The 72,089-nt window shown below is 40.4% G+C and overlaps 1 protein-coding gene across 3 annotated transcripts; it reads right to left on the reverse strand.

The window, feature by feature from the left end:
* Positions 1–1,023: 1,023 nt before the first annotated feature.
* Positions 1,024–53,703, reverse strand: TECRL (trans-2,3-enoyl-CoA reductase like). Of its 3 annotated transcripts, none has more exons than XM_042870559.1 (12): positions 53,387–53,701; positions 40,196–40,247; positions 24,733–24,777; positions 24,092–24,180; positions 14,657–14,772; positions 12,007–12,112; positions 10,246–10,318; positions 8,896–8,939; positions 4,912–4,969; positions 3,602–3,687; positions 3,133–3,178; positions 1,024–2,187 (listed from the first exon to the last, which is right to left on the reverse strand). In XM_042870559.1, the coding sequence occupies exons 1-12, from the start codon at positions 53,615–53,617 to the stop codon at positions 2,060–2,062; spliced, it is 1,074 nt and encodes a 357-aa protein (XP_042726493.1). In that variant the 5' UTR covers positions 53,618–53,701; the 3' UTR covers positions 1,024–2,059. The 3 variants fall into 3 exon arrangements, with proteins under 3 accessions (XP_042726493.1, XP_042726492.1, XP_042726494.1); XM_042870558.1 differs by having other exon boundaries at positions 24,077–24,180; XM_042870560.1 differs by lacking the exon at positions 4,912–4,969 and having other exon boundaries at positions 2,141–2,187; positions 24,077–24,180; positions 53,387–53,703.
* Positions 53,704–72,089: the final 18,386 nt, after the last annotated feature.

Raw genomic sequence — 72,089 nt, forward strand, 5'->3', positions numbered from 1 at the left:
GAAATCACTGAATAATTTTCATTCCCGTCAACTGAGAAGATGCGGTAACTGCCTTATAAGACAAGCATATGGCTGGGTCTTAAGAGCTCTTTCAAATGGGGCATCCACATGCAGGCTGCCAGGCTGTGTACAAGAGCATCTGCCACATCACTTCCCCATCACAGGGTTTCCTTGCACCACCACAGAACCTGAGCTGGTGCTGCTCTTTTCCACATTGGTTTTTCATACCAAAAGCAGGCCACAAAAGCATGAAAAAAAGCATGTGAAAATGAAAGCCCAACTTTAGGCTACCTCATTTGCAGTTCTTGGAATTAGACATGGGGAAAGATGAGGTTCACTGCCATGCAGTCCAACAACTTTCCAGGTGCAAAAGCTGAGGATAACGGAATCAGGGACCAACCTCAAAAAGAAAAGATTGGATTTTTGTTGCAACTAGTAAACTTCAGGGCCCCACAGAGAGGCAAGATTGCAAAATTATGATTTTCCCATGTATACCAGTGCATGCAGCGTGCTGAGATGGTGACATCCTAAGCAATGCCTGTAAAGTAACTTCATATAAAGTTGCCAAAGTGAGGGGTAACTGGGTCAATATGACGTGATGGGTCATATTGAATGCCGGCTCCTTCCCTTTGACCTTGAAAGACGATGGTGTTCTGATAGTCATGTGGCCTTGCCCATGCCTATCACTTACTGATGTAGGAGGAAATCTAACTGAGAAAGTTAGGTCTGCACTGAATAGAAAATACTGCCAAAAGTATTTGCAGTTAACGATTTATTTCCTCCCATAGTACAAGAAATATCAGCATATTTAGAGCTCGAGAAGGAATCTTTTTTTCCCCAGGTATTTAGCAGTCTAGACAAATTTTCTCAAGAAAATGTTTGTGTGGGGGCAATGGTTTTGGTTCAGAAGGTGAATGATGTTTGTGGCTGAGATTACTGGTGAATGTAGAAAGATAAGTTATCTGTGATCAGAACTTTCCCTGAAAATCCCAGCAGGCAGAGTAACACAGAAAGATCCATGAATGTGCAGAAAGTTGGATTTATTGCTATTCATGAAGCAGCTTGACACAATTTAGAGTAGTTTTAGCAATTCAAGACCACATCCCAAAGTATCAGCCACGCTTTTTTTTTTCAGTCTGCTATAGTGTTTCATCATTTGTTTATACCTAGTCTTTGCTCTTTACCTGATTTTAGAACTTCAGTCATTTGCTACAGGAGCTGACACCCATCTCTCCCATCCTCACATGCTGAATGATCATCAAATAATGCAGGGAGGTAAACAGCTCCTGGAGGTGCTTATTTGGGCTAGGCTAACTGTGCTTCTTGTACCTTGAGTCATTCTCGTAGCACCTCACAAACTGTCCCCCCCTAAGATTATGGGGCTGATCTGCCTGCCTGAAAATGAAAGAGGACCAGACTTCTTTGCAATAATCATTTGAAACCAATTTGCATTGAACAACTTGCTCTTCGATTCAATTAAAAAAAGGAAGAAGGAAAAGGTTTGTAAAACTAAACTGTTTGAGCCATCAAAGCATCACAGCCATTCTTTGTTGTGATGCTTTAGAGGAGTTAAGGCAGAACAGGCTGTTTCTGTGCAATTTAATAGAAATGAGGCTGGGAAACAACTTCTGATGCAAAAATCTGAGAATCTGGTCAACACCTAACACCAAACCTTAAAATCACCGGAGCTGAACACACGCAGATTAGGTGTATGTATTTCATTAATATTAATAGCATCCGTGCCCATTTAAACCAGCTAAATACTAGCCTAAAATCGAATATAGAAAAATTCCTCATCCTTTCCCAATTAGCTCCATGTAGAAAATCTAATTAAATATCTTTTAGCAGGAACCAAGAATTGAAGAGCGGTTTGGTTTGTTTTTGTTGGTTTGGGGTTTTTTTTTTCACTTAATTAAAAGCTTTTTGATCTGTTAATTTTCTGAAAAAGATATCCAGTAGTTCTTCCTCAGACCCACTTCGGTAGGTGAATTAAATGGCTCATTTACTCTGAGTTAGCTATTGAACTGTGCACACTTAGGCTTCAGCTTTTACCAAGAGCTCAGAAGACGATAGGAATCATAGCTGCTTTTCTGCGCACTTCTGGATAAAATTTCTTCAGGTACAGCTTGTGTTTCTTTTGGGCCCAGAGAGACATCTGGATGACCATCAGGAAAGCAAAAATGCCGACTAATGAGTTAAAAGAAAAAGAAAAAAGAAAAGATCATGTGTTTTCTTTTAGTGTTTGCTTCTGTGAGTATATGAGGGTTTACAAAACAGTCTGCAGTTTCTTCTGCACTTGGCTGCTTTCTGCCCCTGCAGCCTTGCAGCATCCCTATATTTTCAGGTCATTTCCATGCCTGGACCTGCAGCACAAATATTTTTATCTTTTCAAACAAAACTTCATTATATCTGGATTTTGTCAGAGTAGAATTTAATCTGCTTCTGAAATTCCTCTTTTTTTTTTCACTTGTAAGCAAAGTGAGGCTACTTCTGCGAGTAACTTTTATTGGTTTCTATTTTGGAATGGAGAGAGAATTAAATAGTGAATGTTCTGGAAAGCTCAGTCCCAGGGACCATATTTGTATAGGTATTTAGGTCTCTAAGGATGCAGGAAAATACTGAGAAAGATTTGCAGACGCTGCTAATCAGGTTGTTTTTATGAGCTGGTTGTTTGATATGAGCAAATGGGGAAATGTTGTAAGCCACTTGTGTGCATCTTTACTCATTGGAACTACTAAGTATTTCTGTTTTCCTGTCCCTATCAGAAGTATCATTTCAGGTTTAAGTGAAAAGTGTGTTCCCTATATTAAAAAGGTTTGACTGTAAATGAAATTACAATTTTTTTTTTATTAAATTTCAAGGTTTTTCACTGTGAAAACTGAAGAAATAACAGTACTTCATAAAAAGCAGAGAGCAGGTTTTGATCAATGGAGGCTGATGGGGGTGTTTCAGTAGTGCTCATGCTCCCCACAGCTTTCTAAGGGGAGCACTTTGAAGGTCCATACAGTCATGCCATGAGGGAGATTTGATGGGAATATTTCACATGATGTAAGTTTGGGGCACGTTTTAGATTTACAGAAATCATCTCTGCAAAATAACTTTGAAACTGTCTTTGTTCTTTTTCAAACCTACCTGGCAGGGTTTGTGTCATTACCGTGAAACTAATCCAAGACCCAACCTGTTGCAGAGGAAAAGGCATTGTTAATTGTATGCTTAAATAAAGCAAAAGGGAAAGCTTTTGGAAGTGACCACTTCCCTAAGAGCTTCCCCTGAAAAAAGAGCCTGACACTTGCACTCCAGAGGCGAGAGGAAAAATGGCTGGAAAGGGATGGCCAGTGGGCTTGATGAGGGTAAAGGGGTGGGTGGTTAACTGTTTGATCTGTGAGGAGTCTGGAGTGGAGGTGAATATATATAAAGTCATGATAGTGGCATGAGAAAAGAGATCTGTTGGAGAAGCATTTGTGGGAACAAGGAGACTGACACAGAGAACAGAATGATTGGTGTACGTGGAAATGGATGGAGAATGGCAGATGTGCTTAAACATGGTGTTATTCAATATAATAGCTCACCCTTTGCAAATAGGCAGGAGAAAGTTATGTACCTCATAAGTATAGTTGGGACAGGATACCAGCAAGAAGAGCCACGTGAAGGGGTTGTAGGTTGGACTTGGAAAACAGGCTTTGTTTCCTTTACAAAAGAGGGAAGAAAAAAAACAACATGGTTTTATTACAGGGAGGAGAACATGGCCTTCTAATAATTTGCCTGTGTGACAGGCATCACTTTGGCTGGCATTTCCAAAATAGAGCTATAGTCAGAAAATGGTGTGAAACATTTGAGACAGAAAAAGCTGCATTTTTCCCAGTGAGAGCACTGCTTAGTGAACCATGTGCTGGTTTTTACAGGAAAGGTTTGGCATGTCCGAAGGACAAAACCTTTATTCAGAGAAAGAGAGAAACAAGTAGTTTAACGTGGAGTACCTGGAAGGAGAGGGCTAAGGGCATTCTTCTGGGATATAAAGGACATGGCTGTGTCTTATTCAGCCTGACTCAGGAACATGAACTTGTCCCCTCTTGCATGCTCATCCTTCATCCTTGAGTAGAACAGGAAAACAACTCCAGGACTAAGAGCAAGGCTCTCTACACCAACAATAATGCTTATACCTGGTGTGTTTCACTTTTGAGTTCTTGCAACAGCACTATTTTTAATGCCTTTAGACACTGAGAATGCTAAAATGAAATAAAAATACTTTGCTTTTGGTTCTTTTAAACTGCTTTAGACTTGATTGCATGAAGTTGACCTATACCATGGTGAGGTATTTTCTTGAAATGAATGCTGTTATGAGTAATTACACTGTTACTATCTGAAAATATATTTTACTTTCCAGTATATGCAGTATATATATCCAGTATATATGGTTTTTATTCTCAAGGTACAAAAGATCATGAAAAACCCATGCTTGTAGCAGTGTTTAAGAGCCTGCACATGCACACTTAGATGCCCACATGTGGGTTTCTTTTCGTGTTTTTTGTACATATCTGTATGTGTATCTGTGCATGAGATGGTTGTATCTATAGAAAGTCAGCAATATAGTTTTTAAGCTTCTGAAACTGATTTCAAATCAAATTCTCTGTTGCCAGTTAACAGGATGCTTTAGAGAAATTCCGTGCTTAAATACATATTTAAATTGTAGGTTTTTTAACTAAGACAAATTAGCTACAAGTTTTGGAACAACAACAGTGTTGCTAATGTTTCCTTGTCACCACATTTATTTTGAACACATTGCACTGATGGCAGGGCACCTACTTAATCTTTCTTTATTCTGTGCTTGTATATACATAAATTACTGTATATCAGTAGAAGATGGATAGGTTAAGCACACTTCAGTCTTTAATAGACAAATATAAAACAGACCTGAATGATTTTGGTGAGCTAATGCTACGTTGATAAAGTGATTTCCAGCTTCACACATCTGTAAGACATTAAAAACATATTTTCAGTTCAGCCAAAAATGATGGCTGTGTTACAGAGCATAACCAGAATCTCCACTCCACACTTAGTCTTTGCCTCCAGAACTATAGAATCATAGAACCGTGGAATGGCCTGGGTTTGGAGGGACCTTAAAGCCCATCCAGCTCCAACCCTCTATTGTGGGCAGGTTTGCCAACCACAACATCAGGCTGCTCAGGGCTTCTTCCAACAAAGATGTGTACTCCAGAAGGACTTCTGCACCCACCCCATGGGAAATGCATTCTATGCATTCCAGTGGTGACAGTCCATGGACCAATGCAGTTACCATGCCCAGCACATGCAACATGCCTCAGTTTTGGGATGTCAGAAGGTCTTCCTGAAACCTAAAGAATTTTGAAGGATACTTTTCTGAAATTAATACCATCTTCAATATTTGGATTTAACCCAGCCTGCAAAGAAGTAGGACCGTTGATTTTGTAAAGACATAATGAACTCACTTTCCTGCCAGGGGATAGTGGCTCTACCCTCTTCCCACTTTTTTTTTTTTTCATTTTTTCCCTTGCTTTATGAAGAAAATCAAAAGGCTGATTTACATTTCAGTCTTGAACTGGACATTTTTATCTAGTTATGAGTTTGAAGACTGATTTCTCCTCTCAGACTGAAAAAAAAACCGTGTCACAAAGTTGGTTTTTTAATCACTCTAAACTTTTCAAAACTAGCAAAAATCAAGAAATAAGATGAATGCTAAAACCTAGAGATATCGTAAGTCTTAAAGACATAAAATTAATTCAGAAAAAAAGAAAAATATGATTGCTATTTTTAAAGCCAATACTGACAACATTAACCATAGCAAACTTCAATTAAGACTAATTGGAAGGAATATGTAATTTCATTTTGTATCGAAAGGTGCCCTTATCAGAAAGAAAATTGTAGATAGCATTGCTGAAGAAAATTCTTCCCCCTTTGGCAGAGATATTTCTGTGTTTTTTGTTTGGAAAGTTTAAACCAGTTCTTCTGTTAGCAAAGTTGTTATTCTGCATGAATAAGTAGTCATGGCTCAAATCCTGCAGTCCTTTTCTGTGACTTTTTTTCATTTACAGCTAACTGGCTATCATCTGTCATAAACACCAGGTATAGAATGTTAAACTGGCAGAAAAGGAAATTCTGAGATAAGGTATTGTATCAGGAGTTATAATTCTATCCACAGCATTAGGTACTTTGATTATGCTGGGAACATAATTGCTTTTGTTTATAATTACTTCAAAGAAAAAGGTTTCAAAGTTTAAAGAATTCATGCTGACATTACAGAATCATAGAATATCCTGAGTTGGAAAGGACACAAAGGGACCATTATGTCCCACTCCTGGCTCCACACAGTACCCAAAATCAGACCCTGTGAGAGCACTGTCCAAATGCTTCTTGAGCTCTGGAAGCTCAGTGCCGTGCCCACTGCCCTCTGGAGGAGAATCTTTTCCTTACACCCAACCCAATCCCCTCCCAAAGCATCTCTGTGCCATTCTTTTGGGTTCTACCACTGGTTATTATAGAGCAAAACAGATTCATGCTCTACAGTTAACACCTACTAATTACATAGTCAAATAAAAGTTTAAAAAGCAAAGGGCATTTCTGTAGGGATTCCTTTTTTCTTATCTGACTCTACAGCTGGATTCTGCTCGTAAGTAGCTCTTATGTCCTTGTTGAGAAAGGTGGCTGGTAATGCTCTATATCAAGAAGAATTGGTAAATGTCAGCTAGTCCTTAGTGTCTCAGAAATGTTAAATGTGGGGCAATGGAGAACTGCTGAAAGAAGCCTTGCCGTCTTTATAATGTTGAACTGTTGAAGTCTACATGCCATTTCCCATCTTTACAACCTTGTGAGATAACCATCCCAGCTTTGAGTAATTTCTCCAAATAGGAGAATCTTTCAGAAGGGCCTGCTGACACTCTTCCAATTACTCTGTACTGTTGTTTACAGCAGCTGCAGTTGTATGCACTTAAATCAGGATATGTACTAAAGACATGCATTAAAGGCCTTAAAAGAGGAAAAATAAATCTTTCAAACATTTTATTCATAAGTATTAGAATCCTGTGAAAACAGCTTCAAATTGTTTTCTTTTGTATATTGGTGTTTTAAACTGTTGGGGAATCTGCCAGCACAAGGTCTGAAAGGGAAAGTTTGTGTTTCCATGGCTGTGAATTTCTCAAAAGAGCTGTAAGAATTCGGACAACAGACAGTTGCTGGTGCAGATCTGAAGGGAATGGCCCTCAACTAGGCTCTTCTCTGGGCTTGAGCATACACTTTTCCATAGAAGTTTCAATAGGAAAGAATGGCTTTTTGTGAGCAGAGATTTTGTTATAAGTTAGTTTTACAGGTAGCACTGAATAGTCAGTTTGGTTGGCTTCAAGTAATCCCTGAGCTTGGGAAGGGCATAGTCTTTAGGGCTTTGGGAACACCGCTGCCCACCACAGCCACCTGGCCCTATGGTGTGGGATTATTGCCTCAGCTGCACAGCACCAGCTGTTTGGGTGTGCAAACTCAGAGCATCTTGCACATCTTTGCTATACCTTATTTGGGCAGGAAAAGCCCAAATTTGCATAGCCAAACCCCAGATAAGTACTGCCAGAACTGTGATCTTTAAGGGTTCTGATTTAGGAGAGCATTCAAATTTTAATAAGGAGTTGTTTGAATGCATTTCTGAACAGTGTTTGCCTGAAGGACAAAGATGCATTACTGTGTCCTCTTGCTGTTTTATTTCTGTAAATTGATCTGCAGCTGATTTTTAAAGAGGCTGAATGCTTCGGTTACCTATGCTTGCTCGGTAGTTAATACTCAGCTTATTTCCAACTGCAGTGCCAGTAGAGGACAGAAGAGAATATACATGTGGGAATTTCTTACTCAGCCTGTCTCAGGACAATAGGTTCATTGAAACATCAGGTTCAGCAGGTGCTGCACTCTGAGTGATCTGTGGGTGAAGCTATGTGCATTTTATTTATATTTTATTTTATTTATATATCTTTACACGAAGAACATATTGAACTCCTCCCCCCCACCATCTAATTTACAGGCATTTAATTCTCTCAGGAGGCAGTTTCTTTCAACTTGCGTTGAATGCGAGCACCTTAGAAAAGTTTTCTCATAAATGAACCAGGTGAATTATTTCTTACAAAGACCTCCAAGAAGGACATCAGTCTTCTAAAGCCACCCTGACTGCTCATGGCATCACTCTGTTTTCATGAGACCCAAATGCTCACAGCCAGCATTTTTACCCAAAATGGAAAGCTGCCCAAATACTAGAAAATACCCTCATCTGAAGGACATAGTGGGCACAGTGGTGGTGGGCTGACAGTTGGATTAGATGATGTTAGTGGCCTTATCCAATCCTAATGGTTCTATGATCTCCTTTCGATCTGCTGAAAAAGATAAACGCCACACCTGAAAAGGGGTTTATCTGATTATAGCTAATTATACACAAAGGCAAGCTTAAAACTGCTGAAAAACAAATGCTGCCAAAAAATCTTTCATCTCCTGCACTCTCCTTGGCTTCACCCATTCTGGAAGGGATGAGTAAATATTTCAGGGTATGCATTACTACTTCTAAATCTGCTTAGGATAGCTTCTTCTGTTTTAGAGCCTTCAAGTTCCAATCTGTCTAAATATTAGTGTTTTGCATGATTATGAGCAGTAATAACACTGACGTATTTCTCATCGCTCTCACATACTGTGCATTACATTAAGGCAAATAATACTAGGAGACTTGCTGGTCCAGAAACCTTAATATCCTTAATACAACTAATTCCAGTCAAATGACACAGGACTGCAGAAGTGGACCTGTATAAATAGACATGCATAGCAGCATTACTTCATTTTGCTAAACCATGAGTTCTTCCTATTGCAGAATAATTTATAAAAGTTTTACTTTGTACTTACCAGAAAAGCAAGGGCAGCAAGAGAAACTTGTCTGTAGCCAAATGCTAGAAAATAGAATGAAATTATAAATTGAATTTTACAGTATGCACATGATTTGCTATGGGTGAAATTAATCTAGTGCTGAGGAGCAGAAATACGTCTTTCCTGACAGAGTCTGCATAAAGAGTGGATATTATCACACAATATGAAGACAATGCAAATAGTAAAGTCACTTCAGAAATGCCAATCTCTTCACCACTGATCTCAAGGTAATTTACACCTAACTTTTTCTAATATTTGCCAGCTTCCAACATTCAATTGCTTTGTTAAAGCAGTTGGTAGTGTTACATTCCTTGGAAAGGTATGGGGAGGAAAAAAGCGAACGTCAGTGGAAGAAACAGGCTGGGCATCGCAGTTCTGTCCATATGATTTCCCATACCCAGCCTTCTATCTCCATTAGCAGTAAAGCTCAGTAGTAAGTAAGTAGTTGTACAGCTTTACTGTGTATCTGCTATCTGCTTCACAGTCTCGCCATACATATTTAGCCTTTGCAGTTTTTACCTGCCCTTCAGTTGCCATCTCCTTTTTTTTTTTTTTCTGATGTCCCCAGACCACTGCAGTACTGTAGGGTGTTCAAGATTACAATTTTCCTACAAACTTTGGTCACGGCTGAGGGCCACAAAACATGTGCATGTCCTTCACTCCACTGAACAAGTTTGCTCAAGCCTTTACTTTTGAGGACCCTTTTTCTCTGGCTGGTACACAACTCCTCCATGTTGTCAAGGGCATATGATAAAAATCCTCCCCAGAAATAGCAGCAGCTGAGCATGTAGCTGCTGAACAGATGTTCTTCACGGGCCCTTTGTCAGCCTGGATTAATGCACAGCCCTCCTTGCCTTTATTTACCTGTCCCCAGTATGACCATCTGTGGATATGGCTGTAGAGGTCACCATCTCCAGCATCCTAAATAATCCTTTTTTTTTTTTTTTTAACTAATACATGCCAAAGAGGTGGTGATCCAGCATTGAACATATTTACCTATGAGTGTTGTTTTAAAGAGGTGGCAAGCAATTAGGCGTTAAAGATGTAAACCTGGTGTCAGGCTTCAAGCTGCATCTACTGAACTGATGGTCCCAGCAGGTAAAAACAAGTCTTGGAAACTTTCAGCCTTGTTTGCAGCATTACTGTTAAAACACACCAAATTCAAATATCTTCTAATAAATCACAGCAAATTAAAATAGAATTTATGTTCTATTTTGAAAGTATCTGGGGGCCAGAACATCTACTGATTTTGTAGGATTAGAGGTTGCCCACCAAAAACTTCTTGAAACCAAGAAACCAAGGTCAGTTTTGTGCTCTGCTTATACATACACGGTGGCGTATATCGGGGATGGTTGATGTAATATGCAATCCAAGAAGTGAAACCCCAGTAAAAGACACAGCCCTGGAATGGACAAAAAACATTTTTTTTTTTTTTGTTAGAAAGGGTGATAAGCAAGTATGAACTGAAACTATAAATGCTACTAGGTGCAAAGCCCAGATGACTACTGAAAGGCTTTGCAGCTGCTTCTTGAGAATATACAGAATATAGATCTTCTAAGACATTATAAAGCCACTAAAAATAAAAAATAAAAAAAGGATGCACTGTGCAAATTTTTCAGTGCCTGCTGAATGTTTTTCATCCCTGTTGTAGGAACTGACATTTGTTTTCTTCTCCTTATTTGATTCTTGCACTGAAGGGCATATTTCTCTGAGTAGAACTATTAAAAGCCTAGGGCTGGTTAAAAGAGTTGAGCTGTGACAATACCATAAACTCAGCGTTTCCAGGCAAGATAGATCTAGCCAAACAGAACACTAAACCAGCTGAGATAATAAAGAGCAAAATCAAATAAGCCAATTTTAACCCTGCTGAAAAAGGGCATGCAGTGCCTTTAAGCTACACGTCATTTACCAGCATGGATTAGGCTCTGCAACATCAACTTGTGAAAAAGCAGCACCCCAACTTTGGCTGGTGACCAAAGGCTTGGGAAGGCCCCAGCAGAGACAATCTGATTGTGTTTTTGTCATTTTTAAGGATCACTGCTCCAATCCTTTCTACAAGGGAGAAGTCCAAACTCACCAGCCCACCGAGACAACCATGGAGACTAAATAAAGCTCTTCTGTGTGTTCACACTCTGTACCATCTCAGGGAGAGCAGTGAGCTGGGACTGGCTACAGCTCCATCCCAAAGGGATGCAGGACAGGCTTTCTCTTTTTAATTTTTCTATGCCTTTCATAGAAAGTATGTTAATCACAGACATGTGGGAATAAGTTACTGTAGGTCTTCAATTCCCACATGCATGAATCTCTTTAGAAGCAGCACTGGCTCCAAAGCCATGTAGGTGCTCTAGCTTATATTCCTCTTTATATTGTGGGTTTTTTTTGTATTGCACCACAGCATCCATGGTTTGGAATCTTATTAGCATCTTTCTGAGTTAAGTTGCCTTTCCTGGCCATATGTTTATATCATTCACTGAAATGCTGTATGTGTTGCAGAACTTTTCAAGGAAGGCTCTTTCAGCATGCAGAAGTGGGGTGATGTAAAATGAGTTTTGAATAAGTGAAATAAAAGGAAGGAGAGCCTATGAGATAATGACACATGGCTGCAGTTCAGGAGACAGAAGACTTTAGGCAGCTTGATATCTTCTCTCCTGGGGCTTCCATCTATAGAATAAGGGATATATTTATAATTTATTTGTAACTTCATTTTAACTTCCTAATGCAAAGGCTGTCTCTTACTCTGTATTTATATTGCACCAAGGAAGTGGAGTGAGATACTGTCAGCATTGCTCATTGTTGCAGCACTGTATCTCATAATAAAATAGCATTCAATCTGAAAAATATCCTGACGTGACAACCAGCCCCTTGGGTGGATGAATCAAAGTGGACATTGTCATGCAGTAGCTAAAATGGACATTGATTTCAGTTCATGTTCCTGGGGACATGGCCCTGAGATTTTTTTCTATATTTATATTTTGACTAATCATTATTTATTGAGCTAGAAAATAAATTATTTTTTATTTTCCTATCTTCTTCCAAGGTTGCCTCAATGTGAGGATATTCTCTCTTACACAGAATGAGATTCACAGTCACCTTTATCATATTTTTCAGAGGAGTGTGCCCTCCAGAAAACTTGTGAACAAATAACGTTTCCAGAAGATGTCTGATGTAGTGCAAACAATGGCAGAAGCAAGCCAAGCTGGAAGAAAAAAAAAAAAAGAAGAAATAAAGGAAATGAAGGTAAATGAAAGATTGATTTTTATTATTTCACAGTTTAATGAAACAAAAAGCGTTAAGGACTGATATTCTTAAGCAGTGAAATCGTGAGATTTAAGATTTTGTCTTAATTGAAGCATCTGGAATCAGAGATTAATGGAATAATTTTTCAGAGCTATACAAAGTTGCCTTCATTTTGCACGGAACAGCTTCTTTTTACTAGCCTTGAATTAAAAAGAGCTCCTCAAGCTCTCAATGTGATGCATCGCCCTGACAGGACATTAAAGCAGGACAGCTGTGTATACAAGCAGACATCTGCCATGCTTTTCCAAAAGAAGTCTCCCATGTTTTAAGGCTACCTTAATGATCCTGCAGGATGTGTCTGACATTTAAAAACATTCTGAATAGCTTCTGAATGGTTTCCTTGTCCTTTGCCAACTTGAGTAGTTGCATGGCGGTAGTTTGTATTTCATTTCCTTATGGACACAAAATGAGATTTTGTTGCAAAGTTAATCCATTCTGATGACTTTTTTGTTCCCTATTACAAAGAACTGAAGTAATCGTTGTAGAAATTATTATACTGATTCTCTTTTGAGGAAGATTATGAAGCAATATCAGGTGCTGCTGATTTGCTTCAGAGAATGAGTTGAAGCTCTTAGAGATTGAGTTTCAAAAACAAATGTCAAGAGTGATTTCTTGTGGTATTTTATCTTAGTTACATTTACCGTACTACCAGAGCCTGTCTCAGTGCAAACCAATTATAAAACATAAATGAAAAGTGGTTTTCTGCATGTGAAATCCCAAATACTTTTATTATGCATCTTGTATGGTATCCAAAGTCAAAGATTAAACAATTTCAAAGTAATTAAACCAGAGAGATTTGAGCTAAGAAAATTTCAAACTATTATCTACTTAACCAAAGACCAGAGCAAGCTTTCAGCTTTGTTGGGAATTTTAAAATTAATTTGGCTTAAGATGTGGACCTCAAATGTGCACCCATTGAGGAGCAGTCACTTTAAGGATTCTGAATACCTCCTGCCCACTTAAAAGAAGGTTGAATTATTTGTCTGTTCTGAGCTACTGAAAACGCTCTTTTCTAAGTAAATGAGCAAAAGAAGGAAGGCTTTGGTTTGGAATTCAGCTATTCTGCATTCTCATTCCCAGCTCCACTAAGTTCCTTAACTTCTCTCCAAACCTCTGTTTCTCCATCTCTGAATGGCAGCATCACCCAAGTGTGTTTCTCTGCTGTATATCAGCTCCCTCAATCCTGCAATTACAGTATGGAAAAAGAACACTAGAGGAAAGCTGCACTATTTCTTCAGGCTTCCTGTATGCCCCTTCTCTTCCAGTGCTCTTGGTTTTCCTTGACCACCTTCCACCCTCCCTCCCACTAATGCTCCCAGAATGAGGAGAATCAAACTCAACTGCACTCCTTAGTGTGAGAGTTCCCACTGGAGCCTTCTTGGCAGCTACCATGATTTACTGCTTGCCACTTTCTCAGCTGTAGCAGTTCTTGATCTCCCTCATCAAGCAGATCTCTTCTAGAGTCCTACAAAATTCTTGGAACTGTCTGAGATCCTCAAAGGTTGTATTGGTTGACTGTCATCTCTTCATTTCTTTTCGATTCTAGCAGATTAACCAGGTCACATTTGGTAGAATAGAATCATAGAATCATAAAGATTGGAAAGACCACTAGATGATCTAGTCCAACCATCAACCCATTTCCTTGTGGCCAGCAACTACTGTATCATACCTGAGCTGTTTCATTTTTCTTTAGCATTGCAGTGATGGAGAGAAGCAAAGGTGCCAGATTTCTGTTTCTGTATTTCTTTTCTTTTTTTTTTTTTTCTGTACAGCTGGATACAGTATGCAGTTTTCACGCTTCTGTAATACTGGCTGAGCTCTTACTTGTGTTTGTCACTTGAATGTTTTATTTCTTAAAACTCTCAGAACTCACAGACGTACTGTGTGACCCTGAAGAACAACTATGCTTTGAAGAGCTTAGTTTCAAAAAACAGATTAATGGTTCTGAATTCCTGTGGTGCTTCTCTTTAGTTTCTCAGTTCTTCATGACCTGGCTATTGGCAAGCAAACCTCTTCGAACTCCTTATTCTTACCTGGGTGAGAGCTGTGCTCTATGCTGACACTACACAGCTTCAAGTAGGAAGGCACTGGGAAAAGACTGAGAGGTGGAACACCTGAAGTCTTATCTTCTCCTCTCTGTCAAGTGTGGCATTGGGTCTACTACCCTGTGATTATTATTTAACCTCCTGTTCAGGCTGTGCATCTAGAGTGCAAACAATTAGGGGCAAATACTACATCTCCCATTGCAAGCAGATGCAGTGACAATTGCAACTGTAACCCTATTTTTAGTCAGGCTTGATGAGAACGATCTGCAATTCTGAATACTACTCTGGAACCAGTCTAGCTGAGGAGTGCTGCCTCCCACCCTGTCCTAGATAGCCAGCCACCATCCACCCCTCCAGCTCTCTGTCCCCAGGACATGATTCACATGAGTGTCACTTACTGCACCACTGGGTGGCGGAAGTTCTTCGTAGTTTCCACTCGATCATAAATAGTTGAGAGACGAATGTAAAAAAGCAGGTATATTAGTAGAGGCCCGGTGTATTCTGTTAGAAAAAACTAGGAATGAAAAATAAAAGAGCTGGATCAGAGTGGGAAATTTCACCAATAAAGACATGAGAAAAAGAAAGACCCTGTCCACAACACCCATTCATCCTTCAAATGTTATTTCAGCTTCATTTTGAGGACATAAACAACATCTAGTTGTTTTTTTTTTTCCTGTCTCTTTAGCAAAGGAGTAAAATCCATCTAGCAAATGAGTGAGATTTCTGTGCAGAACATGAACCCAGTCACAAAGATTTTGTGGAAGATGGTGAAAATCACCATTATCTTTATACTTTCGGCTGTGCCATCAAATGCCTATTTTGAATGTAAATACCACTGCAAATGAAGGCTCTGAAACTGAAGGTAAGTTGTGTTTTGCTGGTGGTTTTTTGTTGTTTGTTTTTTTTGTTGTTGTTTTTTGTTTTTTTTGAGTTTTTTGGGTTGTTTTTTTTTTTGTTGTGGTTAAATGATACACCAGTCTAAAGCCAACAGTGTATGAGAGAAGGAAATGTAGCTCTGAACTTTGGTTGCTTGCAGAGTCCTCTGGAAGTGAGAGATCATGGCTCAATATTTGGTGGTGGGTGGAAGAGTGGGGCCAATCTGTCTGATGTATGGTGCTTGGAACCTCTGTTCAGTGATGAAGAAAAGCTCCCCTGTGCAGGCATCCACAGAAGCAACCTGCATGGATTACAAAATGCCTTTAAGTAATTAAGTAAAATACCTTTGTAAAAATGATTACAAAATGAGGGCCAGAAAGTGACAAATCATAACTCAAGTGCTTAGTATTGCTTAAGGGGTAAAGATGTTTAACTAACAGGCTAGGGGAGCTACTTGTGCTGCTGTAGAACTGTAACAGGTAAATACCCATGGCTTAAGGGAGCAACACTGAATTTAGACTAACATCAAAAATAGAATTTGGCAGGCACTCTGACCCTCAGTGCCCTGTTTCTCTTATCTCTCTTCTTAAGAGATTTGAAAGAAAATGTTCTCATCTGAAACATTCTGCAAGTAGATTTTGTTGCTTTGGGATCCCCAGCATTGTTTTATTTTCCCCTACTACAGGGGGAAGCTTTGGAAATGTTGGCCTTTAATAGCTGGACTGTCTCCAAAAGTAAGAGAGTTGAACGTTCTCTAGAGGAGAAATGTCAAATTCTTTTTTCCACAGATACCGTGACTTCTGTGCTACATTTAGACTGCATAATCCCAAGAGCAGTAATGCATGTTTGCCTGTGTGCATGGAAACATTTCATCAAGGCTAGAATGAGAGCCCAGATTATTGCAGAACACACCACAGCCACAGGATTATTGGATTTCTGTCTTATTAACAGTTGCACTGGTCTATTCCCAACAATTTGGGGACTCACTACACAAGACATTCTACAAATACTGTAGAAATCTGCCTCTGCTGTTAAAACCTAATACCCAAAATATAGGCATTGATGGATCCAACACATTAATCGCCCAGGTGCAGACATGTGGTCTAGGATCAGCTGTGAGATTTGCAATCAAAGTCTGGCCAGCAGGGCTGTATTTGTCTTCATCATGACTGCATCATATTGCTGGAATACAGTTGAGATTAGTAGCATTCACTTTTTAGAAGATGAGGTTCCACTTTTCTTTTGACACGTTGGATGAGTTCCACTCTGTTTCCTGTTGCTCCATCTCCCACACTGCATCTTCTGCTCTCCTTCTCTGTCCCACTGATTTTAAATTCACCAAAATTGAAAAGTGAGTTCCAGAGAAACTCTGCTACCAATACCACAAGTTCAAGCAAGTGGAAGGGAAAGTAGTCTTAAATTAACACCAAAATGCAATCAGTTCTAACCACTGACAGTCAAAGACAAGCACCATCCTTTTACTATTGATCTTCAGTGAATATTTATCTTCTGCAGAAATGCTGAAACAGCCAATATTCAAAAGAAAATTACTTTTTCTTTACCATCCTATGGGCCTGCCTAGATTATTTCGGGTGCAGCTAGACGTGGTGGTCCATAATAAACACAAAGGTCTTTTTCTGAAGGAGTGCTATATCTCTATTACAATGTTCATAGCTCAGAAGAATTCAATTCATCATTAACTCCCTGAAGAAACTGTCCCCTTTTTTTCCCCCACATTTGTACGCTCTATGTTTCTTATTTCATATCACGCATGTTGTCCATTTCTCTTATCTTCCTCCTATCTTTTCAAGTGTCTGGCATTATGTCCTGCAGTTACCTCTCACAGGTAGGCTAATAGAGAAGTCTCCAATCTGCTCGTCTCCATTTCCATCACTGAAGAGATGATGGGAAAAATAATTGGGAAAATAATTGCCAAACAGTGATAGATATCATTCTGCCTGAGCAGAATGGTACCTCCTTCCCTAGAGTTTCCAAAAGTCCATCTCTTTTTTAATCCTTTGTCCAGGTTATCGTGCCCAATACCTTGCTAAACTAAGTAACAACCAGGTCAGGGGTTATAATCCCACACTTCATGAGGCAGAGGGTATATGGAGGGAGAGATGAATACGGTAGAGGTAAAAGGAGTTGTTTAAAGGGTTTTGTTCTTTGTAGTGCAGAGGGAATGAGAGGTGAATTTCCTGGCTGGTGGGCACAGCTGGCATAATGCCTGATACTGTCCCAACAGGATGACTGCAGGAGGTGGAAGGATTTCTGATGTGAGTTAATAGCATATTGTGTACGGTTTGGGAAAAGGCAGGAAAGAACAAACGGAAACTATAAATAGAGGGAATGGAGTGGAAAAAGCCTGAATAATGTGCAGGAGAACCTTTACAAACAAACAGCCCATGGATTAGCAATCTTCAGATGAAGGCATCAGCTAATTCCTTTCTGTAATGTTTATGACTTGCCCTTTCTGTAATCCTGCACAATGTACCCAAGCTTGTATCATGTTGCCTTTTGGCATAGTCTTACATTATCTCATGTATGACAAGCTGCAGAGTGGATATGAGAAAAGGCCATACAACCTTTGCCATGCTGTTCCATTCCCATAATTTGCTCCATATCATGTGGGGGCAGTTTCCCAGTTTATTGGTGCTGGTGGTGATAGTTTCTTGTCCCCTGCCAACATGGCAGCTTGTTTCAAGCAGGGGAAGTGATGTCTGTGGTGTGAGGGCAATCCCTGAAGCATGACAAGGACTCTGGGCCACTGCATGAAGCTCTCAGCACAGCAAGAGGTAGATGAAAAAGCTTAAGCATGTCCCGGGCAACTTGGATGGAAAAACAGCTGCAGGACATAAATTATCAAACAGATGGAGCCTAGTTTCTCAATAGGTGTGAGACAAAGGCATTGGTCACAGGTTTGAGACTGGGTCAGACTGAGACGTTATGTGTGCATAAGGAGGAAGATCTGCTGGTACTACACAGTACATGCTGCTTTGTGCATGTGTACAGAAGGCAGCTGGGATTTCTGAGAAACCAGAGAGAACCAGGCAGTCCAAAATCCCTAAGTTCCCAAATCACATTAAACTTAGCATCTAACTCCCTTAGACTCGTACAATTTCAGCATTATGTATTCTTGAGCTAATAATCATTAAGAAACTTCATTATTTCTACTTTGCATGCTGTGGTATCTCATTAAAGGTCATATAGTTACCTGGGGATGATAATGGCATCATTTTAACTTCATCTTTAAATCTTTGCCTTTTAAAATTTGTTGTATTTTCACATCTGCAAAAATCCTCAGCAGTAGTAAAATCAGGTAGTAAAATCCTTAAAGGCATCTTCAGTATTCAGTGATTTTTTGGTCCAGTTTTCATGGAAGGGCTGATCCATTCTACAAAACTTGAACAGTGAACACAGAGACACCTAAAGCTTCCCTCGTCTGGGCAGATTTCACAGTGACTCAGTATTTAAGGCTGCATTGCAATATTTATTGCAAATACCAGAGAATAGGAATGGATTTGTAGGGTTTTATAGGCAAATTGCACCTGACTCGGGAGCTGGAGAATAAACAGTGATAGATGGCTCTGCTACCTGAGCCTGTGCTTTCTCTGAGGTAAAAGGCTGAGGAAATCACTGCTTCCTCCCATCTTTTCTCCCAAGTCTGAGCAGTCTGCGCTAAAATCTGCCCTAAAATTTGTATTCATCATCTGCTATGTAGACATCTGAATGAAATGGTGCTTTTAAACACCTTGCTGTCACTAATAACCTCAACTAGCTCTTCCACAGCTCTTTTCATCCAGAAGCCTCAAAGTGCTTTGTAAAAGAGGGAAATACTGTTATTTTCTTGGCACAGAGATGGAATGTGAGATACAGAGAAATTCAGGCAAGTCATCACACAAGGTGGGCAAAGAACCTCACCCTCCCAAACCATGGGTCACTCCTCTTTGTGCTCACCCTACCCACAGTGCAGGACAAAACTTCTCCATACAAAATAACTGTAACAGACTTAGCACATTTTAGAGGGACTAAAGCTTTTCACAATTTTGCATAAAGACTGACAAATTGCAGATGTCCCTTGTTTCTCTGATTACACACAGGACAGGGACTACACTTACACACGGAGTCGTGCTTGGCTGCTTTAGCAGCAGAACTGACGTAAGCATCAAGCTGTGTATAACTGCAAAAAAAAAAAAAAACAGCTTGCTCTTTTTATGTTTAACGAATTCCCTCTACCTTCTCTTTGCACTTTAAGCAGTAAAAACTCAAGGGTATTAGTATAAACACCTAACCATGGGTTATGCAGCCTATGCTTTGCTCAACTAAAGCATTCGCCTCTCTTACAATTAGTTTTCCTGATAGCTCTCAACTCCCTTTGGTGGCTGAAGAACGGATGTCCTGGCATGGTTCTTCACAAGCTGGTGGCATTTGTTGCCCAGACCAGGAGACAGAATTGCAGTACTGTTTGCCTTATTAGAAACAGCATCTGAGCAATCCCAATCGACCAGTTGCACCATCTCAGCTAAGGTCTCCTTTTCCCTTATCAGTTCATTTCATGCTGCCAATGGGCAGTAACATAAAGCCACAAATATATATAGCCCAAGGAAAAGAAAGTACAAAGAAAATACATAATAAAAGGCAAGAAATGCAAATGCAAGCTGTTCTCTCTCGATAACCCTGCAGGTTAAAAGCTATTAGACTTAATTAAATGAAAAATAAAAACAATCTTGTGTGGGCAGTTTGCCTTTGTGAAAAGTTACAGTGTTGTGCAAGTTCCCAGAATTTGACTCCAAACAGCTCAAGACTTGGCCAGCTGTACCAAGGTAGAGCAATGCTCACTGTGCATGGCATCTTGCGTTCAAGCAGAAAGTTCTGCCAGGCACACACTGCTAGCTGTACCGTATTTGTATTACAAATAATTATGGTAGGAAACATAGCTGTAGAGGAAATAGTGACTTTTTTTTTTCCTGAAGATTTTCTATGATTAAATTCTCTATGGATCCAAGAGGTTAAGCAATCAGAAAAGGTTTGGGAAGTTCTTTCTCTTTGGCGATCTGTGTTGTAGCCATTCTAAAGCTGCCAACAGATTTGCATGGACCCACTTGTTCTGTTTCTTTGGCACTCACAGTTCCATGGAAGGGTTACTCAGATGGGAGGATCCTGTCCCACAATTGTATTTGAACTGGCCACAAGATATGCAAGGTCTATTAAGTGTCTGGTGAGAAATACGTTCTCCATCTACACATCCTGTACAGCCTCAGCTGATTCTCCTACCTTGAGCTCAGATTCTTCCCTAAGCAATGATCTTTAAAGTTTTCTTTCATTTATCTTCTTTCCACTGATCCACATGTTTGCTGGGAGTCCCAGACCTTCCACTCCTCCAATTTCCCCAGACCTCTCAGGCTTAGGTGTTAGTTTCTACATTTCCAAGTTGAGATTCTTTTTTCACTGAAAAAATTATTGAAATTATTCCAGGAAAAAATATATATATATAAAATATATAATTTATTATATATATACATATTTATGTATATATAATCCTAAACCTCCTAAATACGGTTCCTTCTTTTTTTCAGCCAGCTTTATCATAGAATCATTGCAGTTGTAGAAGACCACTAAAGTCATTGAGTCCAACCATCATAGCATCATTATGGTTTACACAAACAGAAGTTTATTGAAGTAGTAACTCAGAATAATTTTTTTTTCTTGATTATTTGTGTGCACCACAGAGCTGTATGGAATCAATCATATAAGGAGGGTTTATAGTATGTACACAAGAAGGGTGCTGTGCAAACATAGAGGAAAAATATGTACAAACTGAGCTACAGTCTAAGCAAATGGAGCAGTTCTGCTGCCAGCCTCAGTATTTTAAGGCTCCCAGGAGTCAAAGTATTTAAGCAATCCTTAATTTTAACTCAGTTACAAAAAATATTTACTGAAGTACTGTGTTTCAGGGTTAATCTTTCTTACAAAATTCACAGACTTGGAGGTAAAATATATTTTTCACAGTTCTGTACTGTTTTCTCAGTTCTATTTCAATCCTTCTGGTAGCCTGCCCAGGCAGCAACTGAAAAACAGAAGCTGATAAATCAGAAACTGCAATTGCTGCTCAAATAAGGAAAGTTTTAGCACGAGCCTTAGTTTCAGCAGGAAGAATGGCTTTTTTTTCCCTTTTGACAAAGGCAGTAGCATGCATTTCTAGCAGTAAAATGTCAATAATGTTTCCAGAAGTCACATTGTATGGGAACTGTCTAGTCATGGCCTGAACCACTGTTTGATCACCTGAGGCAAGGACTGGGTCAGCCATGGGAGCACTGGTGAACAGCTGTGTGACCAGAAGGGGTAGAACCTGACTCCACCCCTCCTAGATCCCATTTAAGGGCTGACTGCCACTAGGGAAAGGTTTCTTCTGGAGATTCCTTCTTTGTGGAGCTTTTCATCATAAGCCTAAATCTTTGAATGCAGGTGAGCATGCCTTCTGTTTGTTCCTTTTCCATCTCACTATAATGCTCTTTCCAAGCGTGCATTTGTTTACTGTACACACATGCTGCATTGCAATATAGAAAAAGAGGTCTTTGTCAAACATGCTTAGACCCCAAATAGGACAGATTAAAAACAAAAGCCCATTACTCCAGTGGTGGGAATTTCCAGCACATGTGGGAGTACAGTCTCTGCAGGAGACATACAGAAGAGTTCTGTGAGCTCAGTTCTCGTTTGTGTTTCTGCAGCATCAGATTGCACATCTCAGGTATGCCCAACACGTGGAATAAGGGAATTGATAACGTACGGAAGAGAACTGTGTGCTTCAGCTCATGTTTGTCTTACAAACAAGAAAGCACGTCAGGGGGAGTTTTTTATTGAGGGAGTGCTGAGGCTCTGGCACAGGCTGCCCAGAGAGATTATGGATGCTCCATCCTTAGCGGTGTTTGAGGCTGGATTGGATGGGGCCCTGGGCAGCCTGAGCTGGTGGGGGGCAGCCCTGTCAATAGCACAGCGGTTGAAAACAGATGATCTTTGAGGTCCCTTCCAACCCAAACCATTCCCTGATTATATGACTTAGGGACTTGGTATTCTTGATTCTCAAGCGATCACTCCATGTGTGATCCCCAGCGAGATGAGAAGCCCCAGAAGATCCATCACTGTGCTTAGTTTTCCCATAGCCAGATCCATGCCTGAGGCATCGTCCCTTGGAGCAGCAGCACATCTCTGTATGTTTCTGTGTCTATTTTTAAACTGTGGACCTGAATGTGGCCCTTTGTACTTCAGCTATCCTTTTGCTGATGAGGAAGAAGTATTTTTATTCTATGCCTTGTTTATTTAAATGTCAGCCTTTTAAATCAAACCTGTCCCTGTGTGCATAAATCTGATGGAACAGCAAGGGGGTTCGAATGGGAGCTCTGAGCGTAGTAATAATAGCAGTAAAACTCTACATCCTGTGTACAAATACATTCTTAATTGCTACTGTTAAAATACAGTCTTTTATGAACTCTTTCTCCATTGCTGTAAACTACCTATAATATAAAATCTCTCTGCTATTTAAACTAAATGACGTGGCTAGGAAGAAGATATCTCCTGATGAATGAGCACAATTTAAAATGCAGAACAGAACAGAGTAAGATGAGTATTCAAAAAGCCCCAGTCAACTTTTTGCACATGCAGATCAAATAATTAAAAAAATGCCACTGCCTGCAGTATCAGTGCGTAGTCATAACTGCTCTATTTATAATGCACTATTAAGCTGTAGTTATGTTACAGTCTACTGCTACATAAACCATCAGGAAAGGAGAGAATAAATAAGGTTTGTGCAGATTTCTTAGTCTCACTACTCACACTACTCACTACTAGTAGAGTAGAGTAGAGAGACCACAGTACTCACACTTCTTGCTCTGCAAGGAAATTGCATAGTTGTTTTTCCATGAGGTGTACTTCAAAAGGCTATAGCAGAGATGGGATGGTTTAGGGGGATACAGAATCTCAGCTAGCATTAATCAGTATGGCCCATGGAAATCAGTGGGACGAAGCCTCAGCCTTGGTAAACGCACATATCTCTACTAAAAATGAGTAGAGGTCTCAGAGTATAATCTACTCCAATTCCACTTCATAAACTGATTGTCACCACTTGGGGATTTCAGTCCTCTCTTCAAGCTGGGAAAGATAAATGCAGTCATGTTCTTATTCTTGGGGGTGAAAACCTCAGAGATTGCATCACTGGAAGCAATGTGCTAACCTGGTGAGTGAGAAATGTGTGACCTTCAGCAGGACAGATAGATATGTGATATCACAGCGCTGATTCAGAAGCTCGCTCTTCTCAAAGTCAGGAGCTATTCTAGCAGTGACATCCACCTTAAGCGTTAACTGATAAGGAGCATGTCCATTTCTTGTAAGTGACTTGCAGTAATACTTATTAAACCATAGTAAGAGGAAAAAGGAGCTATCATCTGCAAACCACTTAAAGTCGTAACACTACTGAGCATATTCTGCCTGAGATCCTTGGCCTTGCTACTCTCATAACCGTTCTTTGAGTAAGCAAAGAATAAGATGGTTCCATGCAATAATTCTCCTGCTTTAGTAAGAGGATTACCAGAAATCCGTATTTTGTTTTTTAATAACCTCCACAGGAGCCTTGAAGCAAATGAATGTATTTGGCAACAGGTCCTACACAGGCATATAAACCCTAGATAAGCTAAAAATGTTTTGTTTTTTTTTTAATTGATTTCTTTCTCCCTTGGGCAATATTAGTATGTCCACTTTCTAATCTGCAATTGAATGTTACAGTTAGCATGTTGATAATTTGGTTTAATATCATTTTAATTCTATTCAGACTGTGGTAATTACACTATTTGATGTAGGGAAGGAAAGGCTGAGGAAGCTGGAGCAATTTGATTCTGCAAGACATTGTACATTAAGATGTGTCATGCTGATTTTTACAAGGACATACTTACTGTGGTCCAACTGACCTGCTGACCCAGGTCTGTAAAATACAGTGTAATGATGGAGGACGCTGCAAGGCTTTGAATGTTAACAGAATCCTTCAAATATGGCCCATCTGGAATGACAGAAAGGGAAGAGAAAATGGCACAAACAGCACACATCTGTTCAGTGGCTTAGCATAATGCATAGGTTGCCCTGCTAATGGTCAAATAGTTGAACCCTTTTCTTTGTGCTGCACTCTGACTATGCCTCAAATGTAAAAGGCACAGCTTGTTTTCCATTTTATTTTGGTGACTTGGTGCTTATTTTCCTGGTTAGCAGCTTATAATATTTCTATGAGAGCTTCTCTTCCGTCTTTTTAACAAAAGAATGAGGCTGACATGACGCGGGTGGCAATGCACAGGAATTGTTTTGATGCTATCTAGACCATTAGAGAGACACAGTTTCATAGATTACTTTTAATTCTGTCTTGCAAGACTAATGGGAAAGTCAATGCTACACAGCCTCTTGGTCACTGATGACTTTTGATAGTTTTTGTCTGAGCATTCGTGTTTTTAGGATATTTTATAAGAGGTGGCACTATCATCATGATGAATGCAAGTTCTTGGGCAAATTTGCCAAAGGCTTAGTAATATGTTAGGCATCTTTAACATGTGTGAATACTTACTGCGTTCCAGTTGCAGGCCAACACGGGAAGGGTACCACTGGGGACCTGTTCAAATCACAAAGCATGGCTCTTACTTTCATGGCGTGTAATCTAATTTTCACTCCTTGCTAGTATACTTTTTAGCAGATGGCTACAAATAAGAGGTTAAAAAAATCTTCTTTGGGTATTAACTATATAAGGAGAGCACAAGAGAGCTAAGAGAAATGCACATGTCAACCATGACAGCACAATACATACGTATAGTTTGAGCAGAAATCTGTTTTCCCCTGTCAAGTGCTGGATAGGCCTATCCTCTGTTTGCACATGAAAAATGCAGTGTGCATGCACCACTGTGGAGTATAAAGAAGACCGTATTTCTTAAAATATTTGCCAAAAATCCATTTTAAATGGAGTTAGTCTAGCTTCTACTCCCAGCGTGATGCTTTTTGTACCATCCAGTCCACAGGAGTGGTTTAAGAATATAAGATCTGACTAGGAATATACAACTAATGCTATTTCTTAACCACGGATTCTCAGTCAGTAATACCATTAGGCAGGTTGTGACACAGAACGCAGAGGTATCTGGGTATGTCATACTGACATACACATGATTCCCATGATGCTCATTGACTTAAGGATGTTCTCTAGAAGCAGTTTTTTGAATGGTCTAGTTTAAAGGCTGCTCTCAGATGCACAGCAACAGTTGGATGTTGCTATGAGATGCCTTTGATTTTTGGATGAAAATCAGTCTGTTTGTTCAAAGAGGTACCAATCTGTGGCTGTTTTTGTGTTTCTCAGTGCAGAGCAAGTGCTGGAGAAAGATTGCAGAAAAGATGATGGCTATCCAAACTGTTAACTTTTTCCACTCTGTGTGATACCTATTTTTAAGAGGCTCAGAGCCTACAGCTGTGCAGACTGGAAGGGGAGCAGCCTGGACCAGATGAGCATATCCAGCACGCTCTCATTTCAAAAGCACTTGAGCTAAGTTTTGTACACAAGAGCAGGTATTAGATTAAACTGTAACCAGCACTAATAGCAGGAGGTGAGACACATCATCAAGGCACAAATTTTTTTTTCAAAAATCCAAAACAAACCATGGCTATTAAAGATAACAGAAGAAAGATAGAGAAAGAGCAGCGGTCTGACTTGTCAAGGAAGATATTATTTGCTGCAGGATAGCAGATATCAATAGTTATTTGGGATCCTGAAAGGCAGTGTACTTTTGTTTAACTGGAATCTTCCCCTCAGCACCCCCCAATTCATACTACAGTATGTTTCAATAAAAGACAATTTACCTAATCCTGAGAGAACGTGCTTTTAGGTATGACCTATAATCTGCACAAGGGCAAACAAAGGTTGTGTTTAAGCATGTCATCCCACATTTCTAGTGGTTTAGCCCAAGTGCACTGTTATTTTTGAACATACTCAAAGATCAAGTCAGATGGGAGAGTGCCTTTGCTGCTGCATGTCTGAAGTGCTGTGTTATCATACTGCTGTGTCTCAGATTTCTGGGGCATCCATGGAATGCCATGTGTATTTTGCTGGAAGAACTGGAATTAATTGTGATTAAGCTAAATTCAGTGTCAGAAGTGGCTAAATTAGGTGTCTAATCAGCACACCAATTAATTCTTGCTACTGCCTGTCAGAACAGGGGTTTGATGGCTCCCTCCAATACCTGGAGCCAGCAGGAGCTGGTAGATTAGCTTCACCTACCATCAGCAGGAGTTCGTAAGTGCCTGTACTCCAGACAGAGTAACTAAGCATTCATTAAAGACGAAGACATAGCTGCAGCTGTGCAATGCTTGACAGCCTCTCTGAGTTTCCACATCTGGCAAAAATCCTCTTGCTTCCAGGAGCTGGAAGGTTTCTTTTTTTTTTTCCAGGGAATTTACTTTTAGTAGTGTGTACTTCCTATTTTATTCTTATTAAAACTTTTGTAGAATCACAGAATGGCTTGGTTTGGATGGGACCCCCATTTCCAGCCTGCTACTGTGGGGGGATCAGGCTGCCCAGGGCCCCATCAGTCTGGCATGGAGCACTCTGAATACTTTCCCTTGGTGCCTTATGTAGAGATTAATGGCAATCCAAGCACATAGGTGACTGAAGTTTATCTTGCAACTCCTACTGAGCATAAGAATAGTTGTGACTTACTATCTACTCACTACTACAATGAGAGTACATAACAGCTGGGCATCCTCAAGAGGTCATGTTCCCTGTGTGTTCCTTGGGATCAGCAGAGCTGCTCTGTTCCTGTATGCAGAGTTCATGATTTTGGCTCAGCATATCATGCTGGGATGAAAGCTGTAAAAGCAATTTAATTTGCAGCCCGCTTGTATATTCCAGACTGTTTTTGACTTTCAAAAAAAGGCAGGCTGACCAGAACATAAGAAGGACCATTACGGTTCAAACCGTGGGTTTGATTAGCCAATATTAAATCCTTCTACACTTAGCTAGTACTGTGGTTTCTCCACTGTATTTTCTAGATTTCTAGTATTTCTGCAGAATAACTATCATTCCATTCCTTGCAGAGTGCTTAAATAGCTATTGAAATAACTTCCTGGTTTTCCGTTCCTATTTGATTCTTTCTGTTCTCTCGACTTATTCTTAAGGATTCAGAATATGTGTTTCTGTCTTTAAAACCATCATCCCTGAATATACACACGTGAGCACTTGAAGGCTTTCCCCATTCCTTATTGGAAAGAATATTCATAAACCACTTGATTATTTTTTTTTTCGCTGTTAGGATGCAGGCAGTGTTCCTTCTATGTGTACATGCTGCCTTTATTCTGGAAATGTAAGTAATTCAAAGTGACTGTTAATCCATTTACCCTATTCTGACTTCTCTGTCATGAATCCATTCTGGCTTTGTGGAATGTTTTAGTCCAAAACAGAAAAAGCCAAATATTTGTTCTGAAAAAGTAAAAATCTTTTAATGCTATTACCTCGACACATTTTAATTTTTCCACTACAAGAGCAGAGGATATTTTCTTGGAAAGTGACAGTGAGGTAAAGAAAGTAAACACTGAGTTTGCTTTTTACGTTCTGTTTTTAAAAATGAACGCAGAGAAAACTGTTTGATTTGGGACAATACCTGCCAGTATTTAAAACCTAAATTTAAACATAAGCCAGCTGACACATTAGAAGGAAGGATATGTGGAAGCTGGTGGCCACCTTTAGTTTGAACAAATCCATTGAATGTAACCACCTGCTAACACTGGAGATAAAAAGATGTGCTACTGAACAACCATCCGAACACTTACTAAAATGACAGCTTCCATATCATACCCAGTTGCCACTGGTTCAGTTCATTGCCTGTTCTATAGTTAATTCCATGATTAAATGCCTATTTATCACAGACTATTTATGAAGTTGCTCGGATCTGTGTGAGAGCGAAGGTTGGAAAAATACACAATGAGGATCTCTCCTACTGGGAAATTAAGTATGTTCTTTAGGACTCAACCCTGCAAAAGCTGTTCCTCTGGGGAATGAGTAGTCTAAGAAATGCTAACAGAAGCTGACGGACATAGTTTAGAGATAATTAGCATATTGCCTTTCCGTGAACAGCTTATTTTATTATCAGTTAAATTATTTGCTTCTCACTGTTTTTCGCTACCCATGCATCTGTTATAACAAATAGGGTTAATAATTACAAGCAATACCTGCTGTGATATGAATAGGATGATGTGAACAACAAAATTACTGTAATCAATCAGCAGCAGTGTGTTGCTTAAATTTGCAGACGTATAGGAAATTCTGGGGAACACTGCAGCACCAATAGCCCTTACATAGTCACCAAAGTCAGGCATTACCTGAGGAATGAAACAGCCCTAACCTGTATGAACTGAGTGTGCCTGAAATATGCTCATCACCTTAACCAGACTGTCATTTTGATATGTCTTGCAGGAATAAGAGGTTGCTTAGAAATGCTTACATACTGCTGTGGAGGAGAAGGTATTTTTGTATGCAATATTTGGAGGCAAATACAGTGACACACAGTTTATCTGAGAACTAACTTACTGAGGTCTTTCTTTGACAAGTAAATGCTGAACAAATATAGTCATTCTATGTCCGTGACCTTAAACAGCGCTGGTCACAAATGTTCTTTCTCTGGGTTGGAGCAGCTGTGTTTGAGCACTCTCAGGAACAGAGAGTTATCACTGTACTGACAGTTGCAGCTTTGCTGGACTGAGGTTTGCCTGCCCTTGCTTCACGGAACTGACAGCAGGAGGCTGAATGCTGAAATGATTTGAAGCTGTTGTTTTCTGCTTTGCTTTGGAAGAAAAGGCTGTGGGATTTGTTGTGCTAGCATTGCATGTGAGTGATTCTTGGGCATGAAGGCAGTAAGCAAGGCACACCTAAGAAAGCACAGTAAAACTGAACTGGGCCACAAGACCCAGAAAGAGTAAGTATCCGAAGGTATTACTGTGCTTACTTTCACTGACAGCTGCTTAGTACTGTACTGGCACAGAACTGGGCTAGTGGAGCCAGGTGGGGAAAAAAGATGCTGTTTCCACCCCTTGCAAGGTCCTGACAGCATGGGGCTGGCCCTCCAAAGGCACCTGCTGGATCCACAATCTTTGACAAGGCTGTGTTTTTTGTTGTAGCTGGACCTTTGATGTGCTGTATCAGAATGCCCTGAGAAGGAGCAAGATCTTGAACAAGATCTGTGTTTTTGTGAGAAGTCTGTGGAAAGAGCAGACCTAGTATGTCCCATTCAGTAAAATCTCAGCAGGTTTTAATAGCTCCATACCCAGGGATAAATCCCTTTTCTTTCTCAGCTTCCATTTCCTCTGTGGTGCTCAGGGACGTGATTTAACAGAGGGTTGTTAGAGTTAGGGTAGTATGGTTAGGTTGCGGTTGGACTTGATCTTTAAGGTAATTTCCAAACTGAGAGATTCTATGATTCTATGATTTGTTTCATTTGTAAGCTTTCCAGTCAAGATCTTTGGTCAGGTGTTTCCCAAAGGCAGCTTGACTCCTAACTGCTATGACAACAAAAATAACAACTCTTTTAAGACGATGAAATTTGGATGAGGAGTGGTTTGATCAGGCTGGCAGGCCAAAGTGATGCCTGCAGACCTTAGCTATACCAACAGTATGCCACCCTGTGCATTTCTTTTTCCTAAAAAAGTCCTCAGACTTTAGCTATATTCCGATCAGGTAATAAGAGACAAATTTCTTAAGAGTCAGCATAGTTTGTAGTAATGAAGATCAATTGTTGTTAGTAGCAAACAGAATATTATTTGTCATTTAGAGGTCGATTTCTGTCACTAGCAGATTAAGCTTTCAATTTTCCATTTCAAACAGCTTGACACTGAAACTAACTGAAAATTTAGACAAGCAAAAAGCATCAGACACTGAAAGCAAGCAAGCATGAGAACAACACTTATACGCATATTCAAATAATTAGGGGGAAAAAAGGAAAGAAAAACTTGCCTTGTGCATTTCAGTTTTCCTTGTTGCCTTCTACAGATGTTATAATTAATTTTGATCTTTGCGTGTGGAATTGCATTTAAATTACTGTGCATGGGCAAGGGAAGGGGTGAGGCTCACCTTTTGTTTCATTAGTAACAACCACAGAGCAGAATACAGAGAAAAAAGAAAACTGATAAGGGAATGCCCCTAATTCCTGTAACGAGGTGAGGAAGTGTCAGATACACAGTGCTGCAGTAGTGCATATGTTTTCCTAAAGACTTCTTAAGTCTTCCTGTAATAAGTCTTATGAGGGGCAGCTGAGGGAGCTGTGGTTGTTCAGTCTGGAGGGGACTCAGGGGAGACCTTTCAGCTCTCTGCAACTGCCTGAAAGGAGATTGTGGCGAGATGGGGTCAGCCTCTCTGCCCAGGTAACAGTGATAGGATGAGAGGAAATGGTCTTAAGCTGTGCCAGGGGAGGTTCATGTGGGGTGTAAAGAAAAATTTCCTCTCAGAAAGAGTGATGATACATTGGTACAGGTTGCCCATGGAGGTGGTGCAGTCACCGTCCCTGGCAGTGTACAAGAACCGTAGAGATGTGGTACTGGGGGATGTGGTCAGTGGGCATGGTGGGGATGGGATGGGTTTGAACTGGATGATCTTAGAGGTCTTTGCCAGCCTTAATGATTCTGTGATTTTATATAAAACACAGTTTTGTCAGTTTGCTGACAAATTTGCTGTTGTGCAAGAAATGACCCAAACATGAGAAATTATTCATTAAGGGACATGCAATTGACAAATTATGTGTTTCAGGGACTAGAAGGTAATATTCCTTACTTGTCTTGCCTGCTCATGTAATAAGATAAGATTTCTAAAAATGCAGCTTGATGTTTGGTGGTCCAGGCCTAAATCACCTAAATCTCCTCACTTTAGGAAGTAGTCGGTGGTCCAACAAGCTCAGCTTGTGCAGCAAAGATAGCTCAAAACTCATCTGTACCTCCACCTCAGATGTAACGGGCGGAGGAGAGTCCTACCCCAAGCCCTAGCTGTGCTTCTTTAAAAGCAGTTCTTAGCCAATTAGCTAATAAAATATGCTAATGAATTATCATTTTCTTTCAGTATGTGACTGTACAGCTCTCCCCCCAGCCTCTAATCTAATTAGAATGCATTCCCTCACTAACCCTAATAACAGCATTTTATTTTTCAACTAATGGCTGCGCCAATGCCATCAACAATCAAGTGAACAGCATTTGAGTTGCCATGATTTCTTCCTTAGTGCAAATTAAATTCTCGTAAATTCATTCCTAGATTCACCACACTGAAAATGAATCCCCACTAATAAGAGGACTAAACTGTAGCTTCTCCAGAAGCCGTGAGGAAGAAGCAGCGCAGAGCTGCCCTGCTTCAGCAGCAGACCAGATAGATGAGTCAGCAGCTCTGTGATGCCCCTCATGTTCTCCCTAGGAGAAGTTTATTTTGGCTGATTTAATTTTCCCATCCCACCACTTTAATTACATTAAGTGGAGGCTTCTGTGCCTCACAAGTGCAGCTATGAGGCTTGGGAAACTGCTCTTACCCCCTCTGCATACTGGCGATAACTAAATGCAAGAGCAGGAAACGGTTGGATGTGCAAAGAGAAGAAGTAGGCACCTAACTAACACTGTAACTGTGGGAGTCAGGCAGAGAGAGAGGCCAGCCTGCATTTTACATCAGCACAGCCAGTAAATGAGCAGCAAACCCAGAATAACTTGCATGTTGATTATTTCAATGGTGATTATTTCTAGCAGCAAATATATTCAGGATCGTTGAGGTTTGGGGACAATTTAGAAAGAGGCAGAACTCCCCACTACATTACTTATATTGTAAATCATTTGTTCAGCTCCTTGTCTTTGATTACCTGCATTCATTAACATGAAATAATGGTGAATATCAAGTTTTATTTGGAAGATTTCTTACTTTGATTGTCCTTAGACGTTCTCCTGCTGCTCAAATAGCACAAAAAAAAAAAAAAAAAAAAAGGCAGGGTATGAACAGAAGAGAGCAAGCAAATGCAAACACATCACTGTTACAGGGTGACATGTTCCACATCAGAGGTCTAGGCAGGGTCCCCTGCTCTTGTTCTGCTCACCTGAGATTCCTCTTATTCTAGCATGAGAGTTCTTTCCTGTTCTGTTATCTCAGCATGTTGGCTCACTTCTGTAAGAAGTCTTGGCGCTTTTTGTGCAAACATATGCAGCTCCTCCTAAGAGAAACTGCTGCATCTTTTTTGCAGAGCCATCTGCCCAACTCTGGTGTCCAAAGGCATGGGGACCCTTTTGAGAAAAACCCTGATGTAGACACAGAACACATTTAAAGCCCTGAAGTGATCTTGACCCTGCCATCATCATCAGGCATCTCATTAATGGCCATGAGATTCTTTTCATAGTCATGAAGAACCACTGGGGGTTTTCTCATCTTGAATTCCTTAAATCAGTGTTTAGCCCATGTGAATGTGGTGGTGAACAGCAGGTTGAAGTTGGAAGTCAGATAAAATCATAATACCAGAATTTAAATTGAGGTAGGAGCTCTTTAAAAACAAAAGTAATTTTGGCATCTTCAATTTACAGTTCAGTAGGCTATAATCCTTCATTTTATCTGCGACTTGCACATTCTCTAGGGCCTGGATTACTTCTGTGGGGCCTTTTACTGTCCTATTCTCAGTTGAGCCACAGGCACTGTAATAAGGCACTTTGTAAGTAACAACAGGCAATTCTGATAAACAATTTTAGTTGTTTCTCATCTAGATCTGTCAATTCCATCTCCTGCAAAGGAAAGGAAAGTGAAGAATCTAGCTATGAAATTTCCTTTTCTTAATGAGGCATTTAAATAGCATCTCACATTTGTTCTCCAGTTGTTTACATAGGATGTCATTTGTGATGCATTGTTAGAGCCCTGTTAATCTCAGCTGGGAACAATATCCCAGAGAGTAGAGAAGACCAGTTCTGCTTCAAGCTACATTTCTATAGATTCATTGCCTTTTCTTTCGTTATATTATTCATCTGAAATTATAACTGTAATCCAGCTAAAAAAAATGCAGTAGCATAGCATCAGATAAAGCATCTGCCAAAAAGACAAAAAAAAAAAAAGTGAGTTTCCATTAAAGACTTTGAGATGATCTTCTCTTTTCTATTTTTGGTTTGAAATATCCCTCTTTTTTTTTTTTTTTTTTTTTCCTGAAGATCAGCTTATTTCATAAGCACTTAATGAATAGCCTAGCTTTTGTGTTCTAGACAACCTGCTGCTTCCAGTTCAATAGGTCATTAGGCATATATTTAAGCCATTAATTGTCCCAAACAGTTCTTAGGGAATCACAGCCAAAACAGACAAAAGAGTGCAAGGTAGATAAAAGGTGGGTTAATCATTCCTATTTTATAGATGAGAAAATGAAGCTTGAAAGGGATAAAGTGTCTAGTATGAAATTCACCCAAGTCAATAACATGACTCCCATTGGTTTCAAACTAAACATTAAAGATCTGTGTCCCAAATACTAAGTTCATTACAGTGTAAATTAGGAAACTTTAAACACCCCAGCCATCCCACTGACATTTATTGTTGTTTTTAAAGACCAAAATACTTGAAATACTTGTCCTAGAAGTTCTGCTTGAGGTCATATGTGGCTAAACGCATTGCATAATGACCCTGCATGTGGCAGGGGGGTTGGAGATTAATGATCCTTGAGGTCCCCTCCAACCCTGGCCATTCTGTGATTCTTTGGCACCAACTGCATAAGCCAAAACTCAACCATAGTATCAGTTACTGAATTGGTTTCTTAATACAGTACAAACTGAAATTATTCTTTATAACCACATTTATATTTCAGAAAGCAAAATTCAGGGGATGTCTGATCAGATACTTCTCAGACTGATTTACTATTTGCTATATAACTAACAAGATTCAAGCACTCAATAAAAGTGAACTGCAGCTGCCTGGTTTTCTTTCCTTTTCTGGAAGGCTACCAGGTAACTGCAACATTATGACTGCAGCTGAAGCACACTCTATCTTTCCTTTCCCTTTGGAAAACTGGCCAGAATTGTTGGTTTTTTTGTAATTCCCTCTGATTGAAAGGGAGAAAGCGTCTAGCACAAAATTCACCAAGTCAGTGGTGTGACTCCCATGCTATTGTGTAGGGAGACTGCAATTTCAGGTGTAAGTATGAGTTCTAAATTCTTAGTCCCTTTAAAGATGAAAATAACTAAGTTAACTCAGTTTGGCTTCTGCTTTCTTTTAACTATGTTGTCAGTGATGCCACTCTCATTTTCTGGCTAGCTATTAGAAAAGAAGTGAAAACATTCCCAGCTCTTAGAGATAGGCTGCAATTGCCTTGACAGATAAGCCATAAATTAAAGCCACAAATCTATGCCAACAGATCGGCACTTGCATTTTGTGTAGAGAAATTTGCAGAGATGATGTGGCACAATTAAGCTGATTCAGAGGTCATTCTCCTGTAACTTCTTGCTGGGGAGATCAGATCTGAAGCTGACTTTTCAGGCTGGCCTCCTGGCTACATCAGCAAGCCAAGGCAAGAATTCAGGCTTCTGTTCTGACATGCATGCTCTACACTGACAGGTTGCAATTTACTCGTGGATCAGATTGGACTGGGAGCTGGGGAGGAAGATGGCGGAGATTTTCCATGGGAAGATCTGTTGCTCACTTTGTGCTTAGCTTTGCAAAAGAAGTAAAGAGTTCAAATATGTATGGAGCTCACTGTGCCAGTAGCAATAAATTCAAGGAGCTTGTAGTCGGGTGAGTGGTGTCAACAGGCACAGAGAATTAAGACGACCTTAGATGATGTCATTTGAGGGATACTTACATTCAGTGTAACCTAGTCTCCCATTAGTATCTGCTGTGTGGCTAAGACAAGAGACAAATCAATTAGAAAATGAGATCTCATCATGTTTTCTCCTCCTAATCTAGTCATTTTCATTTTGGAGTTCAGTGCAGATGAATGAGTAATTTACCCAGATGAAATCACTGTACTTCATACTGCCCATTTGCAATAACTTCCCATCCCTGGTGTTTCACCTTCAGTGTTAATTTCTAGTTGAGTTATAAATGCAGAGAGAGGAAAAACTATTGAAAACAATCAGTGAATGTGACTGCCAACCCTGTGCATCCTGTGAATCTGTGCTGGGGATGCAGATGGGCCTGTGAACTTTGCAGCAAGACAACCTGCACAGGAGGATTTTGAGAATTCATTCATCTATGGATTCGAGCTGTGTTTCTGGGGTAGTATGAACTGTGTAGGATAAAAATGGGGAGGAATGACTTTGAGATTTGTTAAAAACTCTATTTTGCAGCTCCCTTCCTGCCCAGAGAGTGCTGCTGGCCCAAGGCAACTCAGGCCAGTACCAGATCATGGCCCTGTTTCCAGAACATTGGCTTTTTCAAAGCCTGATGTCCTAGTACAGATCAGGAGAAGGATCCCTCTTGAGGGTGCTGTGTCCTAGATATAATTTATTCAGGTCTCTTCAGTTGGTGAGATACATGAAGGGCTCATGGTTGATTGACAGGCCAGGAGTAGGAAGTCAGCTTGGGAGAGCCATAAATAGTGTAATTCAGCTTCTCCAAGTCCCCAGCATGTGTATTCACTGGGCACGTGAGTCTCTCCAGGCATTAAAATTGACAGATTTCATTAACTTGCTTCAACCTGAGAATCCAGCTGTAACAAACAGTGTAGAGAAATCAGAGGAACTGCAGGTTCTCAGCAAGACTGTTATCAAGCAGTCCTGACTGTACAGAGCCTGTAGGCAATGCAGTGGCTTAGCAGTCACCGTTCTTGCTGATACTGCTCTTAATGACTAATCCCCACAGCATCCTTCCCCACCTCTTTGAGCCCTGCAGTTTAACGCTGCAGACAGCCTCTAGGGGGAAATTATGTGATGCAGAAAGAACAGCCATCCTTTCCAGCAGCGGTACTGCATCCAGCTCTTGCATTTTTGCACAGCTCACACAAAATGGAGAATTTTTCCTTAAGCCTTTTCACTTGAAATCATGCTACGAGTTCTTGGATATCATTAAAAATATAGAAGATATAGAGAGTTCAGGAAACATTTGGACAATGCTCTTAGTTAAATGGTCTGATTTTGGGGTGGTCCTGTGAGAAGACAGGTGTTGGGCTCAATGTTCCTTACAGGTCTTTTCACAGAATCACAGAATGGCCAGGGTTGGAAGGGGCCTCAAGGATCATGAATCTCCAACTCCCCTGCTACATGCAGGGCCACCAACCTCCCCATTTAATACTAGACCAGGATGCCCAGGGCCTTGAACACCTCCAGGGATGGGGCATCCACAACCTCTCTGAGCAGCCTGTTCCAGCACCTCACCACTCTCTCTGTGAAGAATTTCCCCCTGACATCCAACACATGATGTGAGTCTATGATACTATGCAGGATGAGAGCAGTAGCTGAAATCTGGCAGATGCATAGCAATATGTTAGGATGCATTCAGCTCGCATGGAGGTGACTAAAGGGGAGAGGTAGGCTCCCAGCCTGAAGTAGGAATTGCGTTGTTTCTCTCCTTGTCCTCTCTCCAAAGGAAAGCAACAAAAAATATTTTGGTGGTTTTCCAGGGGACGTAGCTCTCAGGATTTTTATAGAAACATCTGCTAAGAAGCAGTCATAAGATTGTACAGCACACCACTGAAGTTTCATAATGTCCAGAAATTATGCTGTTTATTCTTGAGTGCCACCTACTGACAATTTCTTTTGTACTGATTTACTTTCGCTAACGCTCCTTATTTAACATACTTTATGTAAAAAGTTTTGCTAGCTTAGAAAAGGCGGCCTGCAGATTTGGATCTCAGTGATTAGAAGTTAGCATCTTATTGGGACAGCTAGCAGCTTACAGTTTTCTTTGTTTCTTGAATGCTTCCAACTCCTCTGCAGGCTGGGATATTCTCCATGTGATGTTTTCAACCCTTGCTTCTGCTTTTCTTTTTCCTTCTGTCCATCGCCAGGCTTCCTGCCATCTGCCCTACCTCACTTGCCTGCTGCTTCTGCCTGGAGGGCAGTTTCTGATCTCCCTAAGCTCATTCTGCTGACTTCAAAGTGTAGTTACAGTTGTGCTACCTCCCTGTGCAGAACAAAGCGTCCAAGATTTTGTGATGGTGTTGCAGCGATCTTATTTCCCCCCTCTTTTCTGTTCTTCCTCCACTTTCAAGAACCTTACCAGAAACTTCTGTGCAGTAACCCTGAAAATACTGAATGATCATTGACTCCATTATACTACTTGTTCTAGACGTATTTTATTTTAGTTACTCGACACTTGGATTAGCGTTATTATTACTACAGTTCTCCATTTTCTATCCATAAGATATCCTCCCCCACTGGTCCAATACTTTTTGGAAAGACAAAAATAAACTGAAGGTGAAGATTTATTGCCAAGGACAAAAGCTTGCGAAGTTTAGTCTGCAAGCATGGCAGTCTGGATCTGCCACCTGCCACAGAAACTGATGGCCGGAAAGCTGCAGCAGGATACTGTGGTTCTGTGCTGAGCACGGTGCTGTGCATCTCTGCCATAGTGGCTACAGTGTCCAGGGGCTGATCCAAAATTGCACTCTTCAGTCTGAAGAAAGCCTTTGAATTCCCATGGGAAGGGCCGTATGTCTTAGATAGTTACCTCCACTAAATGCTTATAGATCCCTGAATCTCCAGTGATATAACTGGGATTGCCCTGCTGAACTCAGTGCCACAGAAAACAGTGTTAGCTTTGGCTGGGATTGTTGGAGTTTTACTGAAATGAGACCTGAGGAATAATAACGTTGCTGGATTTGAGTATTTTTTCATATAAATACAGATGCAAACTAATATTTGACTGACTTAGAAACTACGAGCAGTAGCATGTTATGTGTCACTTGCATTCCGTTTCTTTTATTTAATGATTAACAGTCCCCTGCTGCAATTCGTAATTCAGTCTTTCTCCTCTGTTCTTCACTCAGGCAGCAAAACCTGATCAGTGACAGAGACGATGCTTGTGAAATTGCTGCACAGGGGTTCCTCTCTCTCACTGAAGGGCTGACAAGACACCAGCTGAGGAAAAAGCTTAATTGCATGGGTGATCAAAGGATAGTGCACAAGGACAGGGAGACTGTAAGGGTGTCCGTGTAGGAGTGTTTTAGCAAAGATTATAGGGAAGATGTGAGTCTGGCACACATGAAATGACAGAAATGAATGCATGAGCTAGTACAAATAGACACTAACCAAAGGCATCCACAGATCAGCTTCAGCCGCTTCGTGGCTCTTGCCTAAAAGAACTGTATTCTGTAATCTGTCATCCCCCGAACTACACAGAGGAAAAAAGGGAAGGTTTGTCCTTTGCCAGTGGAAAAGGAGAAGGGGGTAACCTCATGAAACAATAACACCCAGGCTGAGCTGGAAAAGAGAGATCAAAGCAGTGAGCTGGAATGGGAAGAAACGACACAGGACACTGTGACACAGTGTACTGTGAGAACAGTGGGAATTGAACTTAGAAATTGAGGACTGAAAAAGCATTGAAGGTACTCGTCAGCCCTTCCCTGTGCTGTAAAGGGCCATGCTGCTAGAGATTCAGTTCATGGTTTGTACTATTCTTTGTTGCACTGTTTCTTGCTTTCCTTATATACAGCTCCACTTACATCACTGGAAGCATTTGAGAGGTAAGGTACCTCTATATATGAAAACAGGTGCCATTAAGATGGTTTATATGCAAACTTGTACCATTTTACCCCAAATTCATTAAAAACTTCATTATAGTTAAATTGGGATAAGTCTCTGTGCCAGTGATCAACTGATTTAAGCTGAATCAATATAAACCCAGTTTCAATTGATTTAAGAGAGTATCAGCAGAAAAGCACGCCATTTCACAAAGTGAGGGGAGGACATATTTTTATTGAAACATTAAATCTTATGCGCTCCTTTGCTGCTTCATTTCTAGCCTGTGTTTGTTTGCCCTTTATTTCCAAACCTCAATTCTTTTGCATCTTTTTCTTATCAATTTAATAGCCTAGTTCAAATTAGCAGGCATTGTACAGACCTGCTTATCCCATGTGAGTGACATTCAAGGCTATGAATCCTCATCACAAGGAGCATGCTACTTTCCACAGGCAGAGAAGGAGAAATGTGCTCCTGTTCTAGGAGCAAGACATCAAAATTGAGCTCTCTACAAACACATGCAGTATGCAGAATTCAAGGCCCACCATACATACATTTACACCTGGTAGCTTTCAGGTATATTTGGCCTCTCTGAAATACTAAGCCAGCAATTCATAAAGGATAAAGGGAAATGCCATCAAACTTTGGCACCCTGCTTTGCTGTTTCTTTCACCTTTCCTTCCATTGCCTCTACTGTGAGCTGGATGTGTATGACTAGAAGGTGGTAGAAAGAAAGCATCCAAAAAAACCTGTTCCCTGAAAGCAAGAAAAGGGCATCTTTGAATGTAGTTGCTCATTTCATCTCATGAACAAGGTCCATATCTACAGTCTGTATGTGCCAAAAATTATACATTCCTGTGCTGTTTTTTTCTTTACCCATGGACACAAAAAACAAGAAAGTGAGGCTAGAAAAATGGGAGTTTGCCCAGACCATTAATGAACTGGACAGCATTGAGTTAATTGAGAACTTTGCCACCTTGCCTCCATGATCCCAGAAAAGTCATTCAATCACACTGTGCTTGTGCTCCCTGCTACAGTAGCTGTTCGGTCCACGTGGTCTATTTACAACCAGCTTGAAGCAGTCTAATGTCATCTAAGCTTATCTAATACAACCCTGGGAGAGCAAATGCAGCTGAGATCTTGAATTGGCACTGTAATGTTAGAAATGGGATAGAAAAATATTGCCCCCCTTGAACTAATGGTGTTAAATAATGTAGTCCTCTCCTTCCAGCCTTTCATGTCTGTGATAGCTACAGTAGAACCTCCAAATGCTGCTCTAATTTAGCACTGGAGCTGTCAAGCCAGCCTCAGCTTTTGTGTGAGATTTCATGAAAAATAAATTTGACTGCTTCTCCAAGCTTAAAGGCCTCTAACCATGCCTCCAGCCTGCTGGCCACAGTACTTACAGGCTTTGTGAAATTTGTGTTTCACATCTAGGAGGGTAGATGATGGAGGTATCTAAAAAAGAAAACAAAATGCAGGCAGGTTAATTTTTCCATCTTTTTCAATCTGAGATGCCTTTCCCCCTCCCCATAGACGTAGAGACAATTCAATTTGTCTGTAAGTTCTTCAGGCAACAATAAAGCAAATCATTAAATTCCCATCTCACATTTTATTTGCATCTTACCCAGGCCACTTTTGCAAGGACAGCTGAACGCTAAAATCCCAAGGTCAAGAGGGAAAGCTGCTGGCCCTGCAGAGGCAGCAACTGTCTCTAGGATCAAACTAATGGGACATCTTTGTTAGCTTTAAGCTTAGGTTCAAGTGTGTTAGGACTTGGCTCTTAGACATGAAAACATTTTCCTCTGGATCCAGTAGTACAGGAGGGAATCTCTGTCCTTTCTGCGTGAAATCAGTTTCTTTCTGCAAGCTGTCTTTTGTGTGCAACAAAGCAATTCAGGTGTCACAGTGTTAGGTAGCAGTCTGGAGGCCATTTAGGCTCTATTTTATTATGTTTATTGATTTCTTAACACACTTTGTACAAAGTGTCTGAGAAACACAGCAAGAATTTACTAGACTGAAAGGCTTAGAAGTAAGTAGCCTGAATTTACAAGCAAAAGGAATGGAACACTTCAGAAAGAAATATGTTAAGCTTGAGATTGAGGTGGCAGTGGCAAGGGTCTGGTCTTAACAAGACCATCCCTTTGCAGTTGACGCTGATTTAGTATTCTGTGTTGATGATTTAATCTCAGAGACTAAGTAAATTAAAGTGTATCTTATCTGTGGGGACCCGCTTTGTCTCTAGTGAAAGACCTTATGGTTACAGCCAGACAGCAGAATGCAGAAAGCTTCCTTCCCCAGGGACTTCAGGTACCTGTGCTATGTAAAATTCTGTCTCAAAAGCTATCAATCATTACAAATAAATAAACTTACATCATTTGACACCCAATATGAATATCCAGTATACTTGTCATGAGCGCATAGGAGTAAGCCAGCATTTTTCTAGTGAGAATATGAAGAGACAGAGAAAAGTGTGTAAAATTAAGATTTTTGCTAGCTCTGTCTTTGGGTTTAGATGAGAATACTTTCTTTTCCACAGTTAGAAAGAGATTTTCTAGGCACTGGTAAAGTCCAGATTTGCAGTCATTCCATGCAACTTCCAGTAGAATGGCGCATCCTCACGTGCCTTCCTTTTGTAATGTGTACAGCTACTTTGGACTTGAACAGCAGAGGTTGGTTTTGGTTTTGTTCTTTGTTTGTTTAATTATTATTTGTTTTCAGAGACTCTAAAAATACCTGAAATTGCCTTCTTTCACCTCGTAATTTCACATCTATGAAGTCTGGATCCTAGACATGGATGCAAGTGGTGTTACGTGGCAACAACCATAGAGTACCCAGGACCTTTCAGGTGTCCTAGAGCAGGGCAGGTTTGGAGGTTTTCCAAGCTCAAAGAAAGGAAGCCAAAAACCTTGCTCAGGACTGATAAAAATCAAGGTATTGCCAAGACAGATAATGACCACATTAGCTTCTCAAACTGGGTGCTGAAAGAACTGGTGCTAAATACTGATTGCTGAATACTATGAGTCAGTCACCTTACCTCATAACACTGTTAACCTAAGCACACTCATAGCAGAGAGCAGCCCAAGAGCCTCTTGATCTCCCCTTGAGTAGGGATGCCCTTCATGGTTGCACCTCTGCGGAGATCCCTTACACCTTGATGACAAGATACCTTGCTGATAGAGATCCTTGGTAAGTGATGAATAGTTTTAAGCTTTGTTAGTTTTACTATATTATATCTTAGATTGACTGTGCTTATATATACTCTCAGACATAAATCACTGACCAAATCCAGGAGTGGATTCCATGCTTCTGTGGTTCAAGGAGTTTAGAAAGCAACGGGGTCCACCCTGAACCTCAGGACTCAATGAGAGAGTCTCCTGGATGAGTGTGTTTAACCCTATCCTCTATGCAGTAAATAATCAAGTCTACCCCACCATCTCAAACCTTGCTAAGCTTCTGTCTTATTTATGTTAATCTTTGCTAAGTAACTATGATATCAATACATTCCTGCTTCCTTCTTATGAGTGAGGTGTTTGAGTTTCTAGTTGCAACACGTTCACAACCAGATCTGGTGTTTGAACCACATAGCTAGACTGTGCTCCCTTGCAACCTTTATGAGTGATGCAGAGCTCATTAGCAAGGGCACTGCTGGGCGTGAGTACGTCCAAGCTGCTTGAGGCTAGAGCTGCTTTTAATCATGCCAGCTCAGGATGGATGCTTGGTTGGTTGGCTAGTCATGATCTGGCAGCTCTGTGTGGCACCACACTGTGTGGGCTGCTTGTGCCCAGGGAAGGCCTGAAGCACGTGTTCTCGGCCAAGAGGGCAGGAAAACATTTGTTTCGTGGGCCAGCTGGCTTGGAGAAGGGCCGTTCTCTTCTCTTGAGGCAAACTGCACAGACCACAAGTTGAAAAATAACGCAAATGCCTTCCTATTGAGAATGGGCTGTGACACTGAGGAATTGCAGTGTCCTTTCTCAGGCAGAATAATGAGGTTATAGTCACAAAAGAATGAAATACATTTTTTTATGATCTTGATAATTCTGTGTTCTTTTTCTTAAAGGCATCATAAAACAACCAGTGAGGCTATAGATTCTAATATTGATCAATGTGAAGATGGATGCTGAGACATCAGCTTGCCACTAAGAGTGTTCTCTTCATAAACCATTAATTATCTTTTGTTCTTTTCATCCTACATCAATACAAGCTAAAGAATTGTAAGGACTGGAACATCATCTCCTCTTATTACCCATTGTGCTAGCTGAATAAAAACCTGAAACATTTCAGTGTAATTATTAGTTCTATTCTTCTTTTATTCTTTTAAATTATTTATGAAAGGACTGTAACCTTTCTTTTCCTCTAATTCAGCACTTTTCAAATATGCAAATGGAAAACAGAAAGACCACCCTTGGTTTATTTAAAAGATCTATTTCATTTAAAAGAATAATTTCATTCTCAAAGCACCTTAGTTGGCACGTATCTTCTGCATCTGATGGTCAAGCAATGAACTCCAACTTTTTACCCTGTGTAGTCTAACACTAGGTTTCAAATATAGCTGACTTTCTAAGAAGTTGTCATCATAATTAAGGTTCAAAACTACTTTTTCTTCACACACACACACACACACACACACACACACACACACAAAAAGTATGAAAATTGCAGATTTTACAGATATAGACGACATTCATTACATTTTTTCAGAAAATAATGAGTTAAAAAGCTCAGATCCTGTTTTCCTTATATCTTCATAGCAAAAATATTTCAACGTAGCTGTTCAGGGCAACTTTTAGTTTTTCAGAAATTAAAGAATGAAAGGATCATCTGTTCCATTTCTGTCCTTCATTTATGCAGCACTGCACAAAGCATTACATTTCTTCTAAGATTTAAAATACAGCATTAGTAACTTGGGCTATGACTCAAGGAAAAGCCGTGAGTGGAAGATATTATGAGAATTTGAAGCTGTCTTTTCTAAGTGCAGGCTAATCAGATAGTTTTCCATTTTCATACCTCTTTCACATCTGTAAGTCAAAAAAGAACTAATGTGGTTATCTGTATGTAACTGCATCACACAGTCCTTATACCGAGGAATGAATTCAGCGGTTCCAGATTAGAAGGATGGCTGCAGGAATTTGAATAAGCATAAAAGTGGTCATTCGTTCAACATTTTCCTTTCACTATTTTTTCCCTCTTTGGCATGTTGGCACTGCTGAGTCACTTCCTTTTCAACGGGCAGTCATTTTCCACGGCTGCAGAAGTTCAGGTATTCTGCAGCTGCTTGTTAACTGCAGACAGCCTCATTCTTTATCCAGGTACATTTGTTCAAAAGGGTGACATCAGCTGATTGTAACTGAAGCACTGATCCCAAAACAGAAAATGAGGCCAGTGGAAGAGCCGGGTAATTTTCAAATTCAGCACGCAACAAATACTTCATAATTACTGCTTTGACACCGTGTCCTTGCTTGGGGAACATGCTGTATTATTATAAATCAGCAGCAATCCACAGCAAGTGAATCAGGGAAACACCCATTCTGATTGATGTCCGCATTTTGTGAATTTGGCATCTACATCCAATTTCTTTTTCTTATTGTTAATCTTCAAGGACAGTGTTAAGAATGGGTGCCATGAAAACCTCCCTCAGTATGTCCCACAATGGTCTCTTTGTTAGCCTGGTGTGCTAGTCATGCCCAAAGAGATATAAATATCTTCCACATGTAGACAAGTAACTCCATTTAGACAAGTGTTGTCAGCAACTACACAAAGGGTTTATATGAAATGCAGCATTTTACTCAGTAGATCGCAGCACAAACTCTATACTAAAAAAAAAGAAGCTCTGGTCTCATGCCAATCTTTCCAGAAACCAAGGAGATTCAGTACTGTTTTTCTGTCTCAATTACAGCCACATTGCTTAGTCTCCTAGAGGTTATTTATGTGGTCACCTGAACTCTGGCATATGAGATAATCCAACTGACTAACATTCCCAGTAACGATAAGTCAAAATATCTATGAATGCACAAAATTGCATGCTTACTGGGTGACTGGGTGTGGGCATGTCAATTTAAACTGGCCATGCTTGTCTCTGAAGATGTTACGTTGTTTTCGTACTACAAGCTGGATGCTTATAATAAATATTCTCCCTTAACAGAAAAATGGGGGGGGAATCAACCTGAAAAAGAACTGGAAAAGAACTTTCAGACACTGGAAAGAGCTTTTTCTCCCCGTGCTAAAAATTATTGTGGAAGTAAACAGAAAGTGATCTATTAGCTGATAGAAGGCTTGCAGGACATCCCTCAATTTACAGAGTTCACCATGTCACCAGCACTGGCATCTCTCCATGCCTTCTAACCTTTAGCTGAAGAAAAATGAGTAAGGTTTCTGTGCTCACCTTGAGAGCAGGGAAAGTTCTGTCACATCCGTTTTTTAATAGGAAAATGAAATGGTTCTGGAAAAACTTTGGGTGTATAAATTCATGTTGACTTTGAATTTTAAAAATGAAATAGAAAGTGTTTGTGGTGGTTGTATTTGTTGTTTTGTTTTTGTTTTTTTTTTTAACTTGGTTTCATGAAATGCTGAAAATTCATTTTGCTGTGTTATTTTCATTTCCTTTATTTCTCATCCTTACAGAACTTTCATTACTTTCACATTATTTTCTGACACATCAATCATGATAGTGTAAAATAATATAACACCCTTTCCTGCAATGAAAAATCACCTGATAGGAAATAACATTCAAATAAATGAATGCGCTATTACATTGTAAAACAAATTGCACCTGAAATATTTATTGTGTCATGAGATTGAAATGTTCCAAAATTTATTTGTAATATTGTCTTTCTCTCCCAAATTTCCATGTCATTGAAAGGCCAAGATTCATTTGATTTCACCATAATTTGAAGAGAAAACAACATTTCGGGGGGGGGGGGAAAAAAAACTAATTTTGTCCAATTCTTCTAAGGAAAAAAAGTGGAGTTTGTATTATTTTATTTTGATTGCCATATTAAATATGTGGCTCTCTAATCTTTTCTACCAAATGGCTGTAGATGTTTGTGCTGCTTTGTTTTGTTTTTTTTTTTATTACCTATGCATGTTGCTAATGTTTATAATAATAAAATTTAAAATCAGTACACCCAAGAAACTCAACCAGTATGTATGTGGGGGACTGTGTGGAAAAGGAAAAAGAAATTGTTATTTCTTTTTCCTTTTCCACACAGTCCCCCACATATTACATATCTCAGTCCCCCACATTAACATATCTCAAAGGAAAATTCACAGGAAAACATATCATCAAGATAAGTGGTTCTATGTGTAGCAGGGCTAATGAAGCCTTACTTTCTACTAACTGATTATAAAGGATCCTGAAATCTATTCCAATGGCTCTCTGCCCCTTCCTTGTCTCCTATAATGTTGCTAGTAGGCAAGGTGGTTGGTGAGGGTTGGATTCTGCCTGCTCTGCCTGCTCTGAAGCACTAAGCTACTATGCCAGCAGCTTTCATTAGACAAGCAGAAGCTAACTGACCTTTTGAACTCTTCTCCTCTCTTACAGGTGTATTTATGTTTGGCCAATAGGTCCAAAATTATGTTGGTGAGATCAGACAGAAAGATGGAGAGGCAGCCAGCCTCCTGTGGCCCATGAGGTTAAGGATGGAGCTGGAAACAGAAAGGAACGGGAAATGGAGGTGATGTATGAGAGCAATTAGATATCATCTCGGCAATCAGAAATCTAAATGCTTTCCACAGTGCCAAGTGCTATGAGGAGATCTTCGCTGTACCTCTGGCACAGATTTTCTGCCACAGCTTGTTCTCCTGTTTCAAAGGAGAGCTTGCATTTTAAGAACTTCTAAAAATCCAGAATTGTTTAAACATAGACAGGTATATCATAATTAAAGCAGCAGTATATACAGCTAGGTATTTATAGCTCTGTTGCAGCTTAACCTGTCAGGAGCTAACACCACACAGTTATTTGCTCACTCCTCCTGTAATGATAATTTTATACAGATATATATGTATATAGAAAACAAGTGATGCATAACATAATTGCTCACCACCCAACAACTAGCACCAGGCAGTCCCCTCCAGCCAATTCCAATCAGTTTTACAGTTTTTACATGATGTCTTACAGAATATCCCTGTGGCCAGCTTACATCAGCTGTCCTAGTTCTGTCCCCTCCCAGCTCCTGATGCCCCCCAAATCCTCTAGCTGGCAGGGCAATAGGAGAAGCTAAGAAAGGGAAATGTCCTTGGCTCTGTACAGCACTGCTCAACAACAACTGGAAACATCAGTGTGTTATCAACATTGTTTTTTCTCTTAAAGCCAAAACTTAGCATTGTACCACACACTATGGAGAAAAAATGTCCAAACTGAAACCAGGACAAAGATCCACTACTACATGGCTCAGGTATTTTTTGAAGAATCACAGGACTAAGATTTCAGAAAGAACCTGAAGCATACCCTAATGGGCCAATAAATCCTGAGCAGGAGTATTTTAATGCTACAATAATGCCTATATGAAATGCCGTTATAACCTAAGTTTCCATCATGGGTTGTGCTGATTAACTATTAGACTAATAAAACACCTACAGCTCCCTATGGTCTTATATTGCTCCAGTACATTTGTAATTTGCAATTATCTGTGAATTACCTTTGATGCAGTAAGGCAAATGTGCAGCTGGGGTAAAATGTCATCACTTTGTGGGGAATTAGAACATTTTCACAGCGGTTGAGGATCTGTCTCTACAGATATACTTTTGGCACTATTCACTGCTCTTGTAGCATAGCTGGCCTTTACGACTGGCAGGAATCATAGAATCATAGTATGGGTTGGGTTGGAAGGGACCTTAAAGATCATCAAGCTCCAACCCCTGCTGTGGGCAGGTAAATGAAGACCTGGAGCACCACTGGTGCCTCATGAATTACATCTCTTGTTTTCACTGAGCTTGGAATTAAGCTTTTTTTCTTTCTTCTTTTGTATTTCACTCTGTCTTCCCCCCTGCTGAAGCTTAGACCTTTATAGCTATGATAAGAGCTGCATAAAAAACAGTCATTTAAAGGCATTTTAAGCTTTGAAAATTAGTACCAGCTGAAGCATCAGTCTTTGGTAGTGGCTTCTTTCCTTCTTTGAACTATCCCTTTACAAATGCTAAATGCCCTTAAGTTACCAGCTTCTCCCTTCCGCAGCCTCTCTTCTAGATAAACCAAAACCATTCCTCCAGGTTTTTCATCCAAAAACCTGTACTGAAATAAGAACGGTAGCTGCAGAGAGCAGAGATTAATGTCCAGTTGCTTGCTAGCTTTAGCTATACTGACATTAAAATAATGTGAATTTCTAGTACAGCAGGAAGAATTGAAGTGGATTGCTTCAATAGAATTTGAATATGTTTACCTACTTTGAGAAGTGTAACTAATAACTGAGGAGGAAAATACTTCTGATATCACCTCCAGCACTAGCAGTAGGCGTAAGATTCACTTCTTATGGGAAAGAAAATGCATAGACATTATAACAGTTGTAAATGTAATGTATTTTCTTGCAGTGCCTTCCAGCAGGGATCAGCTCCCTGCTGAGCTGCATGTGGGGAAAACATGCAGTAAAAGACAATGACACTGCAAAATCCTCCTTTCAAAAGGAAGTAAAACAGAGAATTTGCACAGCAGTGAGTTCAGCTGGTTCCATCTGTATTGCTAGTCCTTCACCTGTATTGCTGTGGGACTCACTGTCAACAAGTGGTCTTCTCAAGGAAACCTCCTCCTTTGACTAGCTGGTTATTGAGTTCCTTTGGGTATCCTTGGCACCAAAGAGACAGTTGTCCTTAAAGAGAGACTGCTTGAATGAGGAAGATGATGATCTCAAAAATCCTATACATAAAACGAAGCAGCTATAGACATGCACAGGTTCTGCTCATTCCCCACAAGGAAGAACAGAGTCCTGTGAAGTTAAACATTAAAACGGCAAGATTAAGAAAGAAAAAAAAAAAAAAAAAAGACTATACAAGACAAATATCTCTTTTCAGGAAAATGACTTCAATATTATGCTCACTTGCATACTAAAGAAGCAAGAAAGGAAAACCTGATATAAAAGGCACTGCATGGGGTTTCTTGGCTGAGTCCATTGCCTATTTCAGTAATTGCCTTTGCTCACCTAAAATGAAAGTGGTATTTACAGAATAGCCTCCAAGTTGTGATGTGAGAAGTTATTTTTATTTGCTAGATAAAACCATGGAAAAGAGAGCTGGGGACAACGGCTCTTTTTGGCTGCCCACTTTTTGTGATAGCTACAACCCGCAGGCAAGAAAAAGATTTATGATACTGCACCTGCATGCATCTGCTTTTGTTGTCATGTCAGTGTAAATCAGAAGCAACTCCATTAAACCACAGTGTGCAGATACTCAGGCACTACTCTTTTAGGTGCTTTAGAGAGAAAAATGATTGCAAACTCCTTCAGACACAAACAAGGCTATCCTTTCAAATAAATCAAAAGGAGTCCTATTTTATCTTTGTGTTAAGTGCTCCTACGGTACATACTGTTAACCACAACCATTTAATTACTAGTAACTTAGCCTTTTAAGTACTCTTTTGTAGGCCTTAAGTTGTTTGTTTTCTTTTTTTTTTGAAAGAGGTGCTGCTGTGCAGCAGACAAAACCTGAGTTTGAGCCTCTGCTTACAGCTTAGCTAGCAAAATCATGAAGCACAAAATACTGAGCTTCACGACTTCTGATGGGGAAAAAAGCTTTCTCTGCTGGTTTCCCCAGAGGTGATTTATTCTGTAAAACAACACTGTGCAACACTTTATGCCTTCAAAGCAACTTGTGCAAAATTAATTACATTGCACTGCATTTGTAGGAAAATACATTTTACTACAAGTTAATTTGAAGAATAAGATAATATACAGTGAGTACTGTAACAGAAACAGTTATGAGTTGCCTTAACAGCATTTATAAATCAAATTACTGCACATCGATAACCTTAAAACTAACCTACTTCAGGCTTTTGCAATAATGTAGAAGTAAAGCAGTTTTTGAGCAACTATTTCTCCATAAGTTGTGGCTGGAGATGGAAATGGAGATGGAAAACGTAGATTATTTATTTAAAATATTTTCTTTCATCCTTAGGACTCCATGAATTTTGCACCTTCTGTTGTTTTTTTGGAAGTAAACAGACGAGCCAAAATCCTTACATATTTGAGACTGTTTTTCAATGAAAATATTTAAAACAAAAATATTAATCAGTGCTAATTACATGCCCTCTGTTCTTTACAGGCAGCTGGGAGTTCCAGCAATAGAAAGCCTTGAGCCGAGCAGCAGGAAGGAAAGGAAGAGCTGGGGCTCAGTCACTCAAACAGACCCATGTGCCCAGGTTGTTTCTCTCAAAACCTCACTGCCTGTTATGCCACTGCTGAGATCATGTAAGTCCACGTACCTTTGCCCACCTCAGAATTCATTTTTCTATTTTTTTTAAGAGCAAACCTGGGGAAAAATATCTTGCGTTGTTTTTGTTGATCTTTTAAATCATTTAGTTGCCAGAAAAGCTCACCTGCACCAAACTAATTGCATAATATCACATCCATAGCAGAGAAAGTCCCCAAAGCAGGTTGACATCATTAAAGTAATGATACTTTCATAACAAGTACACATGTGCAGGAAGAACTGTCAGTGCTGCTGACTTGGGAATTTACTTCAAGTCTGGCAAAGTGAAGTCTTGTTCTTAAAGCCCCAGCTCCTAGATGGCATCACTGTGATCCAACACCTGAGGTTTTCCTCTTCTGCTGCTTTCTTTCAGTATTTTTTCTGGCTTTCCTGACTCTGGAAAAGCCTGCAGTATGAAGTGAATGTATCTTGCAGACTTAAACACCAGGCAAATATGTATTTATTCTGTGCCTTTAAGCCTATCTTACAGACGATCAAGACCTTAGACTAATCACTCAGCTCACTAATATTGAGTGACTAATCCTCCCCCAAAGTGTAAGATGGGTAAGAAAGCCAAGAGAGTGTTATTTTTAATTTTACAACTAGAGAATTAGTTCAATTACTTATGCCTGATCCAGAGCCTACCAATGTCAGGTGATTGCTTGAGGTCACAGAGCTAAGCACACCTTTTCTAAATCCCTGATGCTGCTTTGAGCACAAGACATCTTTTCTTACTAAATACCAAAACTATGTAGATATCACTATGCAGAATTTACACAATTTCTACTAATCTGAACAGGACTCACGTACATATGCAAGCGTGTCATAGAAGCTAACTCTGTAGAAGCATTGCCTGGTATTTAACCAGTTCTTTAATCATCTAATCTCTCTGCAGGAGTTTTATTAGGTGGAGAAAGAAAGGGGTTTTCTCTCTGCTGTTATAAGTGGTTCCCTTCAGATTTACTGAATCATTAATGTTGGGAAAGTCTTTTAAGATCATTCAGTCCAACCCCTAACTCATCCCTCTCATGCCCACTAACCATATCCCTCCGTCACACCTCCATAGTTCTTGAACATCTCCAGGGACAGTGACACCACCACCTCCCTGGGCAGCCTGTTCCAAAGCACTACTATTCTTTCTGAGAGGAAATGTTTCCTAGTATCCAACCTGAATCTCCCCTGGCGCAACGTAAAGCCATTAAGCCACAGAAGCATCATGAATCTGAGCATACTACAAATATACTTGCTAAATCATAATACTTGAAACTACTAAGAAAATGCAATAAGAATGTAAATACATATATTTCTAAATATATGGTTCCTGTTCTTTCATATTATAAATCCTGAGAATAATTAATTATATGCAACCTCAAGACACGAAGCTAATAATAATTATCTTACAAACAGAATCTAGGTGTAAGCATCGTGTTAAGTCTGTATCAATGTTATATTTAATTAAGCAGATTATGCATCATACTGTATAATGGTCTCTTGATTGCTCTGATAACCAGCTGAAATGAGGTTCACCAATACTAACAAGTATTCACTGAAATAAGGAACTCAACTTCTGTGCTTTCAAGGTTGCCTCAGGAAGGATTTATTATAGTGAATTAAGGGATTTAGACACACAGGTGAATCAGTGTTTGAAATGCAAATTCTTTAAGCAGTCTTGGAAATCTCTGCCTTGCAGTGTATTTGTACCAACTCCCTGGTTCTGTGCCTAAGTAAATACATAAGGTCCATGCCCAGAAGAATGGCCACAGCCGTGTAAATTGAACGTAACTTTCTGAGCATATGCTTTCAGCTAATGGTTGCTGTTGCTCTTCAGCAAGCATTTTACCTCTACAAAGAGAGCAATTCACAATCACCACTCGTAACTCTTTTGCCACTGCTATAGAAACTAAGTCTGTGATCTGAAGAAATTCCAAATAAAAATTAAAACATAAGTCTGTGTATTGTCCCAGAAGACTGCAGTTCTTCTGTGCATCATGGAAGGATTCCAGAAATGTCACTCTTGTTTCTGTTAATATATTTCTTTTAATAAGCCTGTAGGAAAGCTTAAGATAAGACATATGCTCGGTCTTTTGTTGGATTGAAGCCTTATTCAGTGTGCAGATAGCTCTTTTTAATAACTGCATAATATTGCTCAGTAAATTAAATAATACAAACCTACCACTAGAAATTCTATCAATAGTCATCACATCTGTATGATCATTTTGTACATGTTTCCCCTTTGGCGAGATTCAGAAAGTCTCAAAAAACACTTGGCCTTTTAAGAATGAGCAAAGGAGAGATTTAAGGAGGCACACATTGCAAAAGCACCCCTTAAATGATCAGGAACACTAGAAATGTGGTAGTATTCCAGCCTGCATGTTTCAAAGCCCTTCAATTGAACATTAGAAGCAAACTTATCCACCAGTTCCAGCTGTTGCCAGTGAGGATATGGGATTTATTTTTTTCTTTTAGCAAAACAGTGAGTCTCAAAACCCTACTGTGTTACTGAGGTTCCTACAATCTGAATAGCTTAGAATTCCCAATTTCACAGCACGAGAGGCCAGCTCATATGTTAAGCACAATGAATCATGAAAACTGTGGTGTAAATATGAGATGTTCTCAGTCGCTGCTTACTGCAGTGTAAAGTTACTTCCAACCCAGTTCTCTCATTCTACTTACACAACGTGACTGTTGTTTATATCTTTTGATTCACATCATTAATAAAACACATCTCTGCCTCTCTTAGATAAGTACTTTTGTTTGCAAACAAAAAAATTAAAAAATGCCAGGCTCCTGTCCAGTTCACTGTATAGGGTACAGCTGAGTATGTTTAGATACCAACAAGAATCCAGGGCACTGCAGAGATGCTTAGCTTTGAAAATGTATTAAAGCTGAATATCTATTCTGAAGCAGAGGTATCATGCTCTGAAATCATCACCGTAACCTAAATATCTAAAGACAAGAAAAGGACCTATTTTGAGTCCAAAGTGCAGTCAGGAGGTCTAAAAGAAATCTGTGTTGGTTCATTTGTAAAGATCTTGGAAGAAAGCAGGTGAGGATTGTGAATGAGCAGAAGCTGTGAGTATCTCTCCGAGAGACGAATAAAAGTTATTGTATTACAGAAGATCACAGCAGAGTCTAAACAGAAACCTGGCAGTGCCACCATGTGTACTACGCAGATCCCCAACATACTGGAATAATACACTCACCTTGTCCACAATGCAGATCTGCTTCTTGCTTTGCACATCAAGGATCTCCACTTCAAAGTAAGTGATTTTTGAATGTTTGAGCACTGGTGGTGGTTTGAGGTGGCCAGCAGAAAGCACCAGCTGAGAGAAGGTGAAAAAAGAGCGCGTGTTTTGTGACATGGACAGAGCTCCTCCATGAGCTGAAAGATCCTTCTTGGGTTCCGAGGCACTGGTCTTCCTTCTCCTGAGCATTGTATGACCCAGCAGCAGCTACCGTCATGTCAATGGGAGACAGTTCCAGGGGGAAACCTTCCTTCCCCGCATCAGTTAAATACAATCACGGACTGATGAGACATGAAAGGTCAAGTGGTGTTCCATTTTAAGAGTACTGTCATATTTAGCAGGAGTGAAAACAATGGCTCCATAATCCGAGTCTATATTTAACCAGCTATTGTGATGTGCCGTATGTCTGGCTTTTTTTCTCCCTTTTAATTTAAACCAGCGTTGGAAACAACACACTGTACTTTTTCCCTAACACGTTAAGTCAGATCCCAAAATTCCAAAGCCCCGGAGAAATCAGAAATGAATGCACTGAATTCCATTGTTATCTACTGAGACAAATGTTTTAAAGTGCCTACAGATGTGCATATGTATAGATGTGTGCATGTCTGTTATATTTAGTGTTTGTGTGCATGTGTGCCCTTAACATTTAGCTGTAAAATGATATCAGAAATCATTTATTCTAAAAATATTGACTGTTGCTCTTGGAGGCCTGAAGCACTTGAAATAACAAAACACTAGGAGTTAATCAGGAAAATGTAGGGGTTGCCTGCAAATGCCAAGGATTACAGTGTTAGAAGGGCACCACAGATTTCTGCAGACAGACGTAGAGTAAGTTCTGAGTATATTTGTACATGGCAAAACCTCAGGGAAATTACAATCACTGTTATAAAAATCATGACATTCAGGAATTTTAATTAAGTAAAAAACCCCTTCAAAAAGATAAAAGGGACAACACAGCTGTACCCACCCCCCCGCCCACCCCAGGAGGTGACAGTGGAGACAGAACAGGTCTCTTATCTTTGATTCCGCTGTTGCAGAAAATTTAGTGCTTGCCACATCTAGCTCCTCATGTCAAGGAGCTCTGTGAAACAACTGAAAAACTAATTGGTAAGTTTTTGCAGGAATTAAAAATGAGAGTGACGGGATCCTCCCCAGGGAAGGCCATCTTCAAACTGAGTCTCCTCTCCTGGCAATATTGTCACATATGCTCATTTTCTCACATACGAGTGTAGGTGTTACTGGTGCAATAATTGAATTGTAAGTGTGCTTAAGTTCTGGAGAATCAAGACCACATATGTGAAATTTCTGTGCTTCTTATAGACGAACAGAAAGGAAATATGAGGATGAAACAGCAAATTAGTGAGGACTGAACTCTTGAGCAGGTTTGAGTGTAATGATAACAAGGACTGGGCATTTGCAGTAACAAAATACTTGTAACAGGAAACAGCAGTCTAATTTATTTCATAAACCAGGCATATGGGCTGCACAGATACCAAATGATGGTGGTGAAGCCATGATGTATATTATGTGAACATACTGGTCCATATCTCCTTTAACAAGGGGATCGTGCTGCTTGTTTCTGACACAGTTGAGTGCTTGTTCACAGGAACTCCTTCCCCAGCAAAATGAATGGCAAAATCTCCAGAATAAGGAGCTGAATAGAGTATGCATGACCTTAGGAATACACTTTGCTTTAGGACACATGCACCTATACAGTCACAGACTGGCTTGAGTTGGAAGGAACCTTTAAAGCCCACCCACTTCAAACCCATGCTGTGGGCTGGCTGCCAGCCACTCACTAGCTCAGGCTGCCCAGGGCACCATCCGGCCTGGTTTTGGGCACCTCGAGGGATGGGGCACCCACAGCCTCTCTGGGACGCCAAAAGAAAAAAATCATTAGACTTAAACCAGATTACATCGTGATCAAAGAAGTACACTTGTAGCTGAGTCTAAATGAAAAGTTTGAAAGGAACCACCACCTTGGTGGAGACAATATAGAATGCAGTACAAATTTGAAGAAACTGTGATATAAAATAATCAGAAGAGGGAGAGTGACAAATCATAGAATCATAGAATCATAGAATCATAGAATCACCAAGGTTGGAAAAGACCTAAAAGATCACCCAGTCCAACCGTTCACCTATTCCCAATAGCTCCCACTAAACCATGTCCCTCAACACAAAATCCAGTCTTTCCTTGAACACCCCCAGGGTCGGTGATTCCACCACCTCCCTGGGCAGTCCATTCCAGTGCCTGACCACCCTTTCTGAAAAGTAATACTTCCTCATGTCCAGCCTGAATCTCCCCTGCCGTAGCTTGAAACCATTCCCCCTGGTCCTATCACTAATGACACGAGAGAAGAGGCCGACCCCCAGCTCACTACAACCTCCCTTCAGGAAGTTATAGAGAGCAATAAGGTCTCCCCTGAGCCTCCTCTTCTCCAGGCTGAACATTCCCAGCTCCTTCAGCCTCTCCTCATAATCATAGGTCACACAGCAACAGCATGTAATGGAATATTAGTGGGAAGGTTCGACCTCTGCTGCTGTACCTCCAGCATCCACCTCTCACATTGTGAGCCAACATTATAAAATAGGAGGCATTGCTTTCAGAGCACCCCTCCTATTTCTTTTAATTATTATTATTATTTACCAAAGCTAATGATACACAATTTTAATATTTTGATAAAAATAATCTTTACAGAGCCAGTAGCTGATAATAACTACGATGCAGTAGGGTTTCCCTGAAGCTGACAGGCTCCTTCCTCCCAGTACTAAATGATGGGTCTAAGATTAGACTGTAGCACCATTTCTCTACACAGTGAGTGGGAATAGACTGAAGATAAATGTAACACTTGCATATAAAGAGGGTGAAAGCTACTCTACCGAAAATAAGCAGGGACAGAGTTATCACTGATAACTTTAGCTCTAAATGAGAGGTGCATAAAAGCAGTGGAGATTTTGCCATTAATGTGCCAACTGCTGCAGCAGATGTTATTAATGGGTTTGGTTCTCCTGGATCACTGTAAGGTAATTCAGCCTCTTCTATGTAAAACTGCACAAAAACAAAACAAAACAAAACAAAAAACACTGATTACTGGACAAAAGGCATACTTTCAGTGTAGTATATGTTTCAGTCCCCTTGTTTCAGTCCCCACTGTAGGAGATGGGGAGCCCCGGTGCACAGGTGCCAACCCTATGGTGAGATTTATTGACCTGCTTTACAGGGGTATGAGCTGTTGGCGCAGCAGCTTCTGAGAGCTGTGGCAAGGCAAGTAGCCAACAGTCCCTGACCTCAGCTTCACTCTGGGACTCTGAGAGGAATCAAAGAGCACTCAGCAAGAATTAAATCATCTCTGACAGCTTCAACTTGCACACAATTTCCTGCCATATAAGGGGCCGACATTTTCGAGGGGCCATGTAGATGGGCACAACTCTTAAACCATGGCTCTACCTTCTCTCCTCACTTGGCACTTGCCTGACATGAGCTGCTTTGCAGATAGGCAGGCACTTTGTTAAGCCATCCTTTTGAAAGGCTTTTTTTTTTCCCCAGATGCCACACAGCCATCATTTCTGGTTTACTGAACTGCTGGCATTTTTGCAACAAAAGCAACAGCTGTTGTTGACTTTTTCTGCAATACTTTGAACGCAATACTTTAAAGTATCAAATTGTGCAGGCCATGATAAAATAGGTGACAAAGTATTGGACAGGGACTAGGACTTGGTATTAAGTTCGTGGTTAAGACACTAATTTACTGAGTGGTGTTAGAAATTGCTTTTTATCCTGCTTTTCCCTTCCCATTCCACATTCCTTCTCTGTGTGATTGCTGACCTCCTAGCACAAAAATTTTATGAGATCACAACTGGATCCCAAAGGAGCTTCTGAAATACCTTTTCACCTTTGGTTATTTTGTACTCCTCCTTTCTCAGAGAACTGGTCACCTCCTTTCAGTCTGCCAAATGTCACCCATTAAATCAGCAGCACACGGTAATCTCTGTCACCCCAGATCCTTGTCAGCAGCCCCTCACACAATGCTTTTTTATCACATACAGACTAGGCAGTTGGTGGAAGCAGGGTATCCCTTCCCACTGGCTTCATGTTGCCAGAGAACTGAGCAATGCTCCCAAGAGAGAGACCTCAAAACCTCAAGCACTTGATGCAACAGAAGGAAGGGATGCTATTCAGAGGGACCTGGACAGACTTGAAAAGTGAGTCCATGAGAACCCAATGAGGTTCAAAAAAGGCAAGTGAGACATGTTGCACTCGCTGTGTATACAGACTGGGAAAAGAAAGCAGCACTGGGTGAGCATGGTGAGGGAGGTGATTGTCTCCCTCTACTTTGTCTTTGTGACACCTCATCTGGAAGACTACATCCAGGCCTGCTGCCCCAGTACAGGAGGGATGTGGAGCTGTTGGAGCAAGTCCAGAGAATGTCCATGAGGAAAGGTTGAGGGAGCTGAGCTTGTTCAACCTAGAGAACACTCTGGGGAGACCTCAATGCAGCCTAACAGACCTTAAAGGGAACTCATAAACAGAAGGGAAGGCAACTTTTTACACAGTCTGATAGTGACAGTACAAGGGGGGGTGGCGGCTTTAAAGCAGAAGGAGAGATTTAGGTTAGATGTTAGGAAGAAATTCTTTACTCAGAGGGTAGTGAGGCAATGGCATAGGCTGCCCAGTGAGGCTGTGGATGCCCTGTCCATGCAGGTGCTCAAGACCAGATTGGATGGGGCCCTGGGCAGCCTGATCTGATGGGGGGCAACCAGCCCACAGCAGGGAGTGGAAACTGGGTGGGCTTTAATCCAACCCAAGCCATTCTGTTACTGTATAGGTGCATGTGTCCTAAAACAAAGTGTATTCCTAAGGTGGAATACTCTATGCATACTCTATTCAGCTCCTTATTCTGGAGATTTTGCCATTCATTTTGCTGGGGAAGGAGTTCCTGTGAACAAGCACTCAACTGTGTCAGAAACAAGCAGCAAGATCCCCTTGTTAAAGGAGATATGGACCAGTATGTTCACATAATATGCATCATGGCTTCACCACCATCATTTGGTATCTGTGCAGCTCATATGCCTGGTACTGTGCTTGATACAATTAGCTCTTCTTCACATCTCCCCATTTCCATCTTGAATTTCACGTGTTCAGAGCCAGGTATGAGTGTAGCTGTGCATTCAGTCTGTTTTTACTGTAATGTCCAATGAGAGGTTTAAGAGCCTGCTATCATGCACTCATTTGCAAAAATAGTAACAATAATTTGTTTGACAGGTTGCTGGTTTCATCTGGATGAGAGTTTAGGAATAGCTTTACTGGATTATTTGGGGGGCTGTTACTTTTGAATGCTGTTTTAATTCTGTTATCCATATTGCATTAATAACAACCAGAATGAACACATTGGGAATTTACACATTGAAGCCTGGCTGTCAGGAGTAAAGAATACACCCATATTCCTCCCCTTTTACTGGCAGGGAAGCAGCAGATGCCAATCTTTTTGGCCCTGTGAGCTACACGACACAAACATCACCCAACCAAAAGCCACACAGCTCACAGCACGTCCTTCAGCAGCTGTAAGAGCAGAGAGACGAGGAACCAGCCTGCCAGCAGGGCTGGGGATCTCTGGTGCTGCCCACCTTGTCCTTGCAGCAGGAGGTTTCACCACTGATTGTGGAGCTTTGCCAGCTGTTTAACATCTCACTCTAGGGGCTTGGCTTTACTTTTCTGGCTTTGCAAACCAACTGTAACCTTTGCCGTGGGTAGCGTCAGTGGCAAGTAAATTCACAGTACAAATCAAATCCAAACCCAGCCCTCTTTCCATCCCACGCAGGCATCCACGAGAGAAGCAAGCAAAGCCAGCAGATGGGTACAGCCATTCTATCTGCAAGATGTAGGAAGTGCAACCTCCACCCCCCACCCACCTCACGCAAACACACACCTACATCCCTACCAAAGTATCTAAGCATGATAGATAGCTCACATCTGATGACAGGCAGGATGTAGTGTGAAAGGCAGCTGTTGGGCTGCAGCAACGAAGAAGCCTGAGGAGATGCTCCTGGTGATGAAGAGCCCCAAAGGAATCCTAGCAGATGACCTGCTGGATCAATCTCAGTGTTACTGACAACAAATAATGTATCTACAGCTGTGCAGTTGAAAATTGTCAGTTCTTATTTAAGTGTATCAGTGCAAATTGTGCTATTCCTGATGTTACAAACTCATTATTTGAAATGCCATAGAATTTTCTTTTTCCCCAAATGCTCAGTGTTTGGAAGTATAGGACTACGTGAAATAGTCTTTTAGTTGTCTTTAGTTGTCTTTTTTTTTTATTTTTAGCTGGAACATTTTGTTATTCTTTTCCCCTTAGGTCAGCATGTAGCCTTAGAAACAAAGAAGAATGTTTTGAAAACTTGACCTCTAATGTTCTAAAAACAAAGATGGTCTTTAAAACAAGATATGATTTTTAAGCTGGTCTTGGCATTTAGCAGACAGAGACAGGGATCAGCACTGTTCACATTTCAGTGTTGGGCTGACAATATGCTTTTGTCCCCATAGTTCCTTTGAGGCAAAGATTAGAAATAATTTTTGGGAGACAAGGAAATGTCACCTAAACTTCTTCAATGAATACTTTAAAGAAAATTTTCCCTACATTTTTCCCTGCAGCATTACACTATAGCCTTTAGCATCCTTAAGAAGCCTTTACCTTTTTGGTGACAAGAAGTGCATCTTTCTATACACTGGCCTTAATACCGGTGTGCTGCCCCCTTCCTCCACTGTCAATATGCATGGTGTATCAGTTAGCAGAGATTAGAAACTTGCTTCCAATTGCTTGGCTTCATTTCAGTGTCTTACAACAGGCTTTATGCACTCCAATTAGCAGTAGCTCACTGAAGGAAAGCCACTGACTTCTGTAACTCAATGGCATGATTAGCTCCCTGCCAATCTCAGCACACATACTAATGCCCAGGCAGCAAAGCAAGCAACAAAGCAGCATCCAAGTTAATGAGAGTCCTCGGAGCATGGACAGACAGCAAGTTTCTGTGCAATTTGCTGTGGCTTTAAGCTATCGTGCCACTTCATGGACAAAACAGAGAACAGAGAGTGGATGAATGAAGGGCAGGTGTTGATACCCTGTACTTTGCAGCAGTGTAAGCTTACTCCATGTCCTCACTGAATTTCAACTGAGTACATTACTGACAGCATTTTTTTAATCCCCCTCTGAGAACACATCCAGACTAGATAATGGGTTGTAATTTCACAGAGTAAGATCAAGTAACCACATTATCAGAAACTGATCAGCCAGTAAATAGCGAAGAACAGAAATACAATAAAGCACAGCCATTTTCCACAAATGGCAGCAGTATAAGCTGGCAAATTCACACTCTTACAGTCGAGATGGAATGCATCTTTCTTTTGTGCAAAACCAGTATTTGCAATATGAAGTTGAAGTTACTTGGAACAGTTTCAAGAAAACATGTTGTTTCAAATGTGCAGTTTGCAATGATGCTGAAGTGCTCAGAAAGAATCATTCCTCTGAATGGAAAGATTCTGAGGTTCTGAACAATTAACTCCTGCTTTGTAATCCTAGTTTTTATCTGAAGGTTGTGGTGTGGTTGGTCTTTCATTACCTTTGAAATGTTACGTGTTATTTCTTCTCATACAGGAAGCCAAACCTTTCTTAGTATTTTTCATTTCAGGGCTTCATGAATTAGGTTTCGGAAATGTCTGTCAGCATAACCTCCTTCTTTTACAAACTTCCAAGCTTTCAATTTAGTATGACATTTTTAATATTCAGTCTCAACCTGAAGATTAATCTTGAGCTAAAAGAAAAATGATCGGTCCTTTACTTTGACGTTCATTTTTTCTGACTGAAAAAATGTTTTTGTGACATTTTTCTATCAAATGATTTTGAGAAACAGAATTCCGAAAAACTTGGTGTCAGGCAAGTGAATAAAAGATGATTTTATTTATTTCATTCAAACTGCTGTTCCCTGCCAGTTTTTCTCAGGCTTCAAGTGTTTGGAAAAACATTTCCATGCAGCAACATTAAAAAGCAAGGGAAAGCATGCTCATCAAATTGAAAGACTGCTTTTTGTTTGCTTGTTTCGCCATTTATTTCCCTTGTTTAGCTTCTTCTGCACAGCTAAAACACTTGCCTTGGCGCCATTCTCAACAGGACCCTGATGAAGGGTTGGCTATTAGGAAACATTTCTCCTCAGCAAGAATGGTGATGCAGTGACAAGGGCTGCCCATGGAAGTGGTGCAGTCGCCATGCCTGGAGGTATTCAAGAAATGAGATGTGGCACTGAGGGACGTGGTCAGGGGGCATGGTGGGGGTGAATTGCAGGTTGGACTGGATGGTCTGAGAGGTCTCTTCCAATCTTAATGATTCTGTGATTCTAAGGGGTGTCCGTGCCCAAACTCTAATAATATTAATGCCTTTTATTTCATGGTTTTGATATTATTTCTGTCAAAGCTGTACCAGAGATCAAGATCTCCCTTCGTTCATCTTGTTTAAAACAATACAGGAAATCTATCATATTTAAGGCACTGTGAGAAACCTGCTCACCTGCAGAAAGATGTTTCACCTGGGATCAGATCATTTTTCAACTAGGACTGGTTCTGTTCTGCTGGCAGCAGAAAATGTCATTGACATTACCCACAATTTGGCAGCATCTCCCACTCAAGATTACCACCTCATCAGACCTCTTGGCACACATGAGGATGGAGCCTGTGGAAGCTCCAGACGTCCCCTCACTGCCTTTGTTAATGACAAACAGACACAAACAAGTGTGCATTATGGTCTTACACCACACAGCAACCTGGAACAAGCTGAGAAGAACAGGGTTTTAGGAATAACAGAATCATAGAATGGCTTAGGTTGGAAGGGACACTAAAGCCCATCCAGTGCCCAACCCCCTGCCTTTGGCAGGGTTGATTACCACTAGATCAGGCTGCCCAGGGTCGAATGCAACTTGGCATGGCACACCTCCAGGGATAGGGCATGCACAAGTTTTGAACATGTTGCCTGGAGAACCTGTTTTAATCTTGAACTCCATGGGAAGAAAAAAAAAAAAAAAAAGAAAAGAAAAGAAAAAAAAAAAGAAAAAACAGTTTCTATGAGCTCCCAAAATGTTTCTGTGGCTTCTTGCAGAACACCTGTACTCCTAGTGAGGGAACCACTGTTGCTGAGACATCCCTGATTATCCATGTCTTGTTTTATCGCAACCAGCATTTACACAGAAGGATAAAAAAATTCAGAAAATTTGGCAGGGAGAAGTGCACTAATTTGTGTGAAGCTAACAACGCACAGACTTTCCTTATCCTGTAGCAAATCTGGAAGGAGAGAGGCTTGATGTTTGCATTAGTTAGCATATGACAACACAGCGGTAAGCTGTTTGGCTACTAGGATGAGTATACAGTTGCCACAGTGGACTTCCAAACCTTGACAGGAGCCAATATGTAAGCTAAGGATGCCAAAAGCCAGCACTTGTCGTTTGACACATTAGGACAACAGCATGTCACTCAACACCTCTGGAATCAGAGTTTCAGTTTAACAGCTCCTGGTCAGAAATGACTGCAACCAGCTTGCAAACGATTTCCGGACAGCTACCATGAGGTTACATTGAGCTGTCAGAATTATCATTGCTCTAACAACAACAAAAAAATTGCCGGTGCCGCTGTTAGGCTTACTGCTGTCTCTGCAAAGCATTCTTGCAATTTCTGTAGCCATTCTGGAGATAGGGTCACATAGACAGAGGTGACAAGGACAGCCTTAGTGGCACCTAACAGCCTAGGAAATGGAATGGATAGATTACAGGTAGGTTATCAGCATGCTTTGACAGGACAGAAAAGCAAGTGAGGTCCAGGGGCACCTCTGAAATTGGTATAAAATACAGCCACTGGGTAGAAACAAAGTTCTTCCTCCATATATGAGGTACTCTAAATGACTGAAGGTGCTGGCTTTATGCAAAGGTGAAATGAAGGAAGATTGAGGAGCAGTGAGATACAGCTTTGTTTTTTCCTTGCAGACCATCAGCTATTCTTTCATATTCCCAGCACCTCAAGCTGTCAGATATCTGGCAAATGATGCAGATGTATGAGACACAGTTCTTGTGTGAGGCTCTATCACGCTGACCGGCAGAGATAAGTTAACAACGGTCATGCATTGTGTGTGCAACACAAAGCCACACTGCACCTACATATTTTGTCTCTCTTTTTCTCTCCCCAGAGCTGCAGAAATCCATGGGCATCGCTGCTGTGCAAAAGATCCTGCTCCAATTTGTTTTCTGCTGTGACTTTCCACTGAGAGCAAACCAAGTACAAGCACTGCAGATGCTGTATGAGAGTCCATCCCGCTCAGAAGTCTCTGCCAGAGCCCTTGGCACGATGTCATGCCCAAGAGGAATAAGCTGTGCCTGTAAGTCTCTTTATAGACAAAGAACCTGCTTTACTATTTTTGCTGTCAATATGAAGGAATAGAGTTTGTTCTGAAAAAGGCTGGTTTTTCATGCAAAAGTACAACAGCTAAGAACAGACACAGAAAATAAGTAGTAAAGACACTTGATCACTGTCTGCTGTAGTTTTTCTTTGCAGATTCAGCTAGTGCCAAGCTTCCAGCAGTAGTGTGAACTGTTGGTGTATACTGTTCAGTAATTAAAAGATGGACATTTTGCAAAGCCTCAGGTTGGGCATAATCTTATGGGTTGGAAAGGACCTCTGGAGGTCATCAAGCCCAATCCCGCTGTTAATGCAGGTTCCCTGCAGTAGTTTTCTTAGGAGCATTTGAATTCACAGCATTTACAGCAAAGCAGACTGAGCACTGGTATATGAATTTGTTGCAGACTAAGCACGGGGCTGCCTGAGCAGGAGGAACCACAAGCTCGACCTAGGAATATTTCATTCAAAGCTCTTCCTTAGCAGACTAACACTCACTTAAAATTAAATTACCAGGAATTCTGCAGACAAGCCTGGCATGTCCCCTGTAGCATGAATCCATGCCAGGCTGAATTCACAGACCTGTGAACCTCTCGAATCAGGAGACAAGCTGGGCTCCTCAGGCCCTTGCCTTAAGTTAGTACAGCTGAGATGCTGATAAAGGAGTCAGGTGTCTGTACTAGATAAATGCTTAATGGCTGTTTCAATAATGCACTGTGTAGCACCAAAGGGCAAGTTCTGAGCCAAAAGTTAATTGTTTCCTACGTGGTGCTCTTCAGACTTTGTGAGACAGGGTTTTCAACACTGACAGATTCTTACCTGGAAATACCTTTCTAGCTCTCTACTAAGAAACACTACCTAAGAAGGCAAAATCTTCAGCAGCAGCATGTTCCTCATTTTCAGTAGTTCAATCAGTTTGGTCATAAAGAAGCTGAAGATTTACTTGTCTCCCTCCTGAAATCCAGTGACTGATAGCAACAATACAGGACAATATAAAGGTGCCATTGAAGCATCTGTAGCTACTTAAAACAATAGAACAAGCAGAAAGTCATTAGTAAGACTACTAAAAACCCCAAATTAAATTATGTATTTCTCCCCTGAGGAAAATGGGAGATTGAGCACCACTATTCCATAGGCAGAGACCATCTGGGCAGAATTTTGAAAATCGTAGCAAGTGCTCTGGTGTAGACTAGGCATTTGGCCAGAGGGTGCTTACCAAAAACTGAAGCCCTCAGGGGACTCAGCAGCATCTGACCTGGAGGTTGAGCTCAGAAGCAATACAAACCAACAGGAAACTATGCAGCAGTGGTCAGAAGAAGCTTGGTTTGGGTTGAATAACACCAGCATGTTTATGCCCTTTAGTAGAAATGTTGAAATAAAACACTAAAAACTAAGTCCTCTAAAATCTAAAAATGATAGTAACATTTTATGGTATAAAAGGGTTAGAGAGATTTTAATTCAGTTATTTTTAAATGCCTCGTTCAGACATTTTTAGCATAGGAATTAATAAAATATGGCTCTTCACACCATCCGGCCCAGGAGGCTGTGTTCTGTACTCCTCCTACATAGATGGTGATAGAAGGCAAATCAAAGCATCTAAGTAAGTCAGCTTCTCTGAATTAGCCTGGGAAAGAAACACTGTAATGTAGAAGCATTAAGGTTGGAAAATATGACTAAGACCATCCAATCCTACGACCAACCCAACACCATCATGCCCACTAACCATGTCCCTCAGTGCCATATCTACCCTTTAACATGAAGTTGCAGGCTTGAGTTTGGGCTTGGTGGATATTTCTCTAAATGTCTGACAGCAGAAATCCATAGGGAATGAAGGACCTGGTTTGATCAGTGCATGGCATAAATTAGGGGATTAACAGACTTCTCCGAAAACATATGCAGGATCCCAAGCTGGACATAACCAGAAACTGCACCTGAGGTTTCAGCTCTTAAAAAACTTTCCAGTAGCAGAGAATTCCCACGAAACTTGAGACAAGTTAATTGCCCTGTTCTCAGAGCAGTCGGTATATGTACGCCTGCCACAGAGCAAAGGATGAGGCTGCCTTCCAAAGCTAACAGTCACACAAGGTTGCTTTTTATCATGAAAACGCATGCGTACATCTCTGTTACCCCCAGCACGTTTCCTGTCCCTCCTTAGTGGACAACCAGGATCAAAATCTGGTCTTTCATTTTCAGCACATAGTCCAATTAACCATAAATAAATATATAACATAAAAGCCTATTTTGAGAGCTCATTTTTAAAGATGAATACCTACAGTTTTTTTTCCAAAGTAAATGATTGGATTAGGTTTAATTCATCTGCATCAAAGTCCATGACAGTTGCTATATGAGAGACAAACACAATTATCTTTACAAGAATAAATGTAATGAAATCCTAGCTTTCCCTCTTTAAAGTAACACACTCCACAATAAGCACAGATTTTGGCAAAGCAACATTCCCCGCCACACAGCACATGTTTAATGAAGGTACTCCTCAGCTGTTTGTTGCTTAACTGAGCCAAAATGAGATGAGCTAACAGAATTGCTAAGCACTCCTCGTCCATTAAAGTGGAAGCCTCTTCTGAAGGAAAACACTTTATAGCTCCAATCTAAAAAGTTTGTCAGCTTATGGAAAGGACGACTGTTCTGTCTTTTCACAAAGCAATGAGAGCAGGAAGTGATAGCCGTAAGGAATTAAGAGGGATTTGTGGTCAGCTCTGCCACTGAGATCGCTCAGACCAGATGGATCTGCACAGCCTCAGGATCTTTCCCCCTGTCTTGCCACGTCTCAGCCATCACCAGCTTTGGCATGGGTGCCCTGAAAGAAAGCTAGTGGCACTTGTGTACCCTGCCATTAATAAGCAAGGTTTTAATTTACCTATTAAAAAATTACAATCTAGAAAGCAGACAGAAAGCCATTTTATTAACTAAATGGAGTATTTACTCAGGGTTGAATAAATGACCCCAAAATTACACAGTCCATCTGAACTCAGAAGGGAAGCCTTTTAGTTTCAGGAAAAAAAAAAAATCAAGACCTTTTTGCATGGAAAATCATGTCATTGGAACAGTATGCACTGCAAAATGGAGCTTTAATAGTCAATAAAGCCAGAAAAAGACAGCGCTTGCTACCTCATAGCTAGCAGGTTTTCAAATTATGGAATTCATCTGTCACACTCCACTTAGCATATCTGTATCACTTCACCAAGTAATGCCACCATCAGATAGTTATTTTAATAGTAAAAGAGTAAATGAATAGTGTAAAGGGTAATAGAAAGGGGGAAAAAAAGGAGACAAGAATTAAATCAAGATTTTATCTCTTTTTTTTTTTTTTTTTGCTCTGACACTGAAGGCTGAAGATTCCTCTTTAACTTGTCTTTATATGAGGAAGAATGTAAAAAAGGAGAGATGTATTTAACAAGGCGATTTACTCTGTTCAAGAGAAATCCTCAAGGTTATTTTGGTGGCAGGTGTCCAAAGCTTGCACTGCAGAAGAGTAGGTGTGCATGGAAGAGTTTACTGCATGAGTACATGATTTGTAGAAGGCTAATCAAGCTTGGCCTGATCTCCAGAATGACCGGAGACATGCCCCTAAAAGTCAGACTGCATTTTTACAGCCCTAACTCCCTCTGATACGTGTATAACATCTGCCCTCTTATATACTGCTGTTGTGTACATGGCACCACGTTTACTAACTGGAAAATACTCCTGTGTGTTCTTCACATCTTCCCACAAACCTTTCATAAAGGGTACCTATTGCATAAGAGATTATCTGAATTTTTCAGATCTGTTCATTATTTAACAGAACAAGAAAGTGTACATTCAGGGAATATAAAAATGTTTTATTCACTGTCTTCAGCTGACTATTATTTTTCCTCTATCTTAGTAATGGAGTTAATACGTTTGTACATTTATACTCAATATAGTATTCCACGCTCCACCTGCAGATGTATCTTTTTGTCTTTGAACTATCCACGAAATGCATTAAATAATCACCATAAGCCATCTTTTGTTGACAACTTTTTCATTTTACTGCCCTAAATTATTCATATAAATCCAACACCATATCACCATATTATTACAGGAAAGCAATTAAGGTAGACTGTGTGATTTGGAGAAAATGGAATTTCTTCTGTTGCATACAGCAGGTGGTTTCCATTCCCTATTTAGGTCACAGTCAGAAAATATTGGTCAGAAGTTTGCAGATATAGTTTGAGGATGGGGTAGGAGCATTGATATTTTAGTAGGGTAGGATAAACAGAAATATGGAGACACACTCTTGCCTTCAGCTTTAGAGCATTTATACTTCAAGAACTTATCTAATTGGGATGCAGCCACTTCAGAATGAAGAGATTAGCCTCCCTCAACACCTGGTTTAATTAAGCTGTGTTGAACCCCCTCCCACAACACCTGGTTTAATTAAGCTGTGTTGAACCAACTGCACCTTGAGCTTCTTAGAACTTTGTTTGCACAGTATAAATTATCTTCATCACTCGTGATTTCATTCTTTCACAGATGGAAAAGAGAGCACCCAAGGCTTCTACAGCATTGGTTAACAAAGTTCTCACCCTATTGCCTTTGGTAAGTTTAAAGAGAATGCCAACTTTAACACTGAACGTTGCACAGCCATGTGTACTTCCGTCCTTCATTTTATCACATTCACAACTTTGCACTTAAAGTAATACTGCAGGGCAAAGTGGAAAAGAGACCATTCAGGTGTCTCAGACATAGCCCTCGGAGTTAGACACAGCCCCAAGTACAAAAATTAGTGCAATTCATCCATGACACATCTAAAGATGAGCATGATTAAAACACTGAGAACAAGTAACACTCCTTTAACAGAGATATAGACTGAATTTCAGGAACCAAAGCATTCACTGTGTCTCATGACACCTGGAGAGCCAGTGGTAATGTAATACATTTGACTCAAATCAGACTGAGAAAGAAAGCCAGCTGGCAGGTGTGAGGGCACTAATAGGCTCTGATTGCCCTAATCAGCCCCTCCTGAGGCAGCCTCCGCCCATGGTCCATGGCTTTATAGAAGTCTGAACCCTCCCCTTCCTTATATGTGCTGTGTTTGTAGAGGGAGTGAGGTTAGTCCTGTTCTTGGCTGTACCTGAGGTGCTTGTCTTATGTATTGCTTCATTCTTATATGTTTGCTTGAAGGCCTCTGTGTTGTTGCTGTGGCTGGTTGCTGTTACTTGCTCTCTTGTGCTGCTTAGCAGTGCAATTGCTCGGGAGAAGCTACTGTGACCTGTTTTCCTCGCCTTCCTGATTGAAGCAGCTCTGTTCTTACTGCACTCTGCTGTTGGACTCCTGTCTCCAAAGTAAGTACCCTGTATTTTGTACTAAGATTTTTTTTCTGGTGGGTGTGACTTAACGCCTCTTACAGGGCATCTGTGTGTGTGTGTGTGTCAGAGCACTATCTATGGTCTCTGCATCATATGATAGACAGTCTTGGGTTGCTTTGTGTTCCTAGTGTTCCTTTGAGTATCCCTGGATTGCAAGATGGCAGAGGGTCTTTAAGAGAAATCACTAATGTTGAAAAAGTCTTGGGTAAATCTGTAACTTTAGGAAAGAAGAGGATGTTTACATGAAGGTTTTGTTCTGTGTATGTGCTGTTATTTCTTTCTAGGGAAAACAAGTGATGGGAAAAGATTCTTTGGAAGGTGTAAAGATCTCTGGTTTTGTGCTCTTCCTTGCATTTACTTAGCTTTAGAATTATGAGACAGTCTGGCAAATCTGATGGAGCACTGATTCCATCTCCTGGTCTCAATAAGGAAAGTCAGAATTTAAATAAGATCTTATTGCCGCAATTAAGCTTACTAAGTCTCTTTCTCTTTCTAAACATCAAATTAGAGCCAAAAGGAATTATAAAGAACAAATTGTGAACTGTGCTTTTCCCCAGAGTTTGCAAAATTGTAGGAAGATCAGAAATTGATCAAGCTGGTTGCATGAATTTAGTTTAGGACCTTGGGTCCTAGGATAAAATTTGACTTTTGTTGCATTGAATTCAATTACATTTTCACAGTGATTGAGAGGAGCAGAATTCATTTCTTGTTGCCTTGCCAAAGTAACCATATTCTGACTTCAGTTCTTAAAACTAAGTTGCTGTACTTCCATAGTGATGCTATGAATAACTTTCTTGAGTAGGTGTTTGTCTGAAGGGTCTTATATGAATTTCACATCACTTATTAAATTAACTAGAGATTCAGAATGATGGTGTTTTTTCTAAGCAGAGCTATTTTAACATTAGATAAATACATTGTGGGAGGTGTTCAGCTGATGGCCAGTCTTCGTTGCTGAACTGCAGTCAAGTCCTAGATGCGTTGTGCTGCTTTGCAGAAAGATCACGTGTGAAGTTCTTTTCTCTAACTTTCTCACTCAGCTTCAAAATTTGAGGTCCAGTTAAAGACAGGATCTCTCACTGTAAGTGCTGCTGGGGTTTTCAAACAACTTTGAAAAGCTACCTTCCACCAACACAAAGGGAGGAGATGCTTGTATGTGTAGATGAAGTTGTCAGCATCAGGGCAAGAAAAAGAGAATGGAGTGCACTGTTTTTAAGTGAACCAAAAAGGATGGTTGTAACTAACTTAAAAAGCACTAGAATATCTTTGTTTGATACTAAAACTGCTTTTGTACTGTGAGAGAGCTGGCTTATTGAGGGTTTTTAACTTGACGGGGGTGAAATATGGGGAAGGTGATCTGAAAACGTTATCTTGATATCTTGTTGTGTTTTGTAATTGATGATTTTTGTCTTGGTCTTGTAAGATGACTTTGAGAATACCCTTCACTGCTGTGGAATGCAGGTATAGCTGGAAAAGCACTTGAAATTATCCAGTGTTTCTGATAGGAATAACTTTCTGCATGTCTGACTCTTTCCGGTCCTTCATATTTCTTACGGATTCTTGGTGACTTCTGTAATGGAAATTGCATGTGGCATGTCTTTCACACTCATAGATTTATCAAGGTCAAGCTGACAAGTTTTCTTTTCCCAGCCTTTGACTTTATGTGACAACCTATACTAAGTCTTAGCCACTTCAGGCAGATGACTAGACACATCCCACAAGACCAGGGATGCTTTGTTACAGTGATAAAGTGGCTGTCAGACTGCTGGTGTTAAGTGCTGCTCAAAATATACAGAAAAATAATGGGGAACTAACATAAGAATTGTAATGAAAGGGGGAAACTTCAGGCTGAATCCAAGCACTGCTAGGAGCTTGGTCACCTTGTAGAGAGAACTGTACAAATTCAATTCATTTGACTCTGCATCCCAATGAAGATCAGTGGTGTTTTTCAGGGATCAGTGCTGGGACTGATCACAGAATCATAGAACGGCTCTGGTTGGAAAAGACCTCAAAGATCATCAAGTCCAACCACAACCTAACCATGCTACCCCAGACTGACCCTTCTCAATTTCTTTCACTGACAGTGGGATTGAGTGTACCTGCAGCAAGTTTGCAAATGACGCCAAGCTGTGTGTTGCAGTCAGTGCACCCAAGGGATTTGATGCTATCCAGAGAGACATAGTCAGGCTTAAGCAGTGGGCCCAGGTATTTTCATGAAAGCCAAGTGTAAGGTTTTGCACCTGGGTTCTGGCAACTCCCTCTATCAGTACAAGCTGGGGAATGTAAAGATGGAGCACAGCCCAACTGGAAAGGACTTGGGGTCCTTAGATTCCTGTTCCTTAACAGTACAGAAAGAAGTTAAAAGACATTATCAAACTCTCTCTCTCTCAAAAAAAAAAAAGTAATCTGTACTTGCTATTCAATCTTTATCCTAAATCTTTATTAAGACAGTTCCCTTTCCTTTATGAAAGCTCAAGTAAATGCTCTCAAATACATTTCAAGAAAAACTCCTGTCTTGACTGTTATGACAAAGGCTTTATAGTTTCTTGCTTGCGTCATTCTTTCCCCTCTGAGTAGTTTAGATCAAATCAGCATAAAGACATTTCCTTTGTTACTGGAAATTACTCCAGTTTGCCTTTACACTGAAATGTACAGCAACAAAAAAAACTCTAAAAAGACTAAAGCTTGTAAGACCTATTTGTGAATGTCAGATATTTGCAGATGATGTTGATGAACAAAACAAGTACACAAGAATAAGCAGAGAGGACAGGCTAACAACACCAAAAAAGCCTTCAAAGATCAAGAGGTTGAAGCTGAGACAGATGAACAGTAGTGGAAGTATAAGCTGCTAGGGCAAAACCAGAAGAGGTATGATGGCTACAAAAATGACAGTG

The sequence above is a fragment of the Lagopus leucura genome, unplaced genomic scaffold (genome assembly GCF_019238085.1).
Source record: "Lagopus leucura isolate 7727_CA_CO unplaced genomic scaffold, USGS_WTPT01 Super-Scaffold_100004, whole genome shotgun sequence".
In the NCBI taxonomy this organism is placed as follows: domain Eukaryota; kingdom Metazoa; phylum Chordata; class Aves; order Galliformes; family Phasianidae; genus Lagopus; species Lagopus leucura.

Coding starts and splice junctions, on each gene's coding strand:
- TECRL (XM_042870558.1), bottom strand. CDS start 53,617: ATGCTCAGGAGAAGGAAGACCAGTGCCTCGGAACCCAAGAAGGATCTT. Junction 4,970..8,895: donor TTGCTGCCCTTGCTTTTCTG/GTAAGTACAAAG, acceptor AATGTCTTACAG/ATGTGTGAAGCTGGAAATCA. Junction 3,179..3,601: donor GTCCCAACTATACTTATGAG/GTACATAACTTT, acceptor CCTCTGCAACAG/GTTGGGTCTTGGATTAGTTT.